Genomic DNA, 72,089 nt, shown 5'->3' with positions numbered 1-72,089 from the left:
CAAGGGGAGTTTTTTGTTAAAATGAAAGCAAATTGTGATATTTAAAGATTATTTATTCAGCAACAATGGTCAAAACTACTAGCTGCATAGTGAAGTAACTCATCAAACTGGCCCACATTGGCCACAAAAGTGGCCCATTTTGACTGGCCTGCACTAGCATTTTGTATTTTTGGTACTGGCATTGCCCTATTGCCCTATAGGCCAGTCCGAGCCTGGCGGCTCATCCATAATGGGCGAGGGGGCGTCCACCCAGTGGCTCCCTCACCCATTATGGAGGAGCAAAGGAGCCAGCCCAGTGAAACATTGAGCACTCCCTCAGCATCTTTTTTCGGCTGAGGGCATGCTCCTGGGCTGGCTAAACTGTCAAAGGGAAAAAATGAGTCAACATATACCTAAAGTGCATCACGTATAATTGATACTACTCAAGATACTTCTCAATTGTATCTATGAAAACCCTACATGTTTCATTCCTTCAGTTTTTAAAACTAGTAACAGGAACTTCTTCAGGGAAACATGTGAGCTAGGGCCAAAGGGCACCCACAGCCCACCAAATGGTGGTATCAAGATAACACTTGAAGAGTTGGAGTGGTCAAAGAAGTGTGTGGTCTTGAATGGTGTATCCCAACCGGCACTTAAATGAAGTAAGAGTCCCAGTTTACTTGTGTTGACTACAAGGGTGTTGATCCAGTGTAAACCTAATAATAGAAACAAACCACAGACTAATTAGTGTGGTTGCTCAAAAAGGTACATCAATCATTTGTTCTCTAAGTTAGATCTAGATAGGAGCTTACCGTCTCTCAGTGTTGGTGAAGCGTCCTCAGAAACTGCATTAATTCTCTGAGTGGCAGTTCAAAACATCCCTGTGGACATACAAAATAACAGGACACTCAGCCCTATACGCCACTGTGGTGGAGAAAACTAGACAAAAAATGACATTATGCATAAGCTGGAATAATGGAAAACCAGTGGTAATGATAACTACTGATAGGAAGGAGCCGACTTACATATATTGTGTCTCGAGGTTAAGAAAGCCTGTCGTTGCGTAGGCAATTAGGTTGTTGCATCGGAGACTTCAAGTTGATGAGTCTGGAATTTAACCTGTAAATAGATCAACACTACATAAGCAACCAAATTGTATAAGTTATACAACTGGTAGTGCCCAAGATCTAATACGGAGAGTATAAATTATGTGGTCGCATAAAGTGAAAATAGTGGTCTGGGTCATACCGCAGTAATCACGAAACAGAAGGATGACAGCAGTAACTGCTTAATGCCTCTGTGGGAGGGAGATAACCATCAGGGCGTACAGCAAGAAGTGCGGTGGAAAGACAAATGCGGAATATCTTATAAGGTTCAGGCTGTACTGCTGTTCTCTCGGCTCTCCCGGCGGCAACTGGAAAACTGTGACTCCTGCAGCCTGGTATAATATATTAGTTCAGTACGCCATGATTGTGCATGTGTCAGACATAGTTCGCTGATCGCTTGGTATAGTCACGTGTCCTTCTCTGCAGAGTTCCCGCTATGGTACTGCAGCTGGACCTAATGGTGGTGATATTGTGCGCATGCAGTAGGTTTCTCAGCCACCATGTTCACTGATGTGTAGTGGCCTCTTGGGACAACTTAGATTTCTGTAATTGAAAAGAGTTGTTGTGATAAGTTAATCACTAAGCACAACTGACAGGGTATTATTTCTTGAAAATGACAAGCTCGAGTCATAGAGAGAAGGTTATGTGCAACTCTAACTTGTATGTATATTTTGATATTTAGAAAGCACAAACTAGCTTGGGAGGAACAGAGCACTTAGCAGTCAGTTCGAGTATGTACTGTGTAAGAAAGGGCAGATAAATGATTTGAAATGGTTTAATTTGCAGCCAAACGATACGCGAGGGGTGGAATCTTTTTGGGCAGAACAGTGCTTTGGGATATAATTGTCCTTTATTGGGATGGATGAGGTTTTGTCATGAAGCAATAGGTTTTCAGTTTGTGTCTTAATCTTGTGATTGTTGGGACCAGTGACTGGGACAGTTGAACCACATCAAACTATTGAACTATTTTCTGGTCCTTCCTTTTTTTAATATTTCCATCCCGAATCTGACATGTTGGCCTCCTGGGACTGCCAGATGGTCCTCCAGGAAGATGGTGTGCTTGTCATTATTATCATCTGTTTTATGCAGCAGGTCTTGATGAAGATCATTCCTAATGTTCAACTTTTCTGTCAGATGGTTTGTTCTATGGCTGGGATAAAATAATTGGCTGTTAGACAATTTAATGACTAATAGAAAAGAAAATATATCTATTGCCATGTGGATTTAACCTACCACTTATCTCAGTTATCTTTGTATTTTCATTGTTCCATCAGCAACTCAATTGAGTGTGACCATGATGTGCAGAACCCTATTTATGCAGTCACAATGGCATTGGGCATTCCAGATGAAAGGGTTTTGTCACTGTGAAAATGAAAAGGGGTCTAGGGTATGGTTAGTGTTTTCCTTTCATTTGGTAGTCATTGGGGGTCATTACGAGTATGGCGGTAGGGGCTTAACAGCACCGTTAAGGATGGCGGTGCCGTTAAGCCCCTACTGCCATATTCCGAGGTCCCTTAGCGGGTCCCAGTAGGAACGGCTGGTCTAACGAGCTGTTCTTTGCGGGACCCGTTAAGGGACCGTGGAGCTAATAACGGGCCCTCAATTTGTGGGGCTCGAATGGGAATGGAGAATGGTATTTGGCATGGGGACTTACCGGGTCCGCATAGGTCGGATTGTCCCGGTAAGTCCCCATTCCGCCTACCTGGACCCGGACCCAAGTTTGGAGGCAGCCATGCTGCTAGTAGCGTGACCGGCGCACTAAAAGCATTTTTTTGTCCCGAAACGCTGCAGCGTTTAGGGCCAGAAAAAAAAAAAAGAAAAACGGGAAAGGGAAAAGGGAGAACAGAGTCCGTTTTCATTTTCCATGGCGGCCATCGGCAGCAGACGTGCTCGGTCCCGGCGGGGGACGAATGAGGCCTCCAGCTGTGTGGAGCCTCAGAGCAGGGATGTCCCCGCTTCGAGTCTAAAGACGGCTGGAGGCTGCCATCGTCCCCCACCGGGGACAAAGCATGCAGACTGTAAGTGGGGGAGGGAGGGCGTTGGAGGGGGAGGACCAAAAAAAAAAAACATACCTGAATCCCTGGCGAGGCACGAGGTGGCCTCCAGCTGTGTGGAGGCTCGGAGCGGGGAAGGCCCCGCTTCGAGCCTCCTCATTGGCTGAGGGGCTGCCATGCCCCCCACCGAGGACAAAGGCATGGAACCCAGGGGTTCCTGGATGCGTAAATGCCCTGGCGAGGGCCAATCAGAATGGTCCTTTCATTCTGATTCTCCCTCGACGTGTACTAATGATGTATAAGCCCTGAATGATATTATCAATAATGTATCTTGTTAGAACTATAAGCAAATGTTTCCTAAATTACAGTAGCACTCTGGGATAAAGACAGTAGAAAAGCTCAAGTCCTTTATTATCATGCTATGATAAATTACATGCTTAGGAGCACAAAACATACTTGAAAACCAAATACAAACATTAATTGTGATGAATATTTTATGTTGTCACATTGCAAATCTGTTTAGCTCGTTTGACTAAAGATCTTAGTAACACAATTCTATTGATTTTGATAGATTTTACACGTAGACATGTAACACATTTAAATGGATTATCCTAATCAGCTAATGCGTCTTTCTGGCCCTTAAGGTCTGTTTCTCAAATTTTCTGTCTTATGAAAAGTGAGAAGTGTACGTCTTGGCAGTGGAATATCAAGTTGTATGGTATTTCTTGGATATGCTTCTGTTTTTAGAGCAAATTCTACTTCTCTGTTGTATCCACATTGATATCCTGGTTAATGCCCAATTGTTGTTAACTTTTTGAAAATATATATTTTTTAAAATATGTATTCGTAGATATAAAGTGGAGCCATGTCAGTTCTGTTTGGTGGAATGATTCAGCCTTTCAGCTTCTATATTCCTTCTTTTACCGCCTAATGGTAATTCCTCTGGGCCCCCGTTATAACTATGGGCCCGGGTGCATTACCTTAGGCGCTAATGGTCCACCGGCTCGGGGCTTATTGCCACAATAACCCATAGTTTTGACTGTTGTGCAAGCATTTCATAGAGATTTGTCAGCCATTAACTCAACTGGGGCTATTATATGTTCAGGAACTGCCACCCTTGCTTTTGTAATCACATTGTATGACAAGTGTTGTTATCCTAAACAAGTCTTTGATAATTCTATCAAAATCCCAAGTACACAAAAATTGTCATGCTTTGCTATCAAACGTCCATGTACTCACATAAAAGCTGCAACATTCCATTAAATGTACAGGCATTCACACTCTTGAAAGGTATTGCTTCAAAATGACTAGATACTTAGATCATTGGCTGGCATTGTCATCGACGTTCAAGTATTCACACTGCTGGCAGTGATTTCCCTAACCGCCTGTGTTTTCACATCATTTGCCAAGTATTCAGGGTTTTCTCAATGAATGAAAGATGATTCCCAAAACCTTGCTAAATAACAAACTTGAGTACGTGTTCAAATCAACCGGCACTTAACTTCTTCCTCTGGAAAAGGATATCCAATAGATATCAAAAAATCAAAAAAGGACAACACCACATGGACTGGTCTCAAGCAACAATACAAACAGCCATACAGAGAAGATATATTACACATTAATTTAGGACCAATGAAATACAAAATCAGAGGGACTGAATAAAATACTGACGGAGAGAATACAAATACTAAGGGATGTTTTAAATGCCTTACTCTCAGCATTGGTTACAATTCATCAACTATTCTGCTACATAGACCCATGTTTATTGTGATCATTACAGCCTGTGTGTCTTTTTAGCCAATTTTCCTGTCCATATGGCACTTGTAGGTTCACTTTCCCATCAGCGATATGTGCTCACGTGCCAGCATGCAGTTATGTCATTTAATATGTAGTGCTGTCTGAATGTGTCACAGTTGGCAAGGACACTAGTCAGCTATGAATGAAGTCTCTGTTAATGGCATTCTTATAAAACTGAGCACATGACAAATCTTCTCCTAGGAGGTATGCAGGTCCAAAAGGTCCTACTCTGCTTGATCTCTCCCTCCTCCCCTAAATAGAATCAATTACGGGCCTATTTGCAGCAGAATCACATGATTTCTCTAGGCATCGCCTCCAAATCTAAGGTGGGTTTAATGGAATGCAGGTGAATTAGTGAGAGTATACAAATGTGTATTGCTGATCCAGGCACTCACCCATTTTCTTGAGAATCTTTTTTCCATAACCCCTTGAGCCTAACTCCTCTTCCTATAAGCTCACGCTACTACATCCCCTCTTCTTATCAGAAGCTCCTGACCCTGAGCTATTTTTCCTGCCAGTGGCACCTAATTATTCCACCTCTCTCTGTCAGTGGCTCTGGACCTCCAGCTCTGCTCTCTATCAGTGGTTCCCACCACCCAACTCTCTATTTGGGTAGCACACGCCCTGTTCCTCACCTGAACCTCTTCCTGTCATTAGTTCATGAACACACATCCTACTCTTCACTTTACATGTTGGTCGACTCTCCTCTGCAACGCTGTCTCTTCCATTTTTGGTCTTTTCATGATCGCAGTCTCCTGACTCACAACCTCTGTATTTGTCTGTTGCTCAGCCATCAAGATCCTAGTGCATCCCTGCCAGTTCTTCCTAACATGTAAAGAGGCTCTGACTGCTGATGCGACTTCACCTCCTACTTAGTCTGCCATTATCTGCCCCCTCAATAACAATTGTTTGTGCATGCTCCTCTTCTCCTTTCGGTAAATACCTAGTTCTGAATTCTGTTCCAGTTCCCTGCAGACCTCCAGGGTTTCACCAGGTCAAAGATAGAATATCATAATAGTAGCAACAAAGGAAAAGCTAGAATGTATACTCTCCAGAGAAGCAGGAGGATCGCTCAGGGGCAATGTGCTTGCCTTGGAAGCAAGACGACACGGAACACCACAGGTTCGATGCCTGGGTCCAGTGCGTTATAAATAACCTCACTTATGATCATATTATAAGCAATCCTTAAGCAATTTGTATCGACATGACCATTCAGAAACAGCAGTGTCTTAACTGATGAAAGACACCTCAACTAGGAAGTCATAACTGTTTACAAAAACTAAAAGACGTTCATGTCTTAAATTAAAGCAAAAAGTAAACTCTTGTTAATGTTTGGCAAGCCATGCATCTTATGTAGATTTTTACACATATGTGTATGCTCCTATGGTTAATATCTGGCTGTCCAAAACTTGCATGTCACCATGTTCTCTTATATAGTAAGAGGTAATTGGCTTGTCAGGACTCCGCCTCCTGTTTTACTGTAATTTCCTGTATCTAAATATTAACAGTCCTCTTCCCTTCTCAGCATGATGGATTGAGACAACTGCTCTCTTCTAGAGGAGAAATTTATTTACGACTGCTATGCTCCGTTGTGTGAAAGAAGTTAGACTTGATGGTAACAGACCCAATGAAATTCACCAAATGCTTCTAATACACTGATGACAGCAGCCATGCCACCTAAAACCAACCAATTACTAAAACATGTTCTGAAACATTTCAAGAGAATTGATGTGCAAATTACAAGCAAGTGTATGCTGTCTCGCAACATGATATTGAATCATTAATTATTCATGTAATGCAGAACCCTGTGTGCAAAGTGAAGTTCGAATCCTGGTGGGGCAACTTTGTTTTTCATCCTTCTGAAGTTGACCAATTGAATCCCACTGAGATGGGCACTAGTTACACCTGTTATTACAGTTCTTTGAAGCGTGCATTACATTATGAAGGGCTATATGAAGAACTGGTTATATTTATTGCTAGCTGTATTGTTATTACCAGTAGTACTGCTAGCAACAGAACTTTGAAGACACACAAAAAGAGAGATACCATAATAAAGGCATTGCACAAATGTATTTTGAGGGTAGAGGAAGTAGACCACTTAATAAATGATTGGTTCTCATTTTCGAAATCTGGACTCTGCATTCCGAGATGGCCACAGGCCCTACATGCAATGAAGAGATGTTACCCATAGACAGAGAAGAAGGACACAGGCGGTGGCAGTCTAGAGTCCACTCCTTCATCACTATGTGATCATCATAGCAGTGACACTGAATATAAATAGTTGCAGTGGGAGATGTGGATAAGGGACAGTACTTATGCCGTCCATATATTTAGTCTCTCTACATATGTACTGACTTCAGTTAACCATTGGGTTGCTTGTACGACCAATTAGCTCAAGTGAAAAACACCTTTTTCAATAATAAAAAAACACATTAACACCATCAGTTGCTTTGTATTCTGAACACAATATATAAAAGGGATTTCAGTGTTTTTGGTAGCAAACAGTCAAAAACACTGTACAAATATGAAAAGGATATTGATGGTGCTATCCTAAAATCGATTGGTGCAAAATATTTGAGCAAGCATTAAGCAAACACCTTAAACATTAAAGTTGGATATAACTTCATTGCCCCACTTCATGAAACCTTGTTACTAAAGTTTTATCAACGTTTAGAGGACCAAGGGATGCTGACCAGAATGGTATATTAAACTCACTTACCAAGATGCACCTTGATTGAGCAGTCCATTTAACCCTTCTGTACAATATAACGTTGTTAACTGGGGTAATTACAGCACACTGACATGACAGTCATGTATCACTAGCTTTAGCAAAAAGTGAAGATGATGAACCAGTGGCATATAGATTGATTTACCTCCTTCATTGCCCTGGCAAAGCATTTACCAAAAATAATGCTTGCATATCTTGTGGCATGGGTTGAACGAGAGAACTGTTCATCTGTAGAGACAGCAGGCTTTGGAAGGAGGTATTCAGACACTGATCAATCCATCATCTAAGAGTATCTAGTTGGGAAGTGCATGAGGCAACAGCCTCATTACAAATCAGGTGGTCCGGAAATAACGGTGGCGGTAAACCCGTCGCCACCATTGTTTCCGGACTGCCTGATCCCGACTCCTGCAGGCGGGAGGTGATGTTCCCCCCAGGTTTGACCTGGCGGGTTTAACACCGCCCACCTGCAGGCGGACGAGGAAACACCGGCAGCATTACGAGATGCTGCCAGTGTTTCCATGATCCCCATTCCCATTGAGTCCTATAGGACTCAATGGGAATGGGGATTAACACCATTCCGCCCCCCTGATTCCCGGGAAACCGGGATTGTAATGCCCGGGTAATTCCGGGAATCACGGAGGCGGAATGGTAATATGAGTCCGGCGGTAACCAGGCGGTTTTACCACCTCGGTTACCGCCAGACTCATAATGAGGCCCATTGTTTTGTTTCTGATTCTTGGTCTTAAGCAAGGCCTTTGATAAAATTGACCAGGGGTGATGGTCTGGCACTAGCGTTAGACATGAAGTATCAATATATCATTGTTGTACATTTTCAGGGAGAACCATGAAAGCACCATAAATTCAATAAATGGCACCATAGCTTGCAGAACCTACACCTGGAACTGCCTTTACCCCTCACACCTTTTTTGAGCTCCACTCTGCAGATTTAAATGAGAAGCACTTAGCTACAACCTGCTTCTCTACAAAGGTAATTGGCGCTGGTTGGTTCTGCATTACACATACAATGGCGTCTATGAGGCCATTGGGATTTTCATATTCGCGTGTCCTGCTGTAAATTATGATCATAAAACAAACAAGTAAAAGAGACCATACTTGAAGAAGCGTTGTCATAGAGAAGATCTTAGTGCAAGTGAAGCTTTTCATTGGGATTCTCTTACCCATGCAGTTTCTCGTGACGGATATACCTTACGCTCATCACAGTTTATTTGGTGCTTCTCATTTGCTATTTTGGTTTTGTCCCAAAGTCACATACATTGACGGAAAGGCATTAGGAGCTCTGTAGTTCTAAATCAATAATTTAGCAGGCATTTGACCTGAGAGATCAGCAAACTTAAATGTTCAACCAGTAGTCTGGTGGAGTGAGATTCAAGAAGGTCAGTCACATTGTTTACCTCGGTGCCTAAGGCTGACCTTAAAACTGGTGAATGCTGTTGGTTCTGTTCTCATTACAGCTTTTATTTCTTAAAATTATCACTTTTTAATGAGCAAGGAATAGCTCGGGCAAACAATATAGACTTCACTCATTCTTTGTTTGTGGGCCAACATCCTCTTCTCTGACAGTCGATGTTTGTCTTTAGTTGCATTGAATCACTTACTGTTTGTTTGCAGGATGAGTTGCAGGGCTTTAATTAAGTGCAGTATCCTTTCAAGAACGAGGTCTCAGACTGGTTTCTTGGCAAGTGAGGTGAGCACATTTGAGTATATCCTCTCAAAGGCTCATGGGATATCTTTCCCGGTGGCTGACCTAACAACATTTGAGTTGGCAGCCATATTCTCTACCTGTGTGTCCAGCTCCGCACTTCAGTGTTGGTTTCGCAGATTGTTTGCCATTTTTTATATGCGAACATGGGGCGTCAAAACAGAATCACAACAACAAACAAATCAACAGTTAAAAAAGAAAAATCACATCTTGTGTCAGGAGATGAAAGACAAATGCACTGGCATGCATAGCATTTGGATCAATTCAGTGCTAGGTGCTGCCAATGCAAGATGCGAGACACAGAAGAATGATGTGTGCTATGCACTGTTAGCAAGAATCACATTCACGTGTGTTGCAGAGGAAAAGGAATGCAGCCCCTTTAAGAGGGCAGAGACTGCAGCAGGAAGAGGGAGGAGGGAAAGGGAAGAAGGGGAGGGGAGAGGGAAAAGGAAATTGCTTGTTGTATGAAGAGGATGTGAGCCAACGGTGTCCTGCGTCATTTGTGCATACAGGCATGCGTAGGCCCTTAACAACTGGTGATGAAGTGCCGAACCCCACGCCACCGGAGGAGACAGTGGCCCATTAAGGAGGTGACCGCCAGCTGTGTGGAGGGCGCTGGCTGAATGAAAGGACCAGACCAGGAGGGAGCCGGAGGTGAGAGATGTTGCACCAACTGCAAGGAGGACCGCAACAGTGCCGGGCAAAAGGAGGAACGCGCCAGTGGAGGAGAGAGGCTGTACAATTACTGCGGTAAGGAGAACCACTGGAGGGTGGCCGGAAGGCACAAGAGGGAGCAGTGGATGCTGACAGGTGCCACAACACCTGCAAAGTTCCCTGTCACAAATGGGGCTGCATTGTTGCAATAACACGCGGCCTCGCGTATTCACACATGCAGGTGGGGAAAGTGAAGCCGACAGTGAGGAGGCACCTGCACACGGTCACCATCGCACCGCTATAAGGAGGCCACGTAACAATAAGTACACGCAGCCTTCCCTCGAAATCCCCCCCAAAAAAAGAAAGAAATGCAAGAAAATAATTTTTCAAAAGGGGGAAATGGAGCAGAAGAAAGATATTGCATCAACGAGCCTGCATGCCACATGGCTCCACAACAACCACAAGTTATACCAACAGAGAAACACAGTGAAAGGAAGGACAACTGGAATACCCGTATGACAAAAGGAACACACCAAGCTACACCCACCCCATGCACAAGGAAGACACACCCTACCAGCACCATTTCACAGGGAGCATCACCAGCGCCAGATACAAGCAAGGCAGGGGCAAACTTCACACCCCCAGCCACTTTTCTATGTCGTCCCAACCCATTCACACTACAGCCACAGCAAGATCAAGGCCAGAGATGGGAGGAGTGGATGGAGGAATTCAAAGATTTGATGAGAGCAGACGGGAACCAGGATGCACCCAACAAGATAGACATTTTCACAAAGGAGATTAAAGGGATCATACAAACGATCCTTCCTCAAGAGAAAATGACATACCAATGTCTCACGGTCACAATCAACTGAAAGTTAGTGGTCCTCCCCAACAGGGACTACGAAAGATACACTTTCAACAAGTGTACACAGCTAACACATGAGACAGTTGGCGAGTTCATCCTCCGACTCCAAAGGAAAATAACATACTGCGATTTTGCAAATTTTAGAGACGATTAAGCCATCAGGCTGGCAGTAATTGAAGGATGCATATCCTCACAGTTCAGAAAACACCTGCTGAAAAAAACCCTCCTGTTACAAGAAATAGCAGATCTCCCAAGGGTGTACGAGAGAGTGGATGTGCAAGCAGCTGCCATAGAAGGTATACACGTTTGCTGCTCTTGCCACCACCCCACAAGAACAGACCAGATAGCCTCGCCCACTGATCCACCACAAACCAATGGCCCCCAACAGAGAGACAGTGCTATAGTTGAGGCTTTGAATTCCCCCACAAAGGCCAATGCCCAGTCATCGGGCAGATGTGCATGATATGTGGGCAAGAAAATCACTTACAAGCAATGTCCCGAGAGAATGTACCAATGTCACCACCATTGTCAAAGATGAACAAGAGATACGACCAACTGAAAACGCCTACTCCTCGATCATACCAAGAGAGAGCTGGTGGGAGATTTACCCAAAACAGAAACACAGCAACTTACCCCATCCAGCAAGGGTTCATAAGAGCAGTGGAAAACCTAAATGTTCACTAGCCAGGAAGGCATTTTGACATGCCTGAATACCTCTCCACCCTGCTATCAGACCAGACAGAGGAACAAAGGCATGGGCAAGAGTATGCCGTACAAAACCCATATGAAAATCCACCGATCGAGAGAGAAAAAACCTTGGCAGAAGAACCATACTACGAATACGACAGATAAAGCACAGAGTATGTCCGATTTATATATGCCACCTCCGATGACAGTACAGAACCAAAAGTGGCAGTACGAATAGGAGGGCTGCAAAATCAATTCATTATAGACATAGGAGCCACAGTTAACATGATGAAGGAAAGAGCTTACAATGCCATTGCACGCATGTACACCCTACAACATTTTCCAGTGTGGAGCGACGGTCCCTCTACAATCCAAGGGTCAATTCAGCTGTGAACTGGTACACTGAGGGCAATGGATATCCACCACCATCCACGTCATACACAGCCCAGCAACCGAGAGATGTCTCCGCAGCTACCGGACGGCCAAGGCCTTAGCACTGATTGACATTCAATACGACTCGTCAGAAACCATACACAGCCTTCCTCCAAACACCCAAAGTCTCAGAACACTGTCCCAACGGGAACTGGACATAGATGATCTCAAAGAAACATTCCCCGAGTTATTCAAAGGAGTAGGAAAACTGAAAGATACGGACATTAAGCTCCACATTGACCTTACAGTAAGACCAGTGCCGCAGCACCCCCGCAGAATAGGATTCCACCTACAAGCCCAAGTAACGCACAAACTACAACTACTCCTCGAGAATGACATTATCGAGAGAGTAGATGATCCCACTCTGTGGGTATCCCCACTGGTGGTCGTGACCAAAACCGACAGCCTTTGTGTGGACATGCAAATACCCAATACCACAATTCAGAGGGAGAGACACCCGGGACCCAACATTGAAGATATGCTGGTGAGACTCAACCAAGCCACCCGGTTCTCCAAATTAGATCTTAACCAAGGTTATCACCAGTTAGTCATTGACCCTGCCTCAAGACTGATAAGCACGTTCACGACGCACAAGGGACTGTTTCACTATAAGAGGCTCAATTTTGGAATATCGTCTGCAGCTGAAATATTCCAAGAGACAATCCCAAGGCCAATCGCACCCGTCACAAACGCATTAAACTACAGCAATGACATCCTGGCGTTCAGGATCACGCAAGAACAGCATGACACAGCATTGAGATCAGTGTGCAACATCCTCCACAAGGCCGGCCTCACCCTCAGTGGACCGAAGTGCACCATTAACAAATGGAGCCTACGCTTCTTTGGCCATACCTTTTTTTGATCAAGGCATCATGGCCGACCCCGACAAGATAAGTGCCATTGTCAACCTGGAAGGGCCAAACGACACAGCAGAAATGCTCTCCATCCTAGGAATGGTAGGATACTGCGCCCATTACCTTCCCCATTATGCCACCCTCACAAACCCCCTTTGGAAACTTCTCAAAAAGGACTCCCCCTTTGAGTGGGACGAGTACTGCCAGAAAGCATTCTGTACCATCAGGGATGAACAAGCCAACAACCGGTGGCTGGCGTACTTCAACCCGGAATGGGACACCAAGATCACCGTGGATGCCAGCCCGGTGGGCCTGGGAGCCATACTTGTGCAGATAGACACAATCAACAGGGACAGCACAGAGGTAGCAGCCTACGCCAGCAGGGCTCTAACCACCACCGAACAGGCATGTTCCCAGGCTGAACAAGAGAGCCTAGCAGCGGTCTGGGCATGTGAGAAGTTCCATCACTTCATTATCGGCCGGACATTTGTCCTCATCACAGACCACCAGGCATTGCTCTCACTCTTTGGCAACCCCTAATCTAAAATGCCCCCATGCATAGAACAGTGGGGTATTCGACTACAGGAGTATGATAACACCATTGTTCACAAACTAGTGGCTGAAGCCAACCCAGCCTACTATCTATTCCGCCACCCAGAAGGAACAGCAGAGGAGGCCATGGGGAAAGAGGCGGAAGCCTACATAGCATTCCTATCGCTCAACGCCCTACCCCCGCCATTACTAGTAACCTCTTTGCAGACAAGAACAGAGAAGACCCCACCATACAGGCTGCAATCCACTGACGCACAACAACAGTTGGAGACACTTGAACAGGGAACACTTTGAGAATGGGGAGGTGGACAAAAGAGACCTTCAGAGGATGGCGAAAATCCACAGCGAGCTCGCCACAACAGCCCAAGGGACACTGCTGCAAGGCAACCGCCTAGTGGCCCCCAAGAGCCTGAGGAAAGCGCTAGTGACTATCACCTATGAGGGCCACAGAGGGGTTGCTAACACAAAGAAGATACTCAAAATCAAGTGTGGTTACCATACATGGACACCATCATAGAGGACACGCTAATGCACTGCACACCCTGCCAAAAGACAGCAGTGAATAGCCCCCCATGTCCACGTCAATCAGTACCCCTACCAGAGGGACCCTGGCAAAGAATAGTGATGGACTTCTACGGCCCTCTAGAAGAAGGGACTACCTTCTAGTTACCATTGACGAGTACTCACACTTTCGCCTTGTAAAGCACTACAATCCACAGCATTCCACCATGTGGTGGGGGTGATAGATGAAATATTTAGTGAATGGAGTGTCCCCAACACCATCAAAACTGACAACAGGCCACTGTTCCAAGGCCAAGACTTCCAGAAGTTTGTGACACATCTAGGCTTCCGCTACCAAAGAATTACACCACTATTACCACAATCCAACGGCATGGTGGAACGCGTTATGGCCACCATCAAAAGAAATTGTCAGAAAGCAGACGTAGACCAGATGGTGTTGCGACAAGCCATCTCCCAGATGTTAAGGAGCTATCAAAATACCCCCATGGGACAACTGGACTAACACCCATGGAGTTGATGATAAAGTATAAGCCGAGTACTCGGCTACCAAAGCTGGAAGATTACACCCTAGAAGAAGATGCAGAGATCAGAGAAAGTGTGCAGAGAAGAAGAGGAAATCGAAGGAGTGCACGGATAAGAAAAGGAGGGCAAAAGAACATCAGCACCCAGTCGGCAAAGTTATAATCATCAGACAGAGGCAGCAAAGGAAGACCAATGCGAGGTACGTTCCAGAGCCACTCCTAATCACTGAAGTGAAAGGACTGATGGTCATTACGATGGGAGAAAAAGGAGAGATAATTTGCAACGCTTCGTTCTTCCGCAAGCTACACCAAGAAGAGACTGATACAGGTCCTGTGACAAAAGGAGAGGAGAAGGAGCCTAGTCCAAGAGAGAACCCGGTCAGAACCCTGAACGGAGAGACTGGTGAGTTGCCCTGCCAGCCGCAATGGATCATTTAGAGGCCCCCACGTCTCATTGAGCAAATATAGACCACAAACCTCCCTGATAAGCAACAGAGGGGTGTTGTGGAGGAAAAGGAACACACCCCCTTTAAGAGGGCAGCAAATTCAGCAGGAAGATGGAGGAGAGAGGGAGAGGAAGGGGAGTGGAGAGGGAAAAGGAAATTGCTTCTTGTATGAAGAAAAGCTAGAGGACGTGAGCCAACGGTGTCCTCCATCATTTGTGCATGCCGCATGCGTAGGCTCTTAACAATGTGCAGGTCACCAGGCAAGAGGGGTGTTGGTGGCATATTATGCAATCAAGCAGCCTGATTTTAGCATGTGTGCAAACATCAGCGCATGGCAAGCTATTACACACACCAGCTTACAGAAAGAAAGGTTTGACCAACACTTCAGTTATTTCCTAAATTAGAGAAAGATATCACCGAAATACAAAGATCCTCTGCTGCTGTGAGTGGAATTTACATTCGTAAAAAATTAAAAATGGCTACCAATCTACCAAAATGAAGAGCTTAGTTGGAAGTCAATATCTGTAAATGTGCGGCTGTCCATTATAGTGCAGTTCAAAAGCCCATGGACTATGTCGAGATAGTAGGGACATTTAAATATACCAATGGCATCTGCAGTACAGGGAATGTAGAGAGAGAGTTCTGGGGCAGAACGGAGCAGAGAAGAAGAAGAAGCAGTTGAGTTTTCCGTTAGTGGGGATGCTTGAAATGTTCTGGAAGACTACATTATTTAAAAAAGCACAATATGAAAACTCAGTCCCATGGTATGTTACGTATCGCAATTATTGTCATAGGGGCTTTGAGAAAAGAGCACACTCACTACATTCACAAATGTCAGATCTCACCACTCTCTCCACTTGCACCTCACACGCAGGCCAACTGACGTCTTGTTGGACTCTTTGTTTGGTCTTTGTTATGCCCGGATGACCTGCATGTGTACAGTTGATGATGTGATCTCTCACTCCCGCCGGTGGTATAATACTGTCTCCTCTCATTATAAGTCATTGATTGGAGAGCAGTATGATATGCAAGCGGAGAGAGTGGTGAGAGAATGCCACATATCTGAATGTACCGACACAGTGTGTTCTTCTCACACATCACATTTAACAATAATGTTGATATCAAACATATCATAGGAAACAGTATGTTTTGATAATTGAGGGCCTATAACAGCAAGCAATTCCCACTCCATTTGTATGGTTTAATAGACTTCGTAAAGAGATGGGTATACAGTTCCTTGAAGAGGTTTTTAGGAGGGAGGTGTACCCCAAAATTCTGCTCACTGATAATGGGTTCAATTAGTATTCCAAGAAATGAAAATATTTCTTAGCAGTAACAGAATTGAGCACCTCACCAGTGCAGTATAGTACCCTGAAAACAGTGGAATGGTAGAATGTTTCAACAGGTTAATTAAAGGAAGCATAAACGGGGTACTCAGAATGTGAAAGGACTGGAAATAAGCTGTTAAAGACACAGTGGTGGAAAATAAATTTACACTCTATATAACCAGCGGTGTTTCTCTCTTTGAAATGCTGAGGATTGGAAAGCCCAACACTGTACGACCCAGTGGCTGGGAGAGCCAACAGAACACTGCTGGGTTTAGACATATTAAAGAAAAAGATCATAGTCAGGCAAACCAGTAACAAAACAATTTTATGACAAGAGGAACGCTGTAGTGGAGAAGGATCACATAGTGGGAGGCTGGGTAAGTGTGCTAAAGGAATATAGGCAGGCATGGTCACAACCAAACAAAATTATAGAAATGCTACAAGAAACCATCAATTACATATTCGTGGAGGGCTCTACACCTTGTACATACAACAGAGAGTAAGTCATTATCACTAGGCCTGGTTGCATTACTTTGAGCATAACTGAAGTTATGGGTAGTTTATTTTCCCTTCAATGCTCAAACATTTCCAAAGATTCACTCAGAAAAGTTGAATATTTTCCCATGGTTAACACTTAGGGAGTAGAGCAGGCATCTTCCTTACAATATGTTACCCTGCCTTAATGAGTACAGGTAAGCTCTTGCATGGCCTTGGGGAATATTATTTATTTTCTTTTTCGAGTCAATTTGTGCTGTAAATAAAAAATATGATTAGGTGAACGGGAACCAGTGGGTGCTTTTGCGGTGAGGGGGATATTTGGGCACTTTGAAGGGTGGGGTCTGACTACGATCATCCCTCCAAAACGAACCTGCTAATATTCATGGGTCACATTTGGGTAAGTTCACTAGGTATTATTGGTCAAACACAAACACAAAACAAAGTGCAAAGGTCTAGGGCCAAACAGCAGTTTCTCTGCATCAACCTTGAAATTGTGGAGTGAACAACAACTGATGTTCAGCAATAGAACTGCCCAAATGCACATCACTGAGAACCTACATGCTCTAACTCTCCCACCTCTGAAAACGGAATCTATCTCCACCTCTCTTCGCCTATTGTATCACCTGAGCCTCATCACTACTGTGCCATTTCTGTTTGCAACCTTGAGTGTGGCAGCAGAGAGGGTGAGGTCCTCTACATATATGAGTTGTGGAAAATGCAGGAATAGAGGTGTGTGAAGCATAAGGGGAGTCTGGTGCCTCATGAATCCCTGTGTTGGTTAAGACCCCAGTGACAGTCTTCCATTGGTAGTTGGATACTCTAGACACAAAGCAATGGCCACAAAATCTGTAAATGCCCACCCAGCAGCTCGGCTCAGTTCAAGCCTTCGCAGCCGGTTGAGATTCAAGCTGCCATAACAATGCAATCATAAGAAGTGTCTTGTGACTGGTGATTTTTTCCTCGTATTCCGGAGAAGAGTTCTTCCCACCTGTGTTGCCTTCCTTCATGCACTGCTGCTGGAGCAACACAATAACCCACTCTGCGACCTGTGTGATGTTGTGCACCTGATTCGTCTGCCCCTTTCTTGCTGCTAGGCCGCCTGGTCTGTTCATTGTGAATTGTGCAGTTTCTCCGTCTCTCTCTTTCTCCCCCTTCCATCTCTCTGCTCTCTCCCTCCACCATTTATTCTAACTGCTACTCTATCACTTATCTTACCTCTCTTTCGAAGCCTAGAAGGAAAATGTTCAAGAAAGATCTGATCTCCAACTCAGGCCTGCCCATCGCTGACACCAAAGTCAACGCTTCTTTCAGGCAGCCTGTCACTGACATCCTATTTGTTGCTCCCTCTCCAGACCTATGGACTCCCCCTATGGTCTCAGTCCTCGCCCCTTTCTCTTCTTCGCCAATTAAGGGTAGAACCAGATAGGAAGTATTATTGGCACACTTCCCATCCTCTAGGTGCATCATTAATGTCTACCAGAATGGCATTGTCGATTCTAGCATTGCCTCTGAAGGAGTAGCAGCTTAAGGCAGCAGCTCCTGATCTTCACCCTGGCAACCATCTGAGACCTAATTATTATTAACTGAAAATGTCTGGGAAAAAGAAAAATGAGCCTGTGGACATCAATCCTCTTTCGAAGAAACTGAAACAGATTGAAGAAGAAACTCCAAGCTGCGCTGACATTTTTAAATTGCTTAAACAGGTAGACAATGATATGGTTGAAGTTAAAACAACTTTAAATGACCTATTTGGAGCTATCAGTGATCTGGAAACATGCATGAAAGATGTTGAAGGGAGGACTGCTGGCTTGGAAAGGGAAGTCTCAGGAAGCTACAGAGCCTACCAAGAAATGCAAGAAGGGATGTCAAGGCTCCAACTGGCAAATATGAATTTGGAGATTCAGGCCAGGAATATCAATTTGCGCTTAATTGTTCACTTTGGTTACTAGTATCTTTCAAAAGAGTTTACCAGGAAGTAATGTGCAGTTAAAAGATCTGGATATGGTTTTCAGAGCTGGAAAACTAGAAACTGGAAAACCAAGGCAAATAATTGTAAAATTTGTAAAGACCAACATGAAGGAAGAAATACTGCGTGTTGCAAGGAAACAGGTTCTTCTACTTTGCCGCATTTAATATTTACCCTGATTTTCCAAAAGAAGTGGTCCTTAAAAGGAAGGCATTTTGGGAGGCAAAACGCATGGCTAAGGAACAGGGACTTAAAACTTCTTTACTGAAACCTGCAATTTCAAAGCTTTTCCTGCCGGATGGAATAAAACTTACAGAGGCTCCTGATCAAGCCTGTGCCTGGCTCAGAAATTATCCCTGCCTAATGGCACCAACGAAAACATGCTTCATTTACTTTAACGTTTGTATTGTCATTTATATTGCTGTTTTATTAGTTTTTATTGCTGTTATTATTGTTATATTTCATTCGTTAATGTTTGTACTAGTTTCCATTACTTGTTGTTGCTTGAAATTTGAAATTGCAGCGGTTGAACTATTGCGCGTGTGATGATTTCTTTTGCTGCGTTGGTCACGGGGGTAATGATGTGATATTGTGTTAGAGAAAGGGACATGGTTGGAAAACGTCATTAAGTTGCATTACGTTGCATTCAGGAAGTGAATGGAACCTGTATTGATGGTGTGCTATCGATGTGAGTCCGGTCTGTCGTAGTCTTGAGCGGATGCTCCCTGAAGATGTTGCTTCAAGTATGTAACTTTTCTACGGCAGTGTTAGGTCCTCTGGTGTTATTCTGTTGTGACGTTGTTTCCCCTTTTTATTGTTCGACACGCTCAGCTTATGGGATTCATGTAGGTCTTGGCATCGCGTTTCACGTTTAGTTAATGGCACTTTTGCCTCACCATGTGTGATCGAAGCCATGATGTATGGCTTTATACTTTCAATGGGGCTGCCTGTTTTAGCACTTTTGTTTTATTCTTATGCGCATTATATGACTACATGTATAGGAAGGAGCTTCCACCTGGTTGTTCCCTGCTAAAGGCATATTGTGTTTCCTCTACTTAAATGATCCAAGGTTTTTTTTTTTTTTTAGTGACCCGCATATAGTTATATTATTTTACATATGTTAACAGGATCGCAACATCTCCCAGCTCTTATCTGAAAGTGGCTTTCCCTTGGCCTCGACTCTCTTGTAATACTGGCATGCCGCCTTCAGCTGCGATTGGAACATGTGCAAGTTTTGTTTTGTTTTCCGCTTCATTTTCGACCTCTCTTGCTCGCCTCCATGCATAGCAGCACAAGCGTTTCCTCTTCCTACAATGCCTGATCAAGTGTTCCTGCGTGTTTCGTCCTTGGCCGTGTGAATGTGATGTTTAGGGATACTCTTGTGTGTTAAAAGAACGAAGACGGGATTCGTTGTGCTCACCAACCCTTTTCTTTTCAGAGTGCGGGCCTGGGGGAGGGCCATTTCACGGTTGGGGCTGTGTGAGGGCGGCCTGACATTACTGACCTTGAAAAATGTCATACATGCGAGGCTGCTGGATGTGTAGTCTAGGTAATGCACCTTGATTGTAAATGAATTGAAATATCTGCCATGGAAGTCATCTATATTTTGATTAGAATACAAAAAATAGCCAAAAATAGCAGCAGTCTGAAATGGTTCATCACATTTTCATCACCCTGGCAGTGCTTGGTTTTATTTTTGAGGCTTGAGCTACCCTGGCACTTTGTCTGTCCCTCTGTGGATTTGGCAGCCTACTATTTTTGTTTTTAATCCACAGTACATTTAGTTGGGTTACGGGCAGAGTAGTACTAGTTCTGTTTTTTTTTTGCTAGGACTCTTAGGTTTATCTCTGGAATGAAGCACGGGGCCCAGTATTTCACAAATACAAAATACAAAATACAAAATGCAAGGGGGTGCACAGCTTATGGTTAACAATTCATCTACTTGAATATTAGAACAATTTTTGACAATGTGTTTTAAAAAAAAAATGGGTTTGACGCTCTTGAAGCACAGAAACGGTGTGTCTATGTATAACGTTTTTCCTCTTGGTAGGTCTCAATGCTTGTCCTTGAGCCTGGATTGGGACCGATTAAAAGTAATTCTTTTAATATTGATGATTGGGTGGAGGAGCTTCTTACTGTTTCAACGTATGAAAAAGCCATTTAAAAACACACAGATGAAATTGACAATTTTTGGGACATTTGGAGGTGTTTTCTTGATGTCTATGGATGAATCTGAACTTTAATTTGGGAACTATGCATCCCTAACTTTGAATATTACTGTTATGTATAATTACCTATAGTTTTATGCAATTCAATGGTTTTGTAATATTCTTGTGTCTATTGCATAGTTTATTGCAGATGTAATTTTCAGTCCTTGACTCCAATGTTTTCTTTCTTTTTCCTTTCTTCCTTTTCTTTTTCTATTTCTTTTCTCCCCTTCATTCACCTCTATTCTTTTTCTTATATATGATATTTAGAACTGGTTTATGATGAATTGTTTAATATGTTTTGACTTTGATTGACTATGTGTGTGTTTAATAGATTACTGCTATTTTTTTGTTCTTATTTGTTATTATGAATAATAAAAAATTTTTCGAGCAGAATGGCATTGCCATGGCCAGGGCTCTCAGCCCAATGCCTCCTTCTTGATAGGCGTCTTCTGTTTCTCATCAACTTCCTTCCTTCTCCTGCCACTCCTCCTTCTGCCACCCCTTCGCAACCACAGACGGGTGTATCACATCCATGTAGCCATCCTTGGAAGATCTTCAAAGATGGAAACCAGCTTCACTTAGCTACCCTGAACTCTCCCTCTGCTGTTAAACACTGCTCTGACATCTGTCACCTTCTTGAAGACTTTGACCTTGATGTACTCACTCTCACTGAGATGTAATTCACTGCCAGCTCTGTCACTGTTTTTGACACACTCCTCCCTGAGAGCTACAAGATTCTCTCTAAGCCCAGGCCTAACCTATCTGGAGGCAGAGTTGCTCTGATTTTCGCTGAATGGGTCCCTGCTACTATACCCACTCAGTCCTACTCTTCCTTTGAATTCCTCGTCTGCAGGCTTGGTGTCTCTCCTATCCCCTCGCTGACTCTTAGCACCATCTACAGGAGCCCTAGTCCAGGCTCCCTCTTCCTTTCAGAGTGGTCTGACCTCATATCTTCTCTCCTAGCCTCTACATCCAAATTTCTCCTCCTCAGAGACCTCAATATTCACCTTGACTCTCCTTATGCAGCCACTGGACTCTTCCTCAGCCTCTGTGACTCTCTTTCCATCACCATTCTTCCCTCCGGTCCAACCCACTCAGCCAGACACAATTTGGATGCTCTCATCACAGCAGACATCCCCATCTCCAACCCTCTCACCACACCTCTCTCCGGGTCTGACCATGCTCTCCTGTCATCTCATCTGGATCTGTTGGGTCAACTGGCTAAGCCTCTGCCTGCACTGCCAGTCTCCTTCTCCGTCATTTGACCCATGAAGTGAGTGTCAGTTTTTGCTTTTGCCACCACTTTCATTCCCCCGCACTCCAGCCACGGACTCTCACACTGACACAGCCCTTGCTAACACTCACCTCTTCATCTCCAACACTCTGGACATCCTTGCCCCTGTCATGAGGATCTGCATGAAGCCTGCCTCCAAGTGCAACACCTGGTATAACTCCGACCTAGCCTATCTGAAACGCAAGTGCAGAGTTGCTGAATGGAAGTGGCTGGCTTCAAGCACATCCACTGACAGACTGGCCTGCTCCAAAGGAAATACAGACTCTCCATCCGCTCTAAAATGGGGGCCCATATTCAATCCCTCCTCTCTGGGGCCACAAACAACATGGCTGAACTGTTCAAAATCTGCAAGGAACTCGCCAATCCTACTGTAGTCTCGACTTTTCCTCTACCATCCCTGGCCCTCTGCACTAGCCTCCCACTTCACAACCAAAACTTCTCTCTACTCCCATCTCTCCTCCCTCACCTGCTCTCAGGCCTCCCTTGGCCCCACTCTCCCCTTCTCTCGTACGCTCGTCCTTCTCGTCCATAGCACTGGATGAGGTCTCTAAGCAGGTCTTCCCTATGAAAGTCTCCTCCAAGGTGCTCCCCTGCTCCTCCAGAACTATCAAGGACAACACTGCCTCCCTTGCTCAAGCCTTGGCCAATTTCTGCAATCACTCCTTTTCCACTGGATCCTTCCCACTACCCCTCAAGCCCTCCCTTGCACACCTTCTCCCTAAAAAGCATTTTGCTGACCCTTCCTTCCTGGCTAACTACGGCCCTATTGCCATTACCCTCTTCCTGGGCAAACTCTTGGAGAAGCACATCATCTCCCAATTTATCCACCACACAGAATCTGTTGGTTGTCTCCACAAACACCAGTCCGGCTTCAGAGCAGCCAGAGACACGGAACCTGCTCTACTGAACACCCATGAAGACTTGCTCTGAAATCCCGATTCCAACTCTCCTCCATTCTCATCCTTCTCGATCTTTCTGCTGATTTTGATACGGTCAATCATGCCACCCTTATAAATCGGCTCTTTGAAATCTTTGGCATCATGGACCTGGCACTGGACTGGTTGACCTCCTTCCTATCTGACCGACCTTCCCAGGTTCAACTGGGCTCTTTCCTCTCCTCCACCAAACACTCTAACTGTGGCATACCACAGAGCTCTATCCTCTCGCCATGGCTCTTCAACATCTACCTTGCCCCTCTGGCCCACTCAATCTCCACCCTCTCTCCTCGCTTCCAGTGTTATGCGTACGACAATCAGCTGTCTTTCAAGTTTCCCTCCACTTCCTCCTCTTCTTACTCTCTCATTCCTGACTGCTATTTTGGCATGGTACGCTGCTAACAATCTGCTTTAATGCCAGTAAGTCTGAGATCCTTCTCTTTGGGACCCCTGCTCCCTCCTTCCTTCCTACTCTCTGGCTGCCCTCCATGGGTCCCCTCCCCTCACCCTCTTGTGAGGCTAAAAACCTATGTGTCATCTTCGACACCTCCCATTCCTTCGCTCCTCACATTACGGAGCATGCCAAGAAGACCCACTTTCAGCTGCACCTCCTCAGAGGCGTTCTCCCTTTCCTCACCTTCAACCAGAAACTCAATATCTACAGAGCTCTGGTCCTCTCTAAGCTGGACTACTGCAACAGCCTCATCCTCAATCTACCTTTATCCTCCTTTCGCCCCCTTCAACTAATCCAGAATAGGACTGTGATAATTATCCTTAGCCTTAAGCCGAGGGACCGACTCTCTCTAGCCCTAAAATCTCTGCACCAGCTCCTGGTGGCTGTGAGGATCAAGTTCAAGACCCTCTGCATCATCCACAAGGTTTTTTGGGGCCTGGGACCCCACTACATCCAACTCTCTCTCCCTATGTACCTCCCTGCTAGAGCCCTTCAGTCATCTAGCTCCAACTCTCTACAGATCAGATGCTGTTCATAGCAGAGAGTGGAGGGTAGATCTCTCTCTTCGGCAGACGTCTCCCTCTGGAATGGCCTCCCTGACCCTTTCAGACATGAGCCAAATTGAATGAAGTTCCGGAAGCTTCTCAAGACCCTCCTTTTCTCTTCTTCCTCCCCGCTCCCCCTCCCCTGAAAATTCCCCCCTCTGACACATTTACTGGTGGCCTAGTCCCTTCAGGGTATCAGGCCCTCCTCACCCAGACAACCCCAGCACCTCGGTCTCCCTGACACACCCTAACCTGCACTTGCCCTTCGAGCCCCCTTCTCCTGACTAGCCTGGCGATGTGTTCATCCCTACCGAGCCTGGTCCACCCCCGACTTCACACTTAGCATGGGGTCCTGACTCCCTGCACTCCCTGGCACTTGCCCACCTGGCCTCCCATTAGCACGTGCCTAGCCCCAGGGTCCCTCTTCTTCCCTAGTCCCCCTCCCACCTGCACTTGTAAGCCTCCACTCTGCCCAGCACTTTCCTCCCATCCTAGCATTATCCCTTCACCCCAACCGACACTTCCTCCCCACTCCCCTCCTCCCTGCACTGCTTGTTACACACTTGCACGATACGAATGACAGAAGGCCCAGTAGGACCGTTATTGTTTTTCTCTTACCTACACCCCCGTACCCATTTTGTCTTTTGGCGCCTTGAAACACCATTTTCTCTACTAAAGATACTATCTTCATCCTAGATGTCAGTGTATGTTACCACCTCACTGCAGACTTTCCATATTGTAAGTGGTTGACTCACTTGAATCACTTCCACCTGCATTCTCATTATCTGTAACTAACTGACTCAAATCTTGAATAAGCCTGTACGTTCTGCCAACTACTAATTGTGGCGAGGCTGTCAGGTCTCACCTGCTTGTCATTTGTGTTGCCACAAATAGAGACAGACAAATAAAGTTAGGCTTGAAGTGTTAATAATACTGATTAACAGCAATGTGATCGTAATAAGGTGGTCAAAAGTAAAATGCTAGTTTATATTCCCAAAGTGTATCTTTAAGGGGAGGAAAGCATCAATGGTATTTTGTAATGAATAACTAGAGGACAGGGACCACCCTTCTTGCTTCAAAGGGTAAACTTGTCCAAAATTCCAGTGTTCTAAAAGTCCAACACAAAATCCTACATCAATCTCCCCTCCTCCTGTTGTACCCATAAATAGGGAGGTGTGCCTTTCCAGTTCTCTCCTTGTTGCAGGGATAGCTCTTTACTGTGCTGTCATTGCTCTCGGGCAGACTGGTTTCAGTAGTCTGCCAGAGCTTTGCCTTCTATATGTTCTACCAGCTGTTCACTAAAGGCTCTAGCTGCTCACGTCTTCCTCCTTTTAGCTTCAAAGGTATTTTCTTCATTTTTCTCTTTCTGATCTCTCCTTCTGATCCCCCAGTGTAGTGCCACGTGTCATAGTCTCAGATCCCCTCCCACTAGGACAGTCTCACTTGGACCAATGTGATCATTAGGAACCTTCCTCTTTTTGTCTCAATCCCTCTCTCCCCTTCCCTTAGTGTATTGTGCCATCCCCTCTTCAAGATTCTCAGCTTTCTCCTAACTCTCCCAATGATAATTCTCACTTTCCAAGTCCTGAGTTGCCTTTATCTCCAGGCTATCCCTCTCAGTCTTCTCGTAACACCAAACCTCTCTGTCAGACTGGTCTGTCCCTCTAGGTCTCTCTCTCCAGTAATCTCTTTCCTCTACGTCACCTTTTTCAAATGCACTCAGCCTCCCCTTCAAATGTTCTCTCTTCGTTACTCTCTGTCAAGTGTAATATTATCCTCTTCACTATGTCCTCTTTGTGCTTTCCAGCTGGTACCCCTTGTTTTTGTCTCCAAGATGGTAGCCCAATCTCTTTCTTCACAAACAGTTTCTTCATTTATCTCGTCAGAAACTATATATTCTACTCTCTCTGTAAACCTCAGACTCCCCTTCTGTGTCCCTCTCTTTTTTCATCTTCCCAGATGGTACCCCTAAAGTCTCCATTCAAGCTGGTACTTCTCTCCTCTGGCAATTTTTTTCTCTACTAAATCCAATATGTTTGCACTTCCACACAAGTGTCCAATCTAACCTTTCAATAAGGATTTCTCCCTGAAGCAGTTTGCAGTAGCACCTTCTAGGGGACCCTTTCTTGATGCACGTCCAGCTCCCAACCCCTGCTAAACTGATAGGGTGTCAAAGACCTTTTACTGCATGCAAAAGTGAACGTGTGCGTCCGCGGGGGTGCAACTTGCAAGGTGGGAACAACAAATATAATTGCTTATAGTAGCAATGGAAATATAGGAAGCCCAGATAGCGGGTATGAGTGATATTGAAGTACAGTAGTTAAAATGCAGTATACAATGATGAACAACATGGACCTGTGGTCCCACCTATGAGAAACACTTAAGCACCGCCATATTGGTAGTGAGGCCTGGCATATCACACGCCCTGTTGGATGTGGGAGCATAGTGTGATAAAGAGTTTGAATACCCTTCCCATCTCGAGTTCCAGCAGTAATATTGAGCACAGAGCCCTTAGAAAATGTAATTGTATCGAGCTGTAGGCTTGTGAAATCAGAAAAGAATGTGAGCTGCCAAGCATGGACAGGGCTGTGCCTGTCCCGAAAGACACCCTCATGGGAGCCGGGGCAGAGGTCTTGAGCTGCCAAAAGGTCCTGTCTCGATTTAAGGCATCAGCGCTCCCCAAGAGAATGGCCATCGTATTTGAACTGTCAGATACACATAAAATAGAATACCTAAATCCTTCAGAATTTGGCTAATTAGTGTGGTACTCAAGAAGCCCAGAAGAAGCTTTGGGAAAGGGAAAATCATAAGGGGGGTGCAAGGAACGAGGCAACCTGTGATTTGTGAGACGAGGAGCAAGAGGGGATGCCAACAAATGTAGTCCCGCGATGGGAGGCTTGGTGGGGGCTCTTGCATGTCTGTTATCAAGAGAAGCATACCATTATTATAGGAGACCAATTTGACCTCAAAGGTATCCACTGAGCTCATGTTAACAACCAGGTGCACACCATGTGACACCATGTGACCAGGCCCACGGGGAGGCTAAGATTCTGGCTGGCACGTCAATCAGGCAGGAGGAACCACATGTTAGAGAATGTGGGTAGATTAGGGTATGGCCAATGGGCCAATGGACTATAAGCAAGAGGACTAGGTATATAGGTGGTAGTAGCCAATGAGGGTGGGGGATTACTACTAAATAGTGTTTGTGTCACGAGTGATGATTCTCTCTCTTATAATCCTGTGTTTGCTTTGAACTAACCAGTGAGCTCCATGGCAGTTGGGTTTTATGGGATGCTTTGTCACCTTTTTTCCTTTTTGTATAAAAATAAATCTTGTTTTTCTTGCAAGAGGTGCACCAAGCCTTTTTCCTTAGAGGATTGTTTTTTTGTTATTTCCCTGGCTGTCTGGAGGTCTTGCCTTACACTTCCTTCAGCCAGGTCTGCTTACTGGAAGTTTACCAGTAGCTGTCATCTTTCTTGAATGCTTTGCCCAAGACTGCTGACAAATTCTGACTGGACTGGTTCCGTTTTAACCGGTGGCTGCCCTCTTCCTCCCACCCCCAAGTAAGCCTTAGGGTAATAGCATGCACCTGAGCAATGGGTTGGTGCTGTTTCCGGATTGGGCACATACTTTTGGTCATATGATTTCTCAGGGGGCTGGCCTAAAGATATATTCAGATAATCTCCCATTTTGGATGTTAATTTGGTGTGGGGTGTATGTGTGCTTTCTTCCCCCTCACTTGGGAACTCTACTGAGGCTTCCTTCTGTGTGTGTGTCTCAGTGTGTCCATTTTGTGTATTTATTGTAGAAAATCCTCTGACACCTTTTGGGGATGTGACTTTGTCTGCCACAATGCTTTCTCTGGCTGGGGAACAATGCTCAATACATTACATTTGAACTTTGCCTCTATTTGTTTTCTTTATACTGGCAGAGGGAGAACCTGACAAAATGTATACCTAGGTGCCGGGCAGGTTTTCATATTGATTTTCCTTAGCTGGAGAAAACAAAGCAACACAATCTTCTATGTGGTTTTAAATGTATAGTGAGCCTGCTACCTTTTGTATGCTTATACATTGCCAACAGAAAAAACACTGTAAATCTGGACTACATGAAACTCATCTCAAGTTTCAGAAGAATTTGGCACTAAGGGCCCAATGCATGGAATATGTGCCCTGTTCAAGTGAATTTGCACTGCTGAAAAGTGACTTTGCACTGCCGACACAAACCCTGATTCATGGAACCGTGCAAAGTGTATGTAATAATCCATGAATCCGCCCTAAACATGTATGACAGTAGTAGAAATGTCTCAAAACTGGAATGCGTTATCAAGTTAAATCAGGACAGAGCCCAATCACAAAAGACTTAAGGGACTAAACGGGCATGATTGTTGATTTTGAGGTCATCCACTACAACCTTCTGCACTGCAAGTGAATAGTCTGAGCAGTGTTAAGTTCCATCGTTTAATTTGAAAACTCTGTGATGTGATTGTATTCTACTGGCTACTTGTGAATATGCTAGCTTGCCTGAATTTTGGCTAAGTGCTCAATGTACTTTTTTCCTTCCTCCCTGTCTCTGTCTCACCATGCTCTGAGGTCATATTTACTGCAATTGTGCACGTTACAAATCTTCAAATGAAAAAAAGAACGAATTTGAGCCTCAGTGTTGCTGCTGACTGACCACAATATCTGTGAGAAAAGATCAATCAAGGTCGCTTGATCACCCACATCAAGACCATAGTAGAGGTCCACCATGATCCGAGCTTCATCAATATTGTTGTGAGCTTCTCTTCTTATGTTATCCATGGACAATGCCCAATACATCTCATAGAGCAGCCAGCTGCAGTGGAATCTGAAGGGTTCTTATACTCAATAAAACATTAAAGTTACTCCGTTAAGGTCCTGTCATTGAGGTTAGTTGAATAGAGGTATGTTGGCATCAGGTCTGTTATGTGCAAGGATGATTGGGTACAAGATAGGTTTTCTGAAAGGGTAGTGACTCGTGTTCTTCTGCATGAGGAAATGCACCTGAACCAAACATGGGGTTTTAATTAGCTGGTGTAGAGGACCCTGATAGGGGACCCAAGTGATTGGAGACAGGATATTCTATTAACATATTGGTGAATCCTAATTTGGGGAACTGCTTTAGAATGAGCAATCCAAAGCACTGAAGAACACTAACAGACAGTGGAGCTCATTTAGTAGATGATCGTAATTTGATGCGGGGACCTGGTATGTTTGCACTCAGGTGTAGCCAGGTCTCCGCCGCAAACTTTTCATCATTTCCACAGTGGAGTGCAAATGTGCAAGACAAAAGGCGACGTACATGCATGGCAGACAATGTGTACATTGGATCCCTATGGAGTCCGCCGGCTTTATGCGGGTGCATAAAGCTGTCATACTCCATGGGGATCCCTAGAATTTGCGCTGGCATGAAAATGCATGTGGGTGCAAATGCTAGGGCATTTGTATGGTGAAGAGGAAGGGAGGCGCCAGCACTTTGCGTTCTGCCCCTCTGCTCTGCCATACAAATGGATAAAAATGGGGCGTGACATGAATGGAAGGAGTAAAACCTTTACACAAGGCTTTTACGCCTTTATGCCTTATGACATTATGCCCCTGTACAAAATGATCTTCAGTGCAGTGAACGGGTGAAAGTTTTGAAAGGGCAGAGGAGGCACGGAGAAGAGCCTGTAGAGAGAGGTAAGGATCAGGTTGTGACTTCACAATGGATGGCATTGGTTTGGATGAAAACAATATGACAGTTTTATCACTGAGGGTCATTTTAAATGGAGTGGAGTGCAAATTGAAAGCATAAAAACGAGGTGTAATGCTATTACACCTTCATTTGTCACTGTTGCTCATGTTCGTCCTTTTCCAAGGCATTGGAGCGGCGCAAAGCAGAGTTTGCATCTACACTATGCCTTTCTTCTTGGAAGAGCAACACATTTTACTAATTCATGTGATTTTCATGCAGGTGTAGAACAAACAGATTCCTAGGAAATCCACCTCAGATTAGCCCATGCTGATGAGCAGGAATATCACATGGGAATAATTGGTAAACACTGCTTGCATCGTGTAATTTGTATGAGGCGTTTTCTTTTTTATAAAGCAGAGTACAACTGAAGAGTACAGATAATCTTGCAAGATTTTCTCTACAGTTTTACACTACGCTTTCTAAATCTTTACAAATGGCTGCAGAGGGCACAACATCACTTGTGCGCTAATGTTGGTGGTCCCCTGCATGAAATTACAACTATTTTTTAAAATGACCCTCTGTGTGGTACAGTATGAGAGCACGAGACCTCAGGCGTTTGGAAATCGTAAATATGTAACCATACCTTCTAATGGAAGTGGTAATGTAAAGGGTTGTTTTAAATGTTATCTCGTTCAAATGTAAGGTCCAATAGCAAGGTATTAGCCATGTGCCTCTTACTTTCACACGCCAGGGCATTTTCGTGCCCTTTCAATATATAGAAGGGGAACAAAGCAGAGTTTGAATCTCTGCTTTGATTTTATCCTCCTTCTTTGAAGAGCACCAGGTTTTATGACTACATGAGCATTCCATGCAGGCTGAAAACCAATGCATTCCCATGGAATCCACGTTTGCAATTGCAACTGCTAATGATCAGGTGGATTGCATATGAATCATTATAAAACGCTGCCTGCTAAGTTTAATTTTCAGGCAGCGTTTACCTTTTTACAAACAAGCATTGCAATGCCAGTAGATTTGGCATTTACTGAAGTTGTTTGCATTTCGCATTTATAGGTACCAGGCTGCAAGTAGGAGGGTTCAAAGTTTTGAAGGAGGATGCAATAAGGGGTGTGGGTGTGCACGAGAAGGAAGAAAGGAAAGGGAAAGGAAGAAAGGAAAGGGAAAGGAAATGAAATGGAAGAAAGGGAAGGGAAAGGAACAAAAGAAAGGAAGAAAGGAAAGGAAAGCAAGAAAAGAAAAAAGGAAGAAAGCTGGAGGGGAAGAAAGAAGGAGGACGGAAAGGGAAGGCAATAAATCCAATAATGTATATTTTATTGACATTACACTTCTCAAACGAGACAGATGTACAGTACATGAAGGACAGCGTAATTCTGTCTCCAGTAAAGCCCATACAGTATTCATTCGATCTCTGGGTTGCAGTATGAACAGAGTGGTATAATTGCAATCTTATTTTAAATTCTAATGTTTTAAACTAATTGTGCTTTTTATCACGCACCTTGCGCTGTGTTATATTGTTTAGGCTGCTTTAGGCAATATTGTTACCCCGTTGCTGTGTTATTAAATTGCTTGTAGCGAAGGACACCGTGTGTGCGGTCATCCTATTACTTTGTTTAGAGGGGGATTTTCTTTGCCTCTCTCCATTTCTCTCTGTGCGGGATTGATCGCTCGCGCAGCGGACCACGGCAGCGGGCGAGCCATCAGCGCATCGAAGGCACGCTTAAGGCAAGCCCGTCTGTGCCCGTCCGTGCTAAAACCGGGCCGCAGGGCTCTATTCATCTCACCCGAAATAAAATACTTCCACTTGCCCCCTCCAATGCTCAGCTACCAGCTGGATGGCAGGCTTCCTCTGCAACTATTGTGCTAATCGAATCCGCATTATTTCCTGTGCAGCCTCTTAAGACACGTGATGCATCTCTACTGCTTCTTAACACTTGCTCGCTACCAGCCCATGTGACTGACATTTACCAGCTCTTATCTGATCGTCAGCCTGATCTATTGTTCCTAATTGAGACCTGGCTGCAGGAGTCATAGGCTCCCGCTTTGGAACAAGCCATTCCGGTCGATTTTGGAATCATCCATGCCGACCACACCCCAACTGAAATGGGAGGCGGGGTGGTAGTGATTTTCAAATCCCCCATTAAAGATTTCTAGGCTGAGCTTTCCCATTCACTTGCCCTGGAGGCCTTATTACTTCTCTGTGTTTTCTCTCCTTCCCTCACATATCACTTTTTGGTCATCTATCGCCCTCCCTGGCTCCTATGCTGGGCTGCTTAAGCCACTACTAAGCGGTCAGGTCGCAATGCGATGTGTCAGCGGTCGGGGCTCAATGCGATGTGTCGGCTGGGCGCTGTGACTCCACATGTGGGCGGGCCTGGGCAGAGTCCAAAGAAGACTTTCCCCGCTGTAAAGAAGCACTGCCACTGCGGAAAATGAAAATATTAACTGCTGCGCTACCAGCAGGCAGTCTGGGTTCATAAGCCCAAACAAATATTTCCAAACATATCAGCACAGTCCTTGGAGAAGGCTGGGTGGCCCTACAGCCCTACAGCCCTGTTTGGATTCGGAGAGAGAAAACGTCTGCCATGTGAAAAAAGCACATATTTGAGAGACAATAACATAATAGTGACATCACTAACAAACTGGACAGCCAATCAGCTGCTGCTTACATTTCAAAGCAGTAGAGCAACCCTTACAAATCAGTAATTGAGCATTTTCACATCCATTTTAAGCCAAAACTTAACTAGTACAGTGCCTTGTTTATTTGAAATACAAAATACAGCACAATGTGTAACATAACTTGAAAGCTGCAGTAAATATATTGTGCATGTAGCAACGGGCATTAAATGGGTGGGACACATAGCCAAACTACATATATCCATCCCCATATGTCAACCTGCATTGGAAAGCATTACAAACCTGCCTTCAAAGCCCCTATTTCAAGCTCTCATGTTAAAGCTCTTATTTTAATGACAATAGTTTTGGCTTTATAGGTAGAGCTTTCAGCACCTCCTAATAGCCAAATCTATGAAGGAGCATGGAAGTGAAGAGTAGGTGATTTCATCCTCTTTTACTCTTCACAATTACACTGTGCTTTATAAATGTTGGAAGTTGCATTGTGGGATGTATTGACCCACTTTTGCTCTGCCATGTGGCATCCCTGTGTTCTGATGGTGCCAGAAAACCTAAAATGGCTGCAAAACCCTTGTGCGTGCCAAAACCTCTGAAAATCGCGCTTTGCAACCCAAAAAGATGGCTGCCAAATCTTGCATGCATTTTGTCAGTGGTGGAACAGGGATCTCACTCCTGAAACATGTCACTGGGCTTCACAACAAGTAAAAATGGAGCACAGAGGGAAAAGCAGTGCTTTGGTGAAAGAAATCCAAAATCTTGCTTTAAAATCTTTTTTCTTGGTTGCTGAAACTGCAGAATGCCGGTACAAAACACCCTCAAACATCCAATATTCTTGATGGGTGCTACACTTCATTTAGTTCAAGAAATCATTGGGATATTACAATGTCCTGGAAAGCTGAATTTGTAAAACAAAGATCCACAGCGAAAGTTGCCTGCCTGTGGAATCTGTCAAAATGTGGGCACAATACCCTCGGCCGCCTGTATGACAGGTGTCAGAAGCCTGCCTGAGTCACTTTAAACTTGTACAAACTGAAATCAAATGTTTGCAATGTAAGTGGCCTGTTACTGAGAGTAACCTATGATGTAATTGTTAATCCCATGGTTCAGAATCTGAAATAAGTGTTCTAGCTGCCTGTTTTGAAATTGGTGTTAAGCAAAGGAAAAATGCAACGGAAATAATATTTAAATTCAGCCTGGCTGGCAAGAACTTGAAAGGCAGGTTTCTTCCCAGAAGGAGGACACTTCCCCCCAGTTGAAACTCACGGGGAGGTGCCAATTGCTGGGGAGCCAGAAGGAGACAATGGACTTCCTCCAGCTCAAATGAATGCCAAGTGTGAAGGGTCGTAAATGGCCTGGGCCCAGGAGGAAATGGGAGGAGACTGCTTCTGAACTGCAGAGAGGCAGAAGGAGGCAGAGACAAACAACCATTTGTGGCTGGACATTCACAAAGAACATTTTGCTTAAATACATATAACTTATCACTTAAAATTGTTTAAAATACAAAAATCACTTATTTGTGAATCTAAATTCTGACTGTACATTTTAAGAGGCAGCAAAACCGTGTGACATGTTCTAGAAGGAAATGGCGGTAAACGTGGTTTTACACGAAATGTGTTTATGCCAGAAGTATGAAACTTTATACCCTTATGCCCATGTTCAACGCGCACATTGGTACACATTTTCCGATGAACTGGACGTTGTGTTCCTGATAAAAAGGGCGAAATTCGGTGGAAAGCAGACACAAGATCCTACAGCGACTGGGTTTTGTGGAGTACCTGCTACTCAAAATATGTGATCTATATATATGCCTGTTATAGAGGTTGCACATTTGTAAATGTGTATTGTATTAAAAGTAGATTTTGTGTTCAAGAGGCTGGGGGTGGACTCTAGGCCTTGTAAATCCACATCATCATGGTGACACTCTGTTCTTCTCCTCCTATCAAGGAAGAGAGGAGACCCTGACCAATCCCTGGAAAGGGGGTGCGCTTAGGATAAGCAGCACACACCCCCCTTTGTAATAAGCATAATTAGAGACAGCTGAGGACTGGAAAGACACACAGATTCACCCACTAACCGATTACTGGTGGAGCACCCTGCTAGAGAACCATCCATCTTCCTTGCTCCAGACTCCAGAAACTTGGAAAGCAGAAAGACCCATTCCATGAGCTGAACCATTTTCAGCTAGGCCTTAAATTCCAGAACTAGAATCCCACCACCAAAGAGGAACATCAAACAAACAGCCGGGCTGTGCTGTACTGCTGTACTGCTGCCTGCTAAAAGAATTATCCTCAGAACCAAAAGATCCAATCCAGCTGTGCCGTGCTGTAACCAGAGCCATTGCAGACCTGATCCAGTCCTGTGCCATGCTGTAAGAAATCCTATTTGTCTTTTAAAAGTGCATTCCTATTTTCCATTCTTGCGCCTATCTGAAAAAAACGACCTCCACTAAAACGTCCAAAACTTCTTCAGTTTTATGCTAGAAACAAAATGTCAACTTCTGCTTGTAGCTAACATCCTCAGCTTTTCCATAGAACCTAAAACCGCATCCCAAATCCATATGGTTCTCCCGTAATCATGATTACCACGTGCTGAAAAGTTTGCATTGAAAAGTTTTATGCTAGAAACAAAATTTCAACTTCTGCTTGTAGCTAACATCCTCAGCTTTTCCATAGAACCTAAAACCACATCCCAAATCCATATGGTTCTCCCGTAATCATGATTACCACGTGCTGAAAAGTTTGCCGCACATTTTCGTTTAGGGAATTTCTGACACGTGTAAAACAGCTTTTGATTGCTTCAGTCCTTAATTTTAAGATTTCACATTGTTCCTTAGTATCAAATCATTGCTAGTGTTTGTGTGCAACTATCAAAAGTGGCTCCCATAAGAATTTAAACTTTTTCAGCAATTTAAACCATAATTAGTGTTTTCACCCAATCCATTCTTCAGATAACTTGGAAACCATTTGGACAGCTTGCCAATCAATTCCGTGTTTGTCTTGTGTTTGCTGGGGGGAATTGGGATTTTTATTTGGTTTGAATTCTGCCATTCCTGAATACCTGCTCTCTCCTCCTATCTCTTTACATTGCCTATTGGGGGATTGGGGGGGTGCATGGGGAAATAGTAATCACACTGCTATTTGATTTGAACACACACACAAAAGTATTATTTCTGTGATGAATTGTTTTTGCTCACTATTACTCATTGTGATTAAAGAGATTGTTAGTCTTACATCACCCCATTGGTGATTATTGTATACCCATTAAACATAGTGTGATTTAATTGTAACTACAGAAAAAATTATTTTAACTTTGCAAACCAGCCTGATTCCTGGTTCAATGTAACGGGGAGGGGGGGCTCCAGGAGAGGGGTGTGATACGAGTGGTACATTGTTCAGAATAAAAGAACTTTTAGACACAAATAAATAAGGATTTCAGTTGTGCATTACACGATAGGTGTTGACTTAGGTGAAGTGCCGGATTGAAATCACTTACAGCATGCTGGGAGCGAAACGGCATGAACGTGCTAATGGTGGCGTAAACCTGCATGCAATTTGCACTTTATTGAAAATGACCCATGTATAACAGGGCATTTTAACTGACTGCAAAGCTTAATTGCTTTATGTGTGAGTCAACTCGAACGGCTTTGCTGCTGAAAGCTATCATGTGTAGATTATAGAATATTTGTGCATTTAATAATCATGCATGTGAAGTTGTATGACATGCATTTGCCCTCACCAGCTGACTGGTGAGCATTGTGGCTTAGGTAGTGTGTTGTGGGGACTGGGTACTCAAACAAGTATTTTCTTTTTGGTAGATTCTTGATTTGGGTACTAAAGGTGTAAGGGTTAATTTAAAATTTAAGCAGCAATCATTAGGTCATGTGGATATTACCATGTCCAGGTATACGGTCATGTATTACCATAATTTGAACAGCCAATCAGGTTGCTTCAAACCCCTGCTGAATCCAATGATCCAAGCCCGGGTCCAGAGCAACCGATTCGTTGTCAGACCCACACTCCACCCGGTGCCGCCTCTCCCCCTCCTCTCATTCCTCACACCCCAGCACAAGCCCCTCAACACTGCCATCCCCTCTCCTTACCTTAATGCAGCCTCTGCCAGGCCCGCACTGCTCAGCTTCAGCCATCAGTCATGGAATTGGAATAGTGGCTCCAAGCAGAGCCCCGCTTTCTATTTCCTTGATAACCATATCCCTTGCCGAGGCAAATGAAGCAGCGCATCCATTTTTTAAAATTTCTATTTGGGCCTTGAGGTTTTGCTCTTTGAGGTCAGTTGCCATAGGCCTATAACTTGGGGTCCGGACTGGCCAGTGAAGGCCACAGAACGGGTGATGTGTGCTATGGCCCGGACTGCCCAGTGAAGGCCACAGAACGGGTGATTAGTGCTATGGCCCAGACCGACCCGTGAAGGCCACAGCATGGGTGATTAGTGGTATATTGTGGAAACTAATTTGAAGATGATTCATTTAAAGAATTTGGATAAAAATGTAATCAATGTGAACTAAATGAGCTTTTCAGGGATGCAGGACTATCCTCTTGTTCGGTGGTACAACTATTTTTCACCCCAAAGGATGTAGCTAGTCTGAACTTGTGAATTGTGAACATATTGAGTGGATTCTATGTCAATATACTGACAGCCATAATGATCTCTAAACATAGTTCAGTACTAGCTTTTTTAAACAACCTGTACCTTATGCCAAGTGGAAATAATTGCACCTCGGGAAAGGTGATTAGTGAAAATCCACACATTACTCCCTCTTTTGATAATTGACTTTTGTGACAAAAAGATACAGTTCAATAGAGATCAGTTAGCCTTTGGCCGAAATGGGCACTTTTTTTTTTAAAGAAACAACTCCTTTTCTGAAGAACCATTTATTTTTTAAGCAAAGTGTTTCTTTTTGCAACACAAATAGCAGTTTGATATAATTAATAACCTCACAGTACTGCACCATTGTTAAAAGATGCAAGCCCAAATGCTGGCTACCCACACTCTGTACAACACTCTGCTGCTCTAGGTCCATGCTTTAAACAATAATGTAAAACATTTTTTAACAAATACATAGATTTTTTACACACTATTTTGGCCTTTTGTAATGGCGAAATAATGATTCTAAATACACCATCAAACATAATGTTGTAAAAATAATATATATAGCTTTTGAGTGAATGAAATTCACGAAGTCCGAATTATACCTTGAGTGGACCAGTGTACACCTTACTATTGTAAATATTGTACATAAACACGTTTATGCTAGAGCACAATTATCTTTTTTGTTGAACGTGCAAGTGCTTCAAGGGCAGCCCCTACCCCTCTTCCCACCTCTATCATAGTTGCATAAAACCATTTTTGGTATTACATGACATGTTCCCAAGCCGGGCCAAGTTTCAAGAGTATCTCCAATGAGTGAAGGAGTGAATAGCCAACGCGATATGTCCGACCTTCCCGGCCAGGATGTGAAAGCAGCAGCCATAGCTATCCTGTGTCAATTTATGAATGAGGTAAATGGCCTGAGAATTAACGCATTTCCACCCCTTTGTTGCCCGTTCGCGGGGATAATCTTTATCTGAGCTTCCAAATGCTTTGTAATGCAATCCCTTTGTTTAGGTTTCCGATCCGTGACAGATTTTCGCTGCGTGTAATATTGTAACATCTTCAAGTGAGCGCTCCCCTGTATGGGTTGCACATCCGTGTGCATTGTGTGACAGCTGTGTTTGTGGTTATACTCCGGGTTAAAAGCTTTTCTTTACCTTTTACAGGAGTGTGATTGTTATGTCGCACCCGAGGGCAGTTTGTGGCTGCACAGTTGAAGGAGAGAAGTTTATTGTCTTTATGCTACAATAGCATTTGGGGGCTGGAAGGTTCAGGATGTTTGAAAAGCCCCAAAGAAAAACATATATTAAGGGGCAGTTTGATTTGGCACTCCAGCTAAAGGGCCAGCAACGCAATATTCTGAATTCATGTTTCAGGACATGATGTTCCCAGCAGCATCTTAGAAGTGTGTAATTTTCCATTTGTATGCGTTTCCCGTTGAAGCTGAAAAATTACGCTTTCGACACCCATATCTCTCACCTCTATGCCTTGATTTGCTGAGATGTTTGCCACACTCATAGGCTTTAAGCTGAAGTCGTGCACACCAACACAATCTCAAATATTGGACAAGGAAGACTCGAGATACTCACTTTTGAAACAACAATAATTAATTATGTACCTGTACATGTGCTGAGGGCCAACCCGAATGAAGTATTACGTATGGAGTACAAAATAAACGGCCCTGGATCCAGAATCATCTACAACTATTGCCCCCAATATTGAAAGCATGCACATTAGGGTCAGAGGGACAGAATGTAATAAGCGGCATGCACAACACTTTATAAGAAAACACACACACACACACGCATATGCGCGCACACAACCAGGATTAAATATGATATATTGGTAGAATTGTTCCATTCAATGAGGTACTAAACATAGAATATACAATACACCACTCAACACATTCTTTAGTTAAACAAAAACAAACACAGGGGATGAAAAATAAGGGTATACTTTAACCAAACCGACAAAACATCCAATATGCTGTTGTAGAGTTTCCATGGTCGGTTATATGAACGCGGTCTACTCACAAAAAAACATTGCTGCAGATGCTGTGGGGGCAGATGTGAAGCATATCCTGATCCTTTATGAAGGCACATGTGCGTTCCTTGATGTTGCTCCAAGCTTTGTCGATCTTACTGTGTAGCGCTGTCATGCTCTTCTTCTCACCCACGATTTTACAGGTGAGTACACTGAAAAAAAAGAAGGTGTCATGGTGGAAACTGCTTAAACAAGTACTTCTAAAAAGTAGAGTGTAAGAAACGATGAGCATACAATACCACAAAAGCACAAACACATCTTCCCTGCACACGCAAAGGGAGCCATTCTAACACCCGCTAAAGAATGGTTCGCAGAATGCAATTATGCAAAACACTGTGACAGTAATAAATAAAGCAACACACATCATGTTTCGCAAAATGACTTTAGCTATGTCCAACCACACAGACACTCCCCTGTGTATCCACACCAGGTTAAAGTGTTACAGCCCCATCCAAACACTTGTGACTTACAAGTTACTGTTCGGTCAAAGCCCACCTCGTACCTATCTGCACACCAATCATTCTGTGTTGGCATTCCTTCCCCTTTTCCGCGACTAACAAAGGTACGTTTTCTGTTCATATAAAAAAAGCACTTCTCCAAACACATACCCCCACTCATACATCCAAACACCAAATATCAACTTACTATTTTCTCAATTTATTGATTACGGTTCCCGAGGGCGTTCAACCTACCAGCGCTTTGAGGTCATGCCAATGATATATAAAGCACTATATAAATGCCAAGTAACACAACATAACATAATATAACATTTCACAGAATATATACCACACATAATCTGCTCCTGTACTCAAACACTGACAGTGAGAATGGTAAACTGTGTACATACATGGAAAGGTACTCCTAACATATTACATATGCAGGCCTTCAAATCTATTGCTAAAACATCATAAATGCAACATATCACAAATAAAGCACACATTAAAAAAAACTAATGCAAAAGATCACACCCAGGTCACTCGGGCATGCCCACCTTCACAAATAAACTGTGCAGTCACAATTCATATAAGTAGTCCTCAGGATTCACCTAAACATAACGCAAAAGATGCACACATAGGGCCTCATTACACGGTAGGCGGTGAGCCATGGCGCTATTAGCGCCATGGCTCATGCCGGTAAAATACCGGCACCGCCTTGGCGGAAAGGGGATTTACCGCCCCATCCCAAGGTTGGAGGGGCGGTAAATCCCCCTTCCGCCATTGCCCTTCCCCATTTTCATTTTTGCCCCATAGGGCTCAATGGGAATGGGGAAGGCGCTAATTACGGCACCGCAGTTTAGCGGTGCCGTAATTAGCTCCGAGGTCCCTTAGCGGGTTGGTATTTAACGCCTGCAAAAAGCAGGCGTTAAAACTCCAACCCGCTAAGGGACCTCGTAGTAAGGCGGCAGGGATTTACCGGTACCGGTATTTTACCGGTACCGGTAAATCCCTACCGCCTACCGTGTAATGAGGCCCATAAACATTGAGGTTCATGCTGCAAATATCAAAAATATCACAGCACTCGTAGATGATACAACACATGCACCCTTTAAAACACAGCATGCATATTCCAATTGAATTTGACATATTTTGTGAGGTCAAATGAGATTAAAAAAGGAATCCCCTACACATGGTGCAAATATACATTCATCACAGCATCATACTACACCCAAAAATAATATGAGACACTGCTTATTTCATTGCTATCCACCAGTAAAAACACGAATGCAACATAGAGTGTTATAGCCAACATGATTAGCAAGTCAAATGAGTGTATTCACAGAAACTCCATCTTCAATATTTCATCGAAAGAAGATATCTGGTGAACCAAGGATATAAACCACTGGCCAGACTTTGCCCCACAGTTGTACAACTGAAACAGCCTAACAATTACAGTGCTGTAAAAGGATGCATTTTGGAACTTCCTCTGTGGTTAAATGGTTACTTTGGCAATAAGCCCAGAGATTGTGGGCCACTACTGCTTAAGGTAATGGCCCCGGGGCTCATAGTCACAGGCCCGAGCGTAGCAAGGGCCTTAACTAAGGCCCTGGGGGCATTACCTTATGCAGTAATGGCCCACAGTCTTGGCGCTTATGCCATTAGTAACCCGGCCCGTTAGACCGGGGCACTAATGTTTTTTTTTTTTTTTTTTTACTGTGAGGAGTGTTGCGTTTCGCAACCGGAAAATAAAAGTAAAGAAATGGCCCTGTTCAGACAGAAAACGTAGTCCGTTTTCTCGTTCCGTGGCGGCTATAGTAAACCAAGAAAGTAGGCACCATTAAAGGGGAGAATGATATGAATTAATGAGTGAGTGAGTGAATGGTCAAACAGGGCTTCTGTGCACTTTTGACATATTGGGCCTCATTACACGGATGGCGGAGAACCATGGCGCTATTAGCGCCATGGTTCATGCCGGTAAAATACCGGCACCGCCTTGGCGGAAAGGGGAATTACCGCCCCATTCCAAGGTTGGCGGGGCGGTAATTCTCCCTTCCACCATTGCCCTTCCCCATTCCCATTTTTGGCCCATAGAAGAAATTGCATAACACAATACTGGCAACAACAATGTCTCTGTTCATAGACATGTTTGACATTGTCGCTAATATTAAGTTGACCATATGAGAGTATGACAATGATATGAATTAATGAGTGAGTGAATGGTCAAACAGGGCTTCTGGGCACCTATCCACCAATCCCCCCGATTCCCCGCACACATGCTCTAAGGCTCAATGAACAATGTCCAGTAATCCAAGGAAGACATACATGTACAGTTGTCAAGGTTTGAATATCCAAACCATACACTAAATCAATTACACGTGCATACAGTAAAATATACCTGCTAAAAACACTCAATTTATTTAAAACTATCAAATGTTTATACACAGAACATTGTTTAATGAATGTGCCAACAGAAACCCATACACGTCCATAAAAGAACTTCACAACATAAATAAAGGTACGGTAATTAACAAGACAGGGGGCCTGATTTAAAAAAGCTTTTTTTCAATGTGAAAATCACATTGAAAAGCGCTTTTATAAATCAGGCCCAGGCAGCTTCCATAAACTTGAAATACACCAACAGCCAATAAAAAGCCTGTAAGGGGGAAATTTCACCTGTTGTGTTGTGACAAGGGTTTTTGCCTTCTGATATTAGCTCCCTGACTGCATTGATTCCATGAAGTTGGAGGTGCACAAGAAGGAGTGAAGCATGAACATTTCCAAGATTATAGGCCACTACCCCTGGTGACAGATCATCACCTAATGTGATCTTCCTAAGTAAGGAGGCTCCAGCAGTTATCCCTTACATTTGAATTTCCCATATTGTTTGCAGGAATTCCTTTCAATCACTGACTCACACTCTACCCCCGCCACTTTGCGGTATGTCCTGTCCCCCTGGAAAGATGTCAAAACTTCACGGCAAAGAACAAAGGGAGCTCTCAGGGCTGGACCTTGCAACCATTTGTGTTTGAACTCCAGACCCAAACAGTGATACAAAAAAGCTCTGACAACTTTAGGAGTCACAAAAAGCCAGTTCATAATTAAAGTGCATCTGATGGTTCTGCCACTGTATAACTGTATTTCCTCATAGGCCACTTTGTCAAACGGGATACAGGCACCAGATCCTGGCAATACACAGTTATATATATTGTTAATGCTTGGTTCCCCCTTGTAAGCACATCCTTCGGCAATTGGAATAGTTTGGATTACAGCTGGCTGTTTATGGAATGTAGGTTCTCCTCTGGGGCTGCCAAGTTGCCAAAACACAAGGCACTTGCTAGGATGTCAGTAGACAGGTTCAGGAAAGAGAAAACATGTGTGCTTCACTTTTTAAGTATGGAACATTTACAAAGCGAAGCCTGATTAACAGAACTCACTCAGAAAAAAAACAGCATAATTTTATACATAATTTTATACAGTAACATTAAAAAAGTTGGCGTAGACATCTGTGAAGATGGCATTTGTCCTTAGCCTTCTGGTTATCTCTTAGCTAAATTAAAAATATTAAAAGTCAAGGCCAACCAAGTTCCCAAAATACTATCATGAACTGTCTAACCTTAGTCTAATGCACAAAAGAAAGTAATTTCTCCTGGGAAGGCTCTTCAAGAGATTAACCATGGTCTGGGCCCATCTTCAGTCTTCCTGCTTTCAATCTGTGCATTGGGACTTCTCCCAGGTCTTTGGATAGTCTGGCTTCTCTTCAGCCTCTTTGTCTTCCAGCTTGTACTGGGTGTTCCTTTAGCTCGTCTTCCTATACTGCCAAATGTCTTCCCAATTCCTGGCACATCATGCTACCAGCTAGGTCTTTTACAGACCTCTTACTACTTATCAGTCAGGACAGGCCTCTACCAGACCTAGGGTTTCTCAGCATTCTCCTGTTCAGGTCTGTCACAGACCTCAGGCAGCAGTTGTGTCAGTGTCTAGGTAGCAAGTTGGGACTCCGGCAAGGTGGTCACTGTACCAAGTGGCTGTCTCCCTGTTTTGGCAGCAAGCAGCGAATAATACATCCTTCTTTTCCCAGTCTGTTGCTGCCTCTGTTGGCCACACTCAGCCTCTTTTATAGTGCCTCAGTTGTTTGTCTATTTGGGCTACCAGATGTGATTGGCTAGGACTTATAGAATTTTGTGTCATAGGATTGGATTGGATGTTTCATCTAGTTTCTCTTAACTGACTCTCAAATTTGTAAGAAGTAGCCTCTTTGCATTGGTTAATTAGAGTAATCATATTACCTGGGGGGTTTGTGGATTTTTAGGAGCTGTGCACTGTCAACACCATCTTGTATTCCTGTCTGTAGAAGCTCATAGGTTCGTAGCATCCCACATCTTCCCAGACTTGGAGAGCAGACTGCTTCTGCATCACAGCTCAACTGACCATTAGCTGTGTCCTGGTGTTTCTCAGCAGGTGCATTCGGGGGATCGCTATTATTAGGATCCATGGCTTCAAGTAGCCCACAGCAGATGTGGAGCACTTCTTGCACTCCTTCGTTCCATAACCCAAACTACTCAGGAAGGGCTGCAGTGGACAACCAATAACACTCACTCTTGTGACTTGTCCTCTAGGAGGTATTGCCGTGACTTGGCAGGGATTGTGAACATGCAGGATACCCTCCATCCACCCCCTGGAAGGCACATTGGGTTGTGGCCAGACCAACATATTCCATTGAAGCTCACTTATTAGAATGGGGACTCCTGTAAAGTGACTACAACATCCGACTTCCAGTCGTAACATTAATTCAAGAAAACCAATATTAGTTTAGTACTGAAAATGCCATTAATTAGCAATATGAAATAATAATGGTATGTGCCTACAAACACATGAAGCTCTTCATCCTGATTTACCCCAAATGCGATATTTTTGTTCAAGGTAATTAGTCTTGACTCTAATTTTCTAAGATCCTTTTTGGGGCCCTCTCCTCTCACCTCAAGATGTTGATCATGATCATTCACAAAGTATATAACGTTCTTACATTTAGTTATGGTTAAGTTGCTAAACCCATAGGAAGGCCACTTTTTGGCCAGCCTATAACTTTGCTCCACCTGGACCAATCTTTACCAAACTTTGCAAAAATAGTATATGCTCTGTTCTGAATTTTATGAGAAAGTTGGGAGAGGTTTTGGTGAGGGGGAGTCAAAGTTATCGGTGGGGTCCAAACATTTTCTTTTTCTCCATAGACTGAATGGGCAAAAACATTGTGCACGCCTACAGGCTGAAAGACTGGACAGATTTTAACCAAATTTATGGCAGGAGCGGGGGCTTGGTTCCGAAAGCATGCTTTTGTGTGTTTGGTGGAAATCCGACCAATACTTTTTTTGCAAAGAACTGAAATGAACATCTCAAAAAATGTGCGATCTCTGGCTCCACTCCGCTGACCCATTTCCCTGTTCGCTCCGTGGACAAAAGTCTCATTGGCTTGCAGTACGCTGTGATGTTGGCAAACATTGGACGTGGCCGGTGGTTGCCTGGAGGGAAGCGTGCTGTGCGTCTACATTTTTGGGAAATGCCGCCATGGTGTAGCGGAGGATAGTGCAGCGCCGGAAGCTTTGCAAAACATGGTTTGCCGGATCAGGTGGGTGAAGGAGGGGAAGAAAAGTTTGGGGGAGTGAAAATCAGACCATATGACATATTTGTATAGGTTGAAGAGGACGGTGGTGTGCGAATGGTGTCCGCAAGCAGTGCGCCAATTTGCGGGAACCTCCTCAGGCAAATACCTTCTGTGGTGACTGCATGGATGCTCCATTGGGAATAGGGACTGCTTTGCAGATGATACGAAGATATTGACATTGTGTTGTGCTGTTGGCTAGGGTTGAAAGTGGTTATGTTTCCTTTGTGGGTTCCTATTGTGTTGTGGCATTGGGTATGGGTGCCGGTGGCTGTGGTACGTTTGTCAGTTACGGTACGTGACCACATGTTCCCATGCATGCCTCCATTGCCTTGTAGTGGTTGTGGACAAGGCCTAGGATTTTGGGAGCATCTGCAGGGGTCGTAGGCTTCTTCATGTACCCAAGAGCCTAGGCCTTGGGCACAACCCTCGCAACGCAATGCAGCCATGCATGGGAGCAGTGTAATAGCGGTATGTGGATTATACACATATGTATGCAGACTGTATTCCATTTTCCTTCACTCATTTTGGTAAGTTATTATATCCATACAGTTCTCCAGCTCACACACTTTTAAATGTTTATGGTGGCAATGTTAGACTTGCTACAGCAGCAGCGATGAGACATGCAACCATTTGTGTTTGGAATGGTGTGGCCGTGAACTCAGCCTTGTTTTAGGGAGTGCAGTAAGACATTGTGACATGAAAGGATTTTTTCAGCATCACACTTTTGCAATATGGACCATTTGCGCAACTACTCACATATACTTCATTGTCGGGTAGCTGCACAGGCGACTACCTTCTGTGGTAAGTGCAGACAGACTCCATTGGGGATTGGGAGTACATTGCAGATTATATGAGGATATGTACATTTGGCGTACCATGTTGTGTTGTAACTTCCAAGCCCCTACTGCCTAGTGTACATGGATAGGTCCCTTGGACCTAACAGTCTGTCCAGTGGTTGGAAGTAGGTTTCAAATTGTTGCTTTTTTTGGGTCTGTTTCTATACCCATACCTAGGTCCAGTCAGTTGGGGTACGTGGCTATATGTTCCCTTGCATGGCTCCATTGCCATGGAGTGCTTGTGGGCAAGTCATCTGCTATTGGGCGCATGAGCGGAGGCCGTAGGCCTACGCTTGTACTCAAGAGGCTAGACCTTGGGCACAACACCCACAACGTAATGCGGTCATGCATGGGATCAGTGTGATACTGGTATGTGGATTGCACATATGTGTATACAGAGTGCATTCCCTATTCCTTCGCTCATTTGGGTACATAATTATAACCATACGTTGCTCCATCCCACACACTTTTAAATATGTAACTGTCCTAAGGTACTCATCTTTACAGATTCATTCTGGAGGACATGTTAGACTTGTTGCAGCAGCAACGGTGAGATATGCCACCGTTTGCATTTGGAATGGTGTGGCAGTGAACACAGCCTTGCTTCAGGGAGTGCAGTAAGGCATAGTGACATGAAAGGATTTTTTTACCATCACACCTTTGTGATATAACCATTTACGCAGCTACTCACATATACCTCATTGTCGGGTAGCTGCACAGGTGACTACCTTCTGTGGTGAGTGCAGGCAGAGGCCATTGGGGATGGGAAGTGCATTGCAGATGATAATAAGATATTTCCATTCAGTGTACCATGTTGTAGTGTGAGTGCCAAGCTCCTACTGCCTTGTGTGCATGGCTGGGGCCCTTGGACCTAGCAGTCCGGCCACTGGTTGGAAGTAGGTTTCAGATTGTAGCCTTCTTTGGCTCTGTTCCTATGCTCACATGTAACTCCAGTGGATAATCTTGGAAATATGCATGTCTCCTGTGGGTGGTCACAATTAGAGAATGGTTGTGGAGGACATTTTAGATTTGGTACACCACCAGAGGTGGCGTGAAGTGTGTGGACTTTCATATGATGTAAAGCCTTGGACTTGTTGCCGTTACTGCCTTGTGTGCATGGCTAGGTCCCTTGGACCTAACAGTCTGGCCACTGGTTGGAAGTAGGTTTCAGATTGTTGCCTTGCAGTCAGTTACGGTATGTGGCCACATGCTCCCATGCATGGCTCCATTGACTTGTAGTGGGTGTGCCCAAGGACTAGGCTCTTGGGTGCATGGGCGGGGCCCGTAGGCATCCACATGTACCTAATAGCCTAGGCCTTGGGCACAACCTCAGCAACACAATGCGGCCATGCATTGAATCACTGTGATATTGGTATGTGGATTGCACACATATGTACACAGAGTGCATTCCCTTTGCCTTAGCTCATTTGGGTAAGTTATTAAATAACCATACCTGGTTCCATTCTACACACTTTTAAATATGTAACTGTCCTAAGATACTCACCTTTGCAGAATCATTGTGGAGGGCATGTTAGACTTGCTGCCGCAGCAGTGGTGAGACATGCCACCATGTGCATTTGGAATGGTGTGGCCGTGAACAGAGCCTTGCTTCAGGGAGTGCAGTAAGACATTGCGACATGAAAGGATTTCTTTACCATCACACTTTTGCAATATGGACCATTTACGCATCTACTCATATATACTTCAGTGGTGGATAGCTGAACAGGTGATTACCTTCTGTGGTGAGTGCAGGCAAAGCCCATTGGGAATGGGGAGTGCATTGCAGCTGATATCTGGATAGTTTGATTTGGTGTACCATGTTGTGTTGTGATTGGCAAGCCCCTATTGCCATGTATCCATGGCTAGGGCCCTTGGACCTAACAATCTGGCCGCTGGTTGGAAGTAGACTTCAGAATGTTGCCTTCTTTGGGTCCGTTCCTATACTCATACGTAACTGCAGCATATACTGTTGGAAATATGCATCTCTCCTGTGGGTGGTCATGATTACAGAATGGTTGTGGAGGAATTTTAGACTTAGTACACCACCAGAGGTGGCGTGAAGTGCCTGGAGTTGCATATGGTGTACGTCATTGGACTTGTTGCAGTTCACAGACCGACATGTCATCATTTGTGTTTGGTTTGGTGTGCCCCTGATCATAGTGTTTGATTTGAGAGTGAAGGAAGACATTGTGACACGACACAAGTTACTTAGCATCGCACTTTTGAAATATGGATCATGTACAGACTGACCCACATACATTTGAACCAAGAGAAAACCATCTACGCGGTGAAGTCCCGCCATATACAGGACAGCAGTCCATATCACTGTTGGCTTCTTTTGAGTACTTTTTGAGATGGCCAACAAATGCGGTTGGCGTTCCTATGGTGTGCAATTGTTATGTGTGCATTGCTTTCATTACCTTTACGTGTGGCCGTGACACACCATCGCAATACTCACTTGCATAGCGGACATTAGTTGTGGACAGTCCTTGCTCACGGCGTGCACTGCGGGTACTTTCCTAACAATGCGTGCCCAGCGTAGCCCACTCTGTCATGTGAGCACCTAGGTCCGGAAACCAACAACATAAAAAAAAGCAAAAGCAAACATGCGCACAAAGAGCGTATGGTTCCAGAACATTTACCTAGTTTACGCACAACACTGTGAATTGTTGGAAGTGCTTTATTTTGCTGCACAATATTGATGAGAACATGTAAGGTGGCTACAACCACAAGTCTTTTATTTTGTGAACAAATTCCAGTGTCCAGTGCCATTTGTGCACTTCAGTACATTTTTTGTCGTCTGGCAAAGTGGGAAAAGGATTACTTTGTGGTCCTTTGTGGGCTGTGTGGAAAACCCATTTTCTTTGCAAGGTAGGAAAGGTACCAGCAATTGCCTCTGTGATGCCTTATAGCACGAAGGTTTGCAGGTTGGTTCTTATTGCCACAACCACACATGGACACAGAGGCCCATATCGGTCGGCCCAGATAACAACGATGGAAAAGACATTGCTTATGGTAATCTTACAATGATCTGTCCACCACCCGTCTGTAGGATGGTGGAAGGGGTAACACGTGCAGTGGGGTGCAAGGAATCTGAGAAGAAACAGGAATGTAATTAGACGTTACTAGTGACAGCATACAGGACTACAGTTTACGGGACGGATGTCGAAAACGGGCAGTAGGTGGCTGCCTCATGTAAGTTTGGGTGATCTACTGTGTGTTAATGAGTAGCGTCATATGTTCACCCACTGCCTTGCTCTCTGCTTTGTAGGTGATACTATCTTTCTACACTACACACACGCGAAATGTCTTTCAAATGTTGGTAACAGACCCTCCATTCATGTGTTTCCTTTTTACAAAAAGTGCTAGCGAGCGTCGTTAGACCCACGTCACTATGTCTGTGTGTCCGTCCAAAGAAACATTTAAAAATAAAAAACCTAATGGGGGTCCCCTGTGATTGCAGGAGTATGCTGTTTTACTAAAAAATGCAACACTAAAATATCTCCTGTCGATGTTTGTGTGCCAGTCGAGTGCTATGTGCACCTCTGACAGTTATTACTTTCAATACAATGAGGGTGCGTAGGACTTAGTAAGGACAAAACAGGCAATGTAGCAGTACATGACTGAGCATAAGGTGTGCTGTTTCACTGTACGAGTTCCGTTCCCTTTCCGTCTTGTCCTTTATGTCTGGATTTGCAGGGGCTGGAGAAGCATGCCAACAAAACGACCTACAATCATAGCTGCAATCATAGCTGCAATTTACGCTGAATGGTGGAGACATAGCACTGTAATGGTGCGTGACTACTGCCGTTACAAACCCCCTTACAATGCACACAGCGAAAGTGTGCAGTAAAGTAACTTCATAATTATGCATACAGAACTGCAGCCTAATAAATGTGAATACTAATACACCTGTAATGTTAAGTTGTACTTGCATAACCTCAGCAAATTCCATGCTTTTATTGGGTAGACAAGAAATGGCTGTGTACAGCGTACTGAATTGTTGCAGACTACCTTTGGGGCAGATGGGCAGAGCAACCACACTGTAAGTTATCTTTCCTTTTTTTCTTTAATTCCATACAATGTCTGAACCTCGGAGCTAATCATGCTTCCAACTTAAGGCTGTTTTACAATGAGCATTTTTCCTGTTGAAGGAGGGGTATGTTAGGTTTCGCTATCCGACCATGCCAGAGAAAAAAAGGATGCAGGTGGCAACATGTTTTGATTTTACCATGTGTTTCCGAATGTTGATAGGGTTGTTACGGTGAAGTTAGTTTGACTTTTAAGGACAGATGATGGTGCCGTACACATGCTGCACTGAATGCACAGAGGGCAACATACATTAAATTTACATTTACAGGCCCTAAGGAACATTTATATGTGCAGCATGTAAGATGCAACAGTGTACAATGTCAGACTGTGTGTGCGATAGGTCAGAATTCGTGGGTGGCTGGGCCATCGTACACAGTTTGGTGTCTTGCAGCATTAAGATGGTTGGGGCTCTTGTTGATCAAAGAATAGGAATTACTTCATACCTCCTTCAAACACTCTAAGGGGGTATGGTTTTCAAATGGTGTTTGCATTACACATTAAGAAAGGGAATCAGAAGTTTGAAAGTTTAAAGAGTAAAACAGAGTTTCAAATATGGCTGCCGAGCTATGTACTATGTGCTACAGTTAAATATGTGTTGTATACCTTCTTTTGAAATGGTTTACTTAAAAATAAAGATGACCTAATGTCCTAAACGGTGTCAGTGACATGCAAGGAGGCAAATGTTGCATCAAATAGGACAGTTAGGTATTTATTTACTTTGTGGACCCTCATAACTAGTACTATGCTTTGAACAAGTGTACTGTGCAATGTGCGCAGTTCCTGTGTTTCTTTGCATAATCATTGGGTATGTGGGGAAAAAATCCATGCTGGATTGAAAAACAAACTTCAGAATTTGTTTGCTGCTATTGTACATAATGAATTTCAGTAACATTTCCAGTGGTTATAGTAATTTTTAAGGTGTGCTCTTCAAGTAGGAGGAAATGCAATGGTATATGATTTCTGGTCTATTCATGTTGGTAGTGTGGGTGGCATTGTATAGCAGCTGGTGTTTTATAAATGTTTACCTGCTTCCTTTTTGTAGCGCTGTTTCTTTATGTTTCAAAAAAGGTAGTGGGTGCTCCTCTCCAGAAAGAACATGGCATGATAACCTGTTCTGAGATGAGAGTTTGCAGCACACGCTCATGGGATATTTCCCATCTGTGAAAGGTACAGTGAGCAAAAAGCTTGTGCTGCAAACTCTCATCTCAGAACAGGTTATCATGCCATGTTCTTTCTGGAGAGGAGCGCCTGCTACCTTTTTGAAATATTTGCAAGGAACTTGGGGTTGGTCACCCTGAGTTACCTGGGGGCAACCAGACGTGGACTCCCTGCTCACTGTGTTCAGAGAGGTAAAGCTTCACCTCACTGATGAGGCCCAACAGGGCTGAAACACGTGTATGGGGTTGCTTTTGGTACTCTTGTTCAGAGAGAAATTGCCATAGCATTTAGGTGCTGGACTGCCCATGTGGGCGGGACAAAGACTGATATGCAAATGGATGTTTCCCATCTGTGAAAGGTACAGTGAGCAAAAAGCGTGTGCTGCAAACTCTCATCTCAGAACAGGTTATCATGCCATGTTCTTTCTGGAGAGGAGCACCTGCTACCTTTTTGAAATATTTGCAAGGAATTTGGGGTTGGTCACCCTGAGTTACCTGAGGGAAACCAGACATGGAATCCCTGCTCACTGTGCTCAGAGAGGCAAAGCTTCACCTCACTGATGAGGCCCAACAAGGCTGAAACACGTGTATGGGGTTGCTTTTGGTGCTCTTGTTGAGAGAGGAATGGCCATAGCATTTCGGTGCTGGACTGCCCATGTGGGCGGGACAAAGACTGATATGCAAATGGATATTTCCCATGGGTGAAAGGTACAGTGAGCAAAAGGCGTGCGCTGCAAACTCTCATCTCAGAACAGGTTATCATGCCATGTTCTTTCTGGAGAGGAGCGCCTGCTACTTTTTAAAAACTCTTTCTTTATGTGTTTGGTTGCTGCTGGTATTTCGCAAGTATTGTGCCATTGTACTGTGCTACTGCAGAATTGTGAGGGTAGTTATGTACCTGTCGGCGTACTGTAACTGGTCATACTTTAGATGTGTATGAGGATATGTTTGTCGCTCAGTGGTTGTTGAAGGTTGAGTTGGATTGTTTTAATGCTGCAAGTCACATTATAGTATTCTGGTTGCAGTTAGATACCAGGTGGCGTAATTCTAACTGTTTACAGTATCCCATTCCGATCGGGTATGTTTACAAGCTCCTGCATTCCTGTTGCTACTTTCACATTTGTGTACATTCAGAAATGGTAGTGTACCATTATGGGTTTACGTAGTGACAGTTGCATATGTATAGCATTTGTATGAGTATTCTTAGACAGGTGGTGACTCATTTGCATACTTGCTGGTTTCAGACGTTACTGAGGATAGGTTTGAACCCTCATACTTAGTACTTTGCCTTTTACGTATGATGTGGAAAATACTTCTAGTGTCATTTCTGTACACGTATTGTTTGTCTTAGTGTACTCATTGGGTTCATTGGGAATAAAATTGTCCAACACACACTTTAATGCATTTCATGAATACTTGCTGTTTGCTAAGTTGCTTTAGGTCCACAGTGTGGAAGGTAATTCCTTTTTTGTGCACTTACGAAGGTACTGATGGGTGCTGGGGAGTAGGGTATAGCAGGTTTGTACATCATTGACATCATTTTGGCTTCAAGAATATTAAGTAGGCATTTGAAAGATTTGCAGGTAATCTCTGCTTTGGAATGATGGAAGTATCATTGCATTCCCACCACAACCATTGCTTTCTAATGTATGCGGTATAGTGGCCTGCACTGGTTGTGTCGCCTGTGTGGAAGATTATGGCTACTGTTGTGAAGGTATTCTTGCCAAGTGATACCTGACCATGTGTGAAGGCAGTCCGTTTGCAGTTGTTTTTGATTCCATCTGCTTCGTATCTTAAGCGTATTACAATTACATATTGACTATGAGAGTGTATATGTAGCGTCAAACGATTATCAGAATTGCACGATGTACACAATATGCTATGGTTGGCATTTTGCACCAGTTGCTGAAATGGAATGGAGTCAGAGTTAGGTATTGATACATACACAAATCATTCGTTGGGGACTTGTTCCTGAATGACATGGTTGCAGAAACTGCATGTATTTTTCCACATGTAGGAAATCTGAAAGATTTCATTCATGAGTATGTTTTTCCATTCCAGTATTTGTAGTAAGTACTTCAGAAATTCCTGTGCGTATTCTTGTCATGTCTGTTTAACATGGATTTCACCATTCCAGCACAGTAGTCCAATTCCTGCCTTACTCCTGAGACACTGTAAATGTTGTCAGGATTACTTACTGCATTTCTGTGAAGGACGAGCATTTGTAAACACAACTGCTCTGCGCCATATGCATAAATGTTTTGAGCAATTGCTGGCATTTGGAATAGAACTTCATTGTTACATTTGCATAGCAATTAACGCCTGTTGCATTAGATAATTTGAATGGTCCACATACTTCTGTGTCTGAGTACTTTGATGGAAGGACACGTGGTTTGTTTGAAGAGGCACTTTTTTGTGTGTGTGGAGTTGGGTATGTCTTGTCTTTTTTTACTCCTTCTATCTGTGCTTTTGGTAGTTGATGGAGTATGAGCTGATTTCAATTTCTTTGGTTGTATTGTTACCAAATCATTTAGAACTTCTGATTGAATAATCTTTCTTTTGAAACCTTTGGGTTTCTGAGGAACAGGGTACATGTTCAGATGGGGTGTGTAGAGTGCACATAGTCTGTTGTACTGTATGATTTGTATTTATTTATTTATTTATTGCATTTGTTACTTGCCCAGACCCTTGGGTATCACAGCAAAGTTACAGACAGCTTGATCATGCATACACCATATCAGCTAATCGGGCTTGACAAGACAAGTACATAGCAAAATAGAAAATACAGAGTACAAATGTTCATGAGCAATCATATATACAGAGGAGAACATATATACATCAGATTGTAAAGGCTATATTGTTAATATTGATTAAATAGCCAGGTTTTCAACATTTTTTTGAACCCATTGAGGGTTGTCTCATTTTTAATGGTGAGCGGCAGAGTGTTCCAGTGTTTGGGAGCTAGATACTGAAAACTATCACATCCTGCTCTAGACTTTTTAAAGTGGGGTATTGCAAGTAATGAGTGGTTATTGGATCTTAGGGTTCTGGTACTGGATTTATTTGTTATTACGTGGTTTAGATAGATGGGGCATTTTCATGTAGGCATTTAAAGGTGGTGCACAATATTTTGAATAAAATTCTGTCTTTAATAGGGAGCCAGTGGTGTTCCCTTCTGGTTTTAGATATGTGATCAGTTTTACTTATTCCGAGGGCAGCCCTGGGGGCTTTGTTTCGAATCAACTGCAGTTTATTGAGGTTAGTGGCCAAAGTGCCTGGAAATAGTATGTTGCAGTAGTCGAGTCTAGATAATATCAAAGCTCTGGCTAGCGTGATGCAATTCGATGGTGTCAGGAATTGGCGGCTGAGTGAGATGAGTTTCGAGGTGTAGGACGTGGAGGATGAGAGTGCACTGATGTGTTTGGTCAGGGAGAGGTTAGAGTCTAGATATACTCCTAGTGTTTTTACATGTTTGAGTACTGGTATGATGGTGCTGTCTATGTTGGTGGTGGCATAGTCTGGCTGGAGGGTCTTTATTTTGGCTTGTGAGCCCACAATGAGGATCTCTGTCTTTTTGTCATTGAGACAAAGGCTGTTAAAATCCATCCAGTTTTGGATTATGGAGTAGATTTTGTTTATGGTGGATGGATGTGTCTTGTGAATAGTTCCCTGTGAGTGTGATGAGGATCTGGGTGTCATCTGCAAAGTTGGTGTAGATTACACCCATATTGTCCAGTGCTGAGAAGAGGAGCTTCATGTAAGCATTGTAGAGGGTGGGAGATAGGCAGGAACCTTGTGGGACACCTATGGGGACTGGTATAGGGTCTGCAGCTTCTTTGCCTATAGACACTCTGTATGTTCGATCTGCCAGAAAGGATTTAATCCATGTGGTGGAATCCTTGGAGAAATTGAAGTCATTGGCTAAGGTGATGCAAAGTTTGTTATGGTCCACTAGGCCGAACGCTGCAGATAGGTCCAGTAAGAGGAGGATACAGAGCTTTCCTGAGTCTCTGATGGAGTCCATTTGGATTTTAAGGTCCAACAGAGCTGTTTCCGTGCTATGGTTAGGGCGGAAACTGGGATGTCTGGTGTCAAGGACTTGGTTCTGTTCCAAATGTGCTTGGACTTGATTGTAGGCTATTTTATCAAGGATTTATAATAAGAAAGGGACCATTGTTATTAATCTGTAGTTTGTGGGCACAGTGGGGTGAAGGTTAGGCTTTTTAGCAATGGGGTAACCCAGGCTTCCTTAATGCTAGCTGGCACCATATTTTTGTCGAAGGATGCGTTTATGAATCTTGTTATGATGGGTGTCAGTGCATGGGCGCATGATTGGACGACTTTAGTCGGGACAGAGTCTCCCTTGCAATTGGAGGCTTTAAGCTTGGAGATGTTGTTGGACACTAGTTCTTGTGAGACTGGTGTGAATTTGAAGGTAGGTTTGATGTTGCCATTAGTGGTAGGACAGTGAGTGTCAGAGGCATATTTATCAGCTAGGAGTTGTTTTTTAGATTGGATTTTGTTTTGGAGGAGGTTGATCTTGGCCGCAAGAGCATCTTGGATAGTGGTACACCATTCCTTAATAGAGTTAGTGCAATTGGTAATTAGTGTTGGGTTTTCCGATTCTTTAAAAATTTTGAAGAGTTCTTTAGAATCGGATGCAGCGTTACTGATCCGAGTGTTGAAAGCATTTGCTTTTTGTGTGTAATGGCTTTTTTGTAGGTTCTTATAGCTTCCTGGTAGGCTGTCTCAGTTTCTGGCAAAGGAAGTTTTCTAAAAGTGTGTTCGAGGGCCTGTTTGGTTCTCCTGAGAACGACCAGATCCTCATTGAACCAGAAGCACAAGCGTCTTTCTGAGCGCTTGGTTTTGGTAATGAGTGGGGCTACAGCATTAATGGTTGACGTAAAGCAATTGTGGTATGCGTCTGCTAGTGAATTGGGGTTGTTATCAGGGATAGGGCGTGTATCTAGTGCTTCTACGATCAGTGGCTCTAAGGTTTCAGGGGTGAGTTTGCTGAGGTTTCTGGTTCCATGCGAATTAGGGAGTTTGGGGTTAGCGATTGGTGCAAGGGAATTGATGGTGAACATAATATTGTAATGGTCTGACCAGTCCACGGGGGTTATAGAATCAATGGAGATATCTGTGTTGAGTGATAGAATCCAATCCAAGGTTCTTCCTTTGGAGTGCATGGGGAGTTCACTAGTTGGGTAAAGCTCATATCCTTCATGGCAGAATGGAGAGCTTCTGCTTTGTGATCCGGGCTATCATTGAATCCCAGATTCAAATCTCCCAAGAGGATACTTTTTGTGTTGGGTTTGATGAGGGGTGCCAAAAGTAAAGGGATGCCTGTCTCTGGCTGATTATTGGAGTTGGGAGTTTCTATAGATGACTACTACATTGATGGTAGTTTTTCCATTAATGGGGAGTTTGGCTAGGAGAAGTTTGTATCCTTTAGGGCTTTCAATTTGGCATGAACTTAGATGGAGTTTAGTTTTTGCAATGATAGCTACTCCACCTCCATGTGAATGGGTCTTATCCGTTCTGAGGATGGTATAGTCCGAGGAATGGCTATGGTGAGGTAGGGGCCAGAGGCTTGGTGAAGCCATGATTCTGTGATGGCTAGGATGTCCAGGTTTGATTCTACGATGAGGTCATGAACTTCAATAGCATGCGCTTCTAGGGAGCAAGCATTTCTGAGGGAGCATTTGATGGTGGAGGGTAGTTTAGGAGAGTGGGTTTCTTCTGAGGTTGTAGTCAACCATTATCAGGCTGATGCTTCCCCTCCCAAGCCTCCTCCTCACCTGGTCCTTCAGATGAGCTGTCCTTGGGGTTCGATGTCATCGTCTTACGTGGTTTCCTGGTGTCCTGCGTCTTCTTTTCCTTAGATTTTATATCCTTTTTGTTGTGCAAGTAGGGTCTGGCTCCCTCAGAGGCCACCTTGACAGGAATTGATACATGCCTTTGGGAAACTCTGAGGAGCCAAACCCCAAAACCAGGGAAAAAGCCTGTTGGCAACAAAAAAACCTTGTGGTCCAATTGTTCTTCAGGTACAAAGTCTTTAAAGTCTTTTGGTAAGCATGGAGAATAGTAGAACTCTTGAATGAACATATGTTGCCAGTTTGTCTAGGCTCAAAAAGAGAAAGGGAGTTGTAGTTGCTGGAAGATGCTCCTTCTGACTAGGCGGGTCGTGGATAAGGAGATTGGAAAGAGAAGGCTGCAGGTAAGCACCAAATATGCTTTGTAGCATGAGTAGTAGGGACCAAAAACTGCTACGATAGTCCGCTCCCCAGAAATCTAACAGGGAAAATATCGCCATTCCGAAATGGCAGCCGGATGGGCAATAGGCAAGAGAAGAAAGTTCCAAACCAGAAGAAGAAGGAATCACTAGAATGCAGAAGAAATAGAGACAGATTAGTGGGAAGAGAAAAGGAGGAACCGCGGTAGAGCACGCGAAGTAACAGCCCAAGTCAACAGAACAAAACGAGATTAGGAGAGAACGGCAAGAGGTGCCGACAGACTGAGGAAGCGAATTAATGGGAGGAATGGCAGAGGGGTGCCGACAGACTGAGGAAGCGAGTAAACAGGAGGGACAGCTGAGTAATGCCGACAGAAAGAAGTCTAGAGCAGGGCAAGTACAAGGGAAGTTCACAAGAAAGGTAGATCAAGGCGGTGTACGAAACAGCAGTGCTGGAGTCACAGGGACATGTACAACGCACCAAGCTGTTGGCGTGGCTTGGATATATACCCACAGCGGCCATCTTGGTTGAGGACTAGACAGCAACCTCAGTTTCCCCTGATAGAACTAGTGTTTCCAAGAGTGCCAGACCTTCCAAGAGCGAATCCTGACAACCATCTAGGGGAAGTAGTTCTTTTAGAATTGATTTTTGGCGTGAGAGGATGACTAATTAGAGGTGATTTGGTGTGAAGAGTGGTAGAAGGAGTATGTAGGGCTGTATAATGATTAGCAAAGAACTGAGTTTGTGCTCTTAAGCCTAGCCATCTGGTATTACCTGAGACAGGTATAGATTGAAGTTCAACTGAACTATAGTACTTCAGAGTGTGTTTTTAAGGTGTGGTGATGGTGGTGTCATCAAGAGAGGAGGCATGAGTGTTACCCTTGGGTTTAATGCTGGTGACGTCATTGGTAACTGATGGAAACGATGATAGCAAGGGTAGGAATGGCGTGGGGCATGGGATGGGATGGTGCCTTGGGCAAGCTGGTTCAGAGAGACCATTTTTGTGTACATTATAATAGCTACCTAGGCAAGGAATGTGGTCATGTATAAGATAGAATGGGAACATGGTGAGAATTAGCCAGCCTAACATGATTGGGAGTGACTATGTGGAGGTGAAATCAAAGTTGGTCAGGGCCAAGTGGTGTGTGGGCATGTGAGCAGGTATGGCCACTATGCTACGGGTGCCTAGAAGTAGCATTGATTGTCATAGAATCTACTGCCATAAAATGTATGTTGGCATAGGGTTGCACATTCTTCGATGACTCGGAATGCAATGCAAGGAATGTCGGAATGTCAGAATGCAAGGAATGTCTGCGCATCAAAATTCACTAGATATAGTCCTTCGAGTGTATGTAGCTGTGACAGTGCTTCATAACTCATGCATTCTTTAAAGACTGTGCTGCCAATATCAATCAATGTTTGATCTAAGGTTAGACCTTGCGATTTATGAATAGTTACTGCATAAGCTAGCGAAAGAGAAAACTGTTCTCTGCGTACATACATGTCTTTGAAATGAAGGAATCGAGCCATTGTGCATCCTATCATTTTAACTTCTGAAAGTTTGTCAAACTGGATGTTGACAAACTGAATTTTGTTGTCCCATGGGTATGTCTGGAAGTCAACAACTGTACCAAGAGCTCCACTAACTAAACCTTGCTCTATGTCAAGGTTACCCTTCAGCATTACTCTACAGTTCACACATAATGCTAACATTTTATCCAAACCAGCTGTGTTGGAGATAGAGTTTTCTATGGTATTTAGTCGTGCTATGGCTTGTTGACATATAGGTATTGTCATACCGTGTACGTCCAGTTTGTCTGTGGTGTGAATTTTCACTAGTGGTTGTTTTTCTTTTTTCAGCATTGTTGCATTGCATTGCACACAGCTTGCTAGAGTTGGCATTAAGGACATACAGGTGACATTTTTGTGAGCTAATTGCTCATTGTTTAGTTGGGATTTCATTACAGCCAACTCTTCTGCAGATTGCTTATACTGAAACACGGCGGTGGTTACTACTGTCATGACTAATGCTGGCTCATTTGCTATGAGTGGCTGTCCAAGTGGTTCTTGGCTGCCTGTTAGAGAGGGTTCACTGCTCTCAGTAGTGTCTACATTTAGTTGTGCTTGAAGTTCTTCTTCTTGTTGGCATTCATTGTCCAATATAGTTTTGTACCGTGTAAAGTTTCCATGTGTTATTGTACTTTCACTTGTGTTGAAAGCATCTTCATAAGAAGTGTGGGTGGCTAATAAATCTTCTTCTTTTTTCCATGGTTTGAAAAGTTGTAGTAGAGCCATGTAGTACAGTTCTTTGTGTTGAGGAGTTTTCAATGACAATTTCATATGATTTATTAGGCTGTGTTTGGAAAGTTTCATGAGGCTGCCTTCACAACTTTCCACTCTGTATCTACCTTTCTTCTCATCTGGTTTAATGTTATTTTTGTCTGAGGAGTTATCTGGTCCCGTCACATGGCTTTTAAAGGAATACTCCTGTTCGGGTAGTATGTGTCCAATAAGTTGTTCTTCAAAATGTCCTGGCTGTTGGGATCATTTTTGGCTACTGTTTGTATGTCTTCATACGATTTCAGTACTCTTTTTCTGGATGCAGCAGGACCAAGGCTTAGCCACACTATGTTTTCAGATTTCCCATATAAGGCGGTGCCGGTTAAACAGTCTGTGGCTTCATAGCAGCCACATTCTCTATGAGACAGCATTTTTATGCCAAAGCTGTGTAATTTTTTGGCCAGTGTTTTGTCAGATGAAATGTCATCCCAGATGTCTTTGAGCTGTGTTTTCTCTGCTTTGGTTAAGTAGGTTGTGACATATCATACAACTGCAGTGGAATTGTCTGCAATGTACTGTACATCAACATTAACCTTGCATAGGAGGGCAATTATTGCATTGTAATCATTGATGTACTTTGATGCTTCACTCCTTTTTATACAGTATGTGTTCTTAGGAGATTTTCCTTTTATACTTAGTGTGTCGAACCAAAGACATGAAGCTGTTTACTTGCCCTGTTGCCAAAACTGGTCTAGGGAAACCAAAGCAGCATTTGGTGTAGTGTTTGCCTCTGTTCTTATATTTGCTCCGACAAGACTTGCCACACTTGTGTCTTTGGAATTGCAAAATGTGTGCTTGTACATCACTATGTGTACTTTCTGAAGAGATTTTGCAAGTGACGTATTTGTGAATGAACTGCAAAACAGTTTCATCACTCTCCGCACCAAATTTAGGAGCATTTTTAATCCACAAAACCATGTGGATGTGTGTTGCTCCTCTGGCTTGATATTCTTTTCTCCAAAAGAAGTGCTTTATTTCAAATGAGGTGCAGCATGGCAAGGAAGCGATGATGGAAGTACCGTGAAACATTTACAGGATCAAAAGAGCAAACTTCTCCTGGTGTTTTCATGTCTACACCTGTTTTGTTTTTGTTTGCTATGTGTACAAAAGTGTGCAAGTTTTCCCATGCATCCTCTGCACAACTTAAAGTGACAAACCATCTGGGTGGGCCAAGGTTGCGTAGCATACACCGTACATCAGCGTGCCGTCGGAACCAGTACTCTTTCGTACCATGCATGTTTGCCAAGAGATTTGTAATACTTGACTGTAAAACTTTGTCCTTGCCTTGCACCTTTTGCAGTAGCTGTGCAGCGGACATGTTTTGAAATGGGAACCCATTTTCAATGTGTGTGCAACTCCATAACATAGTGTTGCCAGTTCACTTTCAAAGAGGAGGTGGAATATGTACTCCACGTTCTATCTAAATCTAGGGTCTTCAGAATACATTCTTAACAGCGGTATTCTGATGCTGTTATTTGTGTGCATCTTTCATCATATCTTCCACCTTTTCCAGTCAGGAAGAGTAGAGGAAAGGCTTGTGCTTCTACACTTTTTTCCCATATACTGATTGACGCACCTTTGGCTTTCCGCATTTGATATGTTTCTAGTCCATCATCTATGGTGTCTTTGGAGTGCAGTGGGTGAATTGTATAGTGCTCTAAAATATTGGAGGCTGCAGTAGAATCTAGACGTTGAACTTGGCCTGTTGTTGAGGAGTTTTGAATTATTTCGGTGATTTCTCGCAGGTTTTCTTCCATGTTTATTTCCTTGTAGTATTCACTGGTTTTTTAAGGTATTGCAAGGCTTCCCTAACTTTGTTTAAGTCCACTAGTTGCTGGCAATTTTATTTTATTTTGTAGGTACACCATTTACCAGGATAATCAATTATTCTTGTATTGGCATTTGTACTCATAGAATGTCTACATTTTCTTTCAGATCTAATGGTAAATAAACTACTTTCCGACTAATGCCTCTGAGTAATTCGGTGGGAGGCAATTTTGCAAATTTTCGGTTGAAGCCGTATCATTGCTCGAAATGGGTGCACTGTTTGGATTATAATGCTCTCATACAAATTAACCTGCTGCAGTGTGTTTGGCAGTGGAAATACTTCCAAATTATTACTGATCGCCCGTGAATGCATTTGGTTATTGTCCAGTTTTGCAGTGCAGTATGTTCACAGTATGGAGGTGTTAGTAATTTTGTATTTGTTTTCAGCTATGAGGTCCAGAGCTAATTGAAACCATTGGGATTCCTCATTGTCTTCTATTTTCTGCATTATATCTATAGTTTTTGTGCTCTTTCTATAGAAAGTTCTACGAGAACACAAACATACTTGGTTTGGCATTTCAGCAGATGTGCTTTTGAACTTTTGTATTTCTTTTTTGTATGTGTGACACAAAAAGTTTACATCTGTAATGTTGTCAGTACTGTTGTCTAAAAATGCTGGAGTTTGTAAGTGCACTTCAGTTACACAATATTTCCTTTGGATGTGCTCTATTTCTTCGAGCACTTGTTTGGCTGTACTGTCTAGGAGAATATCATTTAAATGTTGCAGTGCTAAAGCTGGACTTTTTGCATAATGCAGTTTGTAAACTAGATTTCTGACAGTTGAATGGTGGGTTGTTAACATTTTGATACAGTGGAAGGTGCTTTTGCAAGCAGGTCCAGAAATACAGGCTATGTAATATCCTTGTATTCCTGCGTAGTTGCGCACTGGACAGGAGTACATTGTTTGTAGTATTTAAATGTTTCTTTTCTTGTTGCCTTTCACATAGTGATTGAGGAACTGCTGCAACGATTTGATTAAGCATTGGCAAACTTTACACATTGATGTGCAAGGCCATTTGTAGGTCAGGCTTGTTGGTGTGGTGGAATGGGGAGTGACATCTAAGTTTGATGGGGATATTTACGAAAGCAGTGTTTCTTCTTCCATTATGATATTGTGTATCTTTTCATACGTTTGTCCACTCCGATGTAAGGCCATTTGGTTTGTTTGCTCTTGTTTGTATGATTCATCATTGAAGTATGACTCTGTGTTGGTGGTGTGACTCCACTCACCTGTACCGATGTGGCCCAAGGTATCTATGCTGATATTGCGTTTGTTTCAAAGTACTGTTTGTAGTTTAACAATTCATGTTGTTAGTGGTTTTATTCTGTTTCAAATTGCTATAAACAATAATGATCATTGCACTGTCGAGAGCTTCCAGGATTACTTTTCTGCGTTAAGCTTTGAGGGTAGAGCGTGATTTCTCCCCTCTATTTATAAGGTTCTGAAGGACTCTGTGGTGGAAAATGTTTTGTAAAATTAATTTTTTGGAATGCTTGCTTGTGGTTACATTACCATTTGCACGTACTCTGTTAGCAGTAGGGTGAGTTGCACTATTTTTAGTCATTTTCTTTTTATTTTCACATTTTGACTTTTTTTTCTTTACTGGTAGGTGCATCCGTTTTGCTTAATGACTGCATTAGCTCTTCTTTTTCAGCCTTCTGCAGAAGGTCTGCTTGCAGTGTATGGCTACTTTCTATGCTTTTAGGTTGTGTAGCTCTATTTTGCATTGCTTTATACGGAGTTGCAGTTTGGTAGGCATTGTGTAGTAGCTGTTGGAGAAGAAAGGGAAGTGTGTGTGTGTGTGCAGATTTTCAAATGTATATGTGTGCAATGTGCATGAGTGGTTGAATAAGAGGGTAGAAGTGGAAGTATGCCACTGTGTAATGGCCTCTAACTTTCGGTTGGGGTCAGAATCGTACAATGTGGGGATCAGTCTAATAGTGGCGACATAATAAACACTGAACACCTGTAGAGGTGTTGTAAGTAACAATGAAGTACATACTGGTGAGGTGCTGCAAATCTATATTGTACAATACAAGAATAGTGCACTCTCCCAGTAAGACGTAAAACACTATGATGGTATTGTACTTACTTTGTTGCTTGGTGAGAGTAGGTGAATCACAGGTTGTATTTTGAAGTGCACACGCCAGTGGCTTTCAGGAGAGAGTTGGGTACTGCACCTGTATAAGAAGATGGTAAGAAAATATGTTGGCTAATGGCATTGTGTTTGCATTTGTACAATACATTCTTTAAAAGTGTAGGGGGATGGCTTGGCAGGAAGAGAAAGTGTGTGTGTATAAATGGATGGCTTACTATATGAATGGGGACTTGGGAGCATAAGCATGTTTGGTAAGGTGGCAGGTGGGTTATTTGCAAGTGTATTGTATGATGTCCTATTTAGCAAGTGTGTGTATTAGTGTAGGAGTATTTATTTTGAAAATTGAGTACTTCTCATTGTGGAAGGATGACAAAAAGGTTTGGAAAGATGTACAGACTGCAAAGCAGAGTGTTTTTTTGTGTGCATTTGCGTATACTTTTCTACATATATATGCTTGCTACATGAGTGGAGCCATTGTTTACGTTCTTTCATTTCCTTATGTGCATTTATGAATGGTTGTCAATGCACACATACATTTTTTTCTTTTTTAAGTAATGTTGCAATCTATAAAGTGTGAAAGGTAAGTGGCAGGAAACTGTTGTCATGCATGCAATGTATGAACTTGGCTTAGTTTGGTGGGATACGCTGACTGAGCCTTTTCTGTGCGATTTTTACAAATTTCATAGGAGGTGAGGGAAAGCATCATAAAATTGATGGAACGAAAGACCAGAGTAACCGTTTGCATATAACAATGGCTGCTATGGGCAAATGCCAACTTTGCCAGCACCTACCACTGTAGGAGCCATTTCATGCTAGGTGATGGGAGAAATAATAGTATGCATTTTCAGTATGTTATGGAGATTCAATGCCAGGTATTCTGCTGTGATGGACATATAACACAGTTGCAAATGTACTGTACAAAAAGTAGCGATACCTGCAGGGCATGGTGATGGGTGGCGATGTCAACGAATGTGAATGCAGAACTCGTAGATCGTTTTATAGTACTTTCCGCTGCAGGTGCTTTTGATTCACAGGACACTTGAACTCTGGGTGTTTAACGGTTAATATGGACTGTTCAACAGAGATGATAGCGTTAGATGCAGAAATCCTGGATGTAATTGGTGGATGCTATTGTGACCATTTAACAATAGCCAATGAGGGAGTGATGGAAAAAGACTACTGGAAAGGGAAAAAGGACTGCCCCCGTTTTACTGGGGCGTGGCCCTCACGGTAGTTGGGAAAGTGCACGTGCTACATGCTGTCCTTCGTAATATGCTTGCCATGGAAATGGGACTACGGATTGTCGAATAAGGCGAATGTCTGCTTTTCTTTTTCTTTCTGGGATGTTCTTCTGTGCCCATGAGAACCTTAGTGCTTCTAATGTGAAGTTGAAAGTTGTCAGTGGAGCTGATACTTTTTTTCTTCCCCCTATTGAAATTAGTCTTGTGTTCCACAATGTATAATGTAGTTTGCAGAAGCTTGTGCAATAATGTAAGGAGGAAATCAGAGAGCAATCCCCAACAAATACCAAACAAAAAGGTGTTTCTTTACATTACAGAAAAAAAACACTTTTCACAACTACCAACAAATAGGGGACTCTCTATCCTGCTTCAAATGTGTTTGCGCACACACCACACACAGGGCAATATGTTCGCAAAAGACGCTGCATTTGGAGGTGCGCATGTGCTACATCTGGGTCTTTTCACGGTGGCTGGCATGGAAATGGGACTGTGCAGGATTTGGGATTGGTCAATAAGATTTCCTGGGTGTGGTGTGTAACAACAGATTGTGCCAGATGGTGTGTTTGAAAATAGGATTGCACATGGCTACGGACATGGGTGTGCCATTTAGTAGGCGGATTACATGGCTTTTGGGTGACTCCTCGATACATTGGTTAAAGGTTGATGCTGAATGCTGTGCACTGGCTGCACACCTTAGGTTCTATAATGTTGATGTCCACTGTTACGGAATACGTGGGATGAAGTGCCTGCATGTCGGTCCTCTTTGTGCCAGTTTGGTGACGCTCGATCATACAGACATTATTATTGTTCATTGTGGAGGGAACAGTTTGGACATGTTAGCAGCATCTCACTGCAGTTTGCGATGAAGGAAACATTTCACCAACTCATGGCAATGTTTCCAAAGTCACACATAATTTTTTCTCGCATTGCCCAGAGACAGATGTGGCTGCGTTCTTCCTCCTGTGGGCCACAAATGGAGAAAGCGCGGCACAATGTGAACAAGGCTGTTTGCGCCTTTTTGCGAGACGTTGGCATGTTCTCCTTCCACAATGATAACATTACGTTTCGTAGTAGCAACATTTTTTGTTCAAATGGAGTTCATCTGACTGATGCTGGCAATGAGCTGTTTCTGTGTAATATCCAAAATGCAGTGCAGCGCTTCCTGTTTAGCAAGCATTTCCCCTATGGGTCTTCACCACTTCTAACCTTACAAACACAAACAGCACAAAAAGGCTCATTTGAGAGTCACCACTTCATTTTGGGAAACCGTACAATGTTTTTGATGGAGTTGCTCTGCCCCTTGTTCACCACCCTGTATGCAGCGCTTATAGGCTGCGGGACTGCCTGCATGCTTTTATTGAAATTCTATTTTTAAACAGTACAAGGTGGCTCTGAAAAGATCCTTTTTGTCTCCCCCCTTCTGGTTGTGTTGCATTTGTCCTGTTGTTCTAAGACACGCCACAGAAGGAGGAGAGCAGAAGTTGTTGGGTGGACCTTACTTGGGTAGGGGGCACTCTTTGTCATGCTCCCGGACCGAAGCCTCAAAAACACTTTGAAGTTGTTCCCCCTGCACAGTACCACATCACAGTACATGCACAATACAGTGACCTTTGAAAGGTAAGGATCTGCTGCAGTGCGGATGGCCTGCAAGGCTGTTTTCGGGATGCGCTGGCCCACTGGAGTGTCCCTAGTTGTGGCAGGAGTAGATGCAGAGGATGCAGTAGAGGAAATTAACCTACTGCCTTGTTCGAAGGGGACAACCCTCCAAACAGCTGTTTTGTGGTTCGATTTCAGGTGCCGCCACATGGAGGTGGTGCCGTAGCTGTACAAGCCAGGTTTTCCGCAACTGAGTACACTCAGTGCATTTCATCTGGTTAGCACGAGATTTGGCCACATCTCCTACGGTGGTAAATAGTTCCCACACCCACGACTCATGCTGGCTGCAGGCATTGGGTTATCACTCTACTTCATCCTCCGTTCCTTCTTGACCTCCTCCATCTACATTATCACACCTGTTCCCTTCTTCAGGCACTTCAGAAGGATGTGGTTGTGGTGTTGGTGAAGGTGTGGGTGCTGCGGAGTCAGAGGTAGTAGCAGCAGCTCTGGTGGCCATTACTTCGAAAGGTAGTTTCGAGGCACAGAATTGAACAGAAAGCAATTTCTGCATGAAGCAATGTGCACCGCTGCTCTGTTCTGGAAAGCCAAACACGGATTGCAGCACAGCTGTGGGGTGCAGCCTTTTATAGAACTGTTGAGGAGCATGTGCAACTGGAAATTGGCCCTAAATCCTTCCCAAAAATAAGTAGATGCAGAAGGTGGAGTGTAGGACCTCTGTAAGGGTGGAGTTTCACGGTAACACTGCATACATTGCAGAAAATAGTATTTTTTTTATGTGCATGGGCCCGGATTGTGTCCGCCAAATAAGGGCCCAGACGCAGTGTGGTTCCGTTCCCATGGTGATGTCACCATTGTTCACCATTGGAACGGCTGTCCGCGGGACGCATAGCGCTGGAATATTTTATGCCCATATGCATAGGTGTCCTACCGATACCCTTGGGATCCCCAGACTACTTAAAAGTATGGTACACAGGCCCTGCACATTTCTAAACAAGCTGGGTGTGTGAACAGTACAGTAGGTGGGATGTCAACGTGCAAAGGACCCACAGGACGTGGGTGAGCGATTCCACCTATTAAAAGTACATCAGATGTTTCTTTGCATATCTTGGGCAGGGGCGGTGTTACCAGGCGTCAGAGAAAGAGATATGCATGTGCGATGTTGTGCGGCCGAAAAACATACGGTTCTACAACTACTTACAGGCGGTTCTGTGGATGCGGACATGCAGCCCGTAGTGGCATCTTACGTATGCTTCCATTGTGATTGCGTATAGGCCAGCCAGGTGCGGTGTTTGTAGGACCCCTCAATTTTCCTCACTTACGATCATCCCCACCAGTACTGTGCCCCTCAGAGGTATAATGGGCTTGATAAAACAAAAGAGTAAAAATGTACATATCAATCTTTATTTCCACACATTTATAGCCACTATTAGGAAAGGGAAGGGGGGCCAGAAACAGATACATATACCAGGGATTTCGGCATTTCTACAAGTTGCTTGTGCAGGGAGGAAGGGATTGAGGTCTCATCGAAGCCTCTCTCATGACACTGAATTAGCAGGGATGGCGGGTTGGAAAATGGGGAACGGGGGCATGTGCAGGTGGGGCAGTGGTATCTTAATATGTCCTTGTACACCATTTTTCAAGGTGGCAAAATTGTTCAGCAATTCATCCATGTTGCCGTCCCGGCGGTCCAGTTTGCTTTTTACAGCATTTCCTTCAGTTCTTGTGGCCGTATGTTGCTGTCGAAGAGGTGCTGCTTGTGGTGTACTCCTTTCTATTCCTGTATGTTCTGTTAAAGAAAAAGAAATGTGTTTGGTATACATGAAGTAATCTATTGTAATGGTGTTACTTTTCACACTGCGTTCCCCACCTGTGGGGTTGCTATGGTCACTCATTTTGTCATGCGGGAAATTCTCTTCCAGCCATTCTAAGGGTGCTTGTGATTGCAATAATTCTTTTACTTTTCACACTGCTTTGCCTACCATGTCCTCATTCATTTCGTCATGTGTGAAATTCTCTTCCAGCCATTCCAGGGTGGTTGCCATTGCTGCGCACAAAAAGAAAACATCAGGCTTTCCTACTACACTTGTACACTGCAGGACCTGTGCAATTATAAGGTAAACCTTGGTCCACTTAGTAGGGCACTGTAACCAGAACGTTCCTTTAGCATTGTTTTTTCAGTAAAGGTAATAGGTTTTTAGTAGAACAACGTAACCATAACATCCCTGTAACAATGTTTTTTGTCAGTGAATTTATAGAGATGATCAACATGTTTGGTGAATGGATCACTAAAATCTTGCATGGATATTGCCCTCATATGCTGTAAGATTCTAGTTTTGAATGTATATTTCCACATAGCAAAGACCATATGTACATTTTAGTAAATACACAAGATATGATGTTTCATAGGTTATTCTATGTCGTATCTTATACTTTTTATTCATCTGTGGATAACAGTATTTTTTCCAATTGTGCCATACTGGAAAGCTTTATACTTTATTATTCAGTCATTGTTTCAAAACAACATCAGCCTTCATTCTTTTCCAGTGTGGTGGGTGAAAAAATCCAATGACCAAATATCAACCCAAGGAGCAATGAAAGTGCACGAGTAGCAAGGAAAAGCAAAGTTTATTGCATACAATCTCAGCCAGGAATGATACAAATATCATTGAAATTGTCAGGATGAAATTGCAGTTTATATTGGATTGTGTGACATCATGGCTTTGACAATGTTTCAAGAAACATGTAAATTTTTTTTACCGATTGGCTAATCATTGCTATCCCCTACAAAATTGTATACCATAACTAGCCCTATTGGCCTAACCTACCCCTTGTGACCAAGCTAGTACCCTCTTTCTAGTAAGGACTATATATCAGGTTATCTAGACTTCTTCAACTTCATTGGTTTTTGTAAATTCTTACATTTTGCAACATGCAGATAACTTTTCTATTGGCTAGCCCACTCTCAAGTGCTTCATTGTGGGTTTCACCTCTCGTCGTTGACTAACCATTTTGTGAGGCGCAAACAGTGTGGCAACAGAACATGATTATCTTATTGCTTTTGCATGAGGCCTAGTTGTTGGCACCCTCTGAACGTTCTCAGCCTTGTGACTGTACAAATGACAGTTAATATTGAGACGTCTCTTCGGAAACATGTTTCAGCCTCTCTAACATATCCTTCCCTTCTCATCATGGGAACTCACGACCTGCTAAGAAATAGTTCTGAGGACATCACTCTGGGGCAAAATAAGATTTTTGAGTATATATTACAGGCCCTGAGGTAGCAGCCCTGTAGTTACTGTTAAGTTGCTCAACTCATAGAAAGAGCACTTTTTGAGTGGTTTATAATTTTGCCCCTCTCGATCAATCCTCACCAATCGTAGCATAAATATTGTATGGCCACCTTGGAATGATTATGTGAAGTTTGGTGTGGTTTCATCAAGGGTTGGCAAAGTTATAGGGGGAGTCCCACATTTTTTAAAATCCTTATAGACACAATGGAAAACAATTGTGCTTGCGCATATAGCCCAAACCGCTGGATGGAATTTCACCAAACTTGCGCCAGGAGTAGTGGCTTGGTCCCAATAGCATGTTTTTGTAAATTTGGCATAAATCTGCCCAGTAGTTTTTTAAAAAATGACCCAAAAGTACATTAAAAAAATAGTTTTATCTGGGTCTGCTCAACTGACTAATTTCCTGATTCAGAGTCCACGGACACCCCTGGACCAATCAGGGGGTGGCTCAATGTCTGCGGAAACCAAACTGCATGCTGATCTGATGTTCAAAAACGTGAGTTGTGTCAGATTTTTGGAAACGGTTACCATGTTGGATCCGCAGAAATCGCTTCTGACTGGGGACAGCGCAGTGCAAACAAAGGCTGGAAATTGAATTTGGGGTGTTTTTGTGGCCGGAAGAGGGCCTGGAAAGGTTGGGGGAGTCAAAAAACATTGATAGGGAGCTGTTTTGATAGCTGAAAAAAAGCAGTGAGGGTGCCGCCAAGTCAGCGGTCATTTTTACTGTCCACTGACTTCATTTGGAGTAGGGAGGTTCAGGGTGAGTGTTGTTATTTGTTGGTGTATCATGCATACTTGTTATATGGTTTAATTCTATTGTGGCAGAATCTGGCCACGGTCATAGTAATATGTGTATAGTAATTATAGGTACTGTAGCGGGGAGTTTATACTATTTATAATATGGTGGACTGACATAATTGAAGTATGTATGGTATTTATGATCATAGCAGAATTGATAGTGGTTATGGAATCTTTACTTGTTTCATTGTGAACAGAAAAATAGGGTAATAGCGGTTATGGTAACTTAGTTGCATATGGTAATAAAGCTGGAATCTCTGATTCTTTTTCTGTGAAAATAAAAACAGTACAGTTTGTTAGTTTAAAACCTCTAATTGCATACAATTTTACATATGGATTTACTTTTTTGACCCTCGTAAGTAGTACATTGTTTGTTTGTTTGTTTGTTTATTTATTTGTATTGCGCGACAGACCCAAGGGTAACCGGGCGCAGTGAACAGAATATGCGAAGCTTACAATGTTGCGTAGAAATTACAGTGTTACAACAAATTCAAATTACAATGTTGCATAATTAAATTTACGATAGTGGTAAAACTTTGATGATACATATATACATTCAGATAAGTAACATAACACAAATTAAAGTCTTTCAGTCCTTACGTGTTGTTGTCATTGAGGTGTTTGATAAGATTTGTTCTAAAGTGAGGGAAAGGTTGGTCTGATCTGAGGTTATGTGGAAGGGCATTCCACCATTTGGCGGCTAGCACAGGGAAGCTAGTGCCGCCAATTTTGGCAAGTTTGAATCTTGGAATTTCCAGACAGTTGGAGTTGGGAGTTCCAGTAGGTCTGCTAGAGGTTTTTATTTTTATTTTGTCCATCAGGTAAATGGGGGCAGCGTTATTGAGGGCTTTATGCGTCAGGGAAACCATTTTTAGGTGAATTTTATTGTTGGTGGAGAGCCATTTGTATTGTTGTCTAGTGGAGGAGATATGTTCCCTTTTGTTTATACCAAAGGCGGCTCTAAGGGCGTTGTTATGTAGGATTTGTAGCCTTTTGGTGATAGTTTTTTTAGCACCACTGTAAAGGGCATTGCAGTAATCGAGTCGTGATAGTATTAAGGCTCTCGCTAGGGTCATGCAACTGTCATTAGATAAGAATGGTTTACCTGCTCTTATTAATTTGCAGGTATAGGCTGTCGTGGAGGCTAAGGAGTTAACTTGTTTGGCACAAGACATGGTGGAGTCGAGATAGAAGCCAGTGTTTTTACTTCACTCGAAACCTTGATGCTGTTGCCATCTATGTTAAACGTGGAGTAGTCCTTGCCTAGTTTGTTGATATTGGCCTGTGTGCCCAGAATGATCAACTCAGTCTTATCATCATTCAGGCGCTTTGTATGCACTATGTTTGGTACAACATTAGTTTCTGGTACACTGTTGTTG

Source organism: Ambystoma mexicanum, chromosome 8 (assembly GCF_040938575.1).
Source record: "Ambystoma mexicanum isolate Mex_15411 chromosome 8, UKY_AmexF1_1, whole genome shotgun sequence".
Lineage (NCBI taxonomy): Eukaryota > Metazoa > Chordata > Amphibia > Caudata > Ambystomatidae > Ambystoma > Ambystoma mexicanum.
Note: the sequence above shows the minus strand (reverse complement) of the source record.